General features: G+C 48.8%; 1 protein-coding gene, 1 long non-coding RNA gene, 1 other non-coding gene and 1 pseudogene across 4 annotated transcripts; 2 read left to right on the forward strand and 2 right to left on the reverse strand.

The window, feature by feature from the left end:
- Positions 1-344: 344 nt before the first annotated feature.
- Positions 345-2,492, reverse strand: CSF2 (colony stimulating factor 2). Its single transcript, XM_036314144.1, has 4 exons — positions 2,334-2,492; positions 2,196-2,237; positions 1,466-1,591; positions 345-751 (listed from the first exon to the last, which is right to left on the reverse strand). Exons 1-4 carry the CDS (start codon positions 2,490-2,492, stop codon positions 644-646), a joined length of 435 nt encoding a protein of 144 aa, XP_036170037.1. The 3' UTR covers positions 345-643.
- LOC118658640 lies at positions 492-49,119 on the forward strand. 2 transcript variants are annotated; one of them, XR_004968338.1, is made up of 3 exons: positions 492-608; positions 3,356-3,513; positions 48,936-49,119. It is a non-coding gene; the product is annotated as an uncharacterized LOC118658640 (long non-coding RNA). The 2 variants fall into 2 exon arrangements; XR_004968337.1 differs by lacking the exon at positions 48,936-49,119 and adding an exon at positions 10,960-11,163.
- On the forward strand, positions 23,489-23,964 carry LOC118658638 (annotated as a pseudogene).
- Positions 41,467-41,570, reverse strand: LOC118659523. The gene has a single exon (XR_004968624.1). It is a non-coding gene; the product is annotated as a small nucleolar RNA U13 (small nucleolar RNA).
- Positions 49,120-54,776: the final 5,657 nt, after the last annotated feature.

Here is a 54,776-nt window from a genome sequence, read left to right on the forward strand (position 1 = left end):
AAGCCGATCAACCCCCAGGCCTGCCCAGGAAGGAGGATGCCCCTTCTCTGGGGCAAGTTTCCCACTGACTGAGTACCTTGGATTTTTAAGTGAACCTGGAAACCTCTCCCTGGGATGGGAGCCCCCGTGCATCCTGGGAAGCACATCCAGGTGTGCTGAGTGCTGCACCCAAGCCGCTCTCCCCTCCCCTCTGCTCTGACAGTGCTGTCCACAGACAATGCTTGACCTGCTGCAGGCCCAAGCCCCTGCCCCCCCGGCAGTAACCTCCCCCCTACCCTGTTGGGAGGGCAGCACCACTAGCATTTGCTCCTGGTGAAAACAAACTGCAAAACTGCACAAATGAGAACAGAATTTTAATAATTTATTATGGTAAAATATCTTGAATAAATATGAAGTAGGAGCATAAATAAATAAATAAATATTAAAATACATAAATATATAAATAAATATTAATGGTCCCTGCCAGTGTAAAAATCCTCCACCCAGATATGGGTCAGCATGACTCAGCGCAAGTCTGTGGCCCCATGGCCTGGCTTATCCTGTGGTCCCTCCAAAGTGAAGATCCTGAGTTTCAGCTCTTTGTGGGTAGGAGGACAGCGATCTGCGAGGTAAGTCTCAGGGCTGGCTCTTGGACTGGCCTGCCTCACTTCTGGACTGGCTTCCAGCAGTCAAGGGGGGTGATAAGTAGAAAATCATTCAGGTTCTCTTTGAAAATTTCGAAAGTGGTATTGTGGATTGCACAGGAAGTTTCCTTAAAGAGAAAAAGAAAACTTGAGTCTAGGCGTGAGTGGGTAATGTGGGGGGCGGGGGGAGCACCAGCGTATTTATGTGTCTCTTAGGACTCAGAGGTCAGAAGGCCCGTCTGGGGCCTGCCTGCTTACTGGATCAGGTGACGTGTGTCACCCGAAGTTGGGACCAGGGACCTGACAAAGTGCTGGAGGCTGGTCTGCTGGACAGTTGGGCCACTGGCTTTTTGGTCCCAGGCCAGGACAGAGCAGCTTGGCTGAGGCTGGCTCCAAACACCCAGAAAGGGCAGGAATACACAGCTCTGTTCCCACAAGAAAGAAATGGTTGGACTTTGTACATCCTGATATGCTTCCATCCTTGCTCCCATGCAGTCCAGGAACCCCATCAGGGCCCAGGGGAAGGTCCTGTCGGGAGGTGGCACCTGGGCTCTGGAATTTACTCTGTATCTTTTCCACCCGTGCCTGACACTGAGTTTCCTTGGGATTGCCTCACCGGGACAAGAGCAGAGCAGCTGCCACTAGGGGGCGCTGTGGACTCTGGAGCTCCAGACTTGAACTCCTTGAGCCTGAAACAAGGGCTGGGCTGCTCTAATTACAAATCTGTTAACACAGATTCCCTTTGGTGTCCCGAACAGCCACACCCAAAGGTCTCCCCTCCGCAGTCCTCCATCCTCCTAGACCAAGACCTTCCCGTTTGGGGCCCTGACACAGGCACTTACCAGGGTAGGGGGACAGTGCTGCCTGTAGTGGCTGGCTATCAAGGTCAAGGAACCCTCGAGCCTGGTGAGGCTGCCCCGAAGGCCCTTCATAAACACCTCCAGGCGGGTCTGCAGGCATGTCGGCTCCTATGGAAAATGTCCAGGACTCGGTAAGCAGTGGCCAAGTGCCCTCCCCGTCACTCCGTGTTCTCATCCCTGTCCCCTAAGAGTAGAGCCTGGGAGGTCCGAGCTAGTCTCAGGCAGGTCCAGTCATATATGCTGCCCTGCCCTCTGTCCACTTCAGGCACCAATCTGCCTCCACCTCACAACTCAGCTCAGGCCACCCTCAGCCCACACAGCATATTCCCTTGGCCTGGCATCTCAAGAGGGCTCCAGCCCTTAGGAAAGGACGTCACTACCCCACTTTTCAGGGAAAAGGGGGCAGGGCATCGCCTGGACCCCTCTGTGCCCCTCTGTAGCCAGCATTAAGCCCACAGTCCCTGCTTACCCACCTGTCCCTGGTGACCCCTGGCCCCTTGAATGCTAGGTTTGTCCATGGCTGCTCAGATAATAAGGCAGCTCTTGTGACTGCCACAGAGGCAAGGCCAGTGCCTCTGAGCACACCTTCTTCTGGCAGCCAGCTGACTGGAGGGGAAGTGGACCACCTTGTGAGAATCCATTTAACATGGAGCCACCCTCTCCCCCAAAGGCAAAGGTCTCTGGGAAGGTGAGTCAGAGAAGAGAATCTTACCCGGGGGTTAAACACTTCAGAGATGACTTCTACTGTTTCATCCTATAGAAAAGTAAAATGCAGTGTTATGAAGCTGACAGGAAGGGCTCGTCCAGGGCAGGGGTTTGGCCCAGGCACAACCCTCGTTCCCTCACTCACCATCACAGCAGCAGGCTCATTGCTCCGTTTCAGAAGACTCAGGGCTTCTTTAATGGCTTCCACATGTAGCAAGGGCCGGGTGACGGGGCTGGGTGGGTGGGTGGGTGCGGAGATACTGCAAACCACAGTGCCCAGGAACAGCAGGTTCTGCAGCCACATCCTCCTGAGGACTTTAGCCTTTCTCTCTGAATACTGGGCTCACTGGCAAAAGAGCTTTTATATGCAGTTAGAGGAAATGATTAATGGTGACCACAAAACTCCAGGGAGGTGGGGGAACTACCTGAACTGTGGAATCTCCTGGCTCTTATCAGCTTCACGTGGGAAAGGTGAGCCTTCCCCCAGGTGGTCACCATCAGGGGTTTTCATTAATGAGCCATTCCAAGAATTTGCAGCCCACCCACCAGCCTCCTTGAGCACGCTCTAGACCAGGGGTCCTCAAACTACGGCCCACGGGCCACATGCAAATACAAATATTGTATTTGTTCCCGTTTTGTTTTTTTACTTCAAAATAAGATATGTGCAGTGTGCATAGGAATTTGTTCATAGTTTTTTTAAACTATAGTCCGGCCATCCAACGGTCTGAGGGACAGTGAACTGGCCCCCTGTTTAAAAAGTTTGAGGACCCCTGCTCTAGACCTCCCTAGGCGGTCTGGCAGCCCGCTGAGCCTACCCCCTCCATCTGAGGGGCCTTCCAGCACAGCTTGGACTTCCTGGCCTGGAGTGGCCGGAGGAGTCTGGGAGACACTGGATCTAGCTACTACGCCCAAGCTCCCCATCCTGCCTGTTATCCCAAGAGGCATTTGGGCTGGCTGTGCCCACCCTGGTGTCCATTCCAATCCCAGCCTCCCCTTCACCCCCCGGAGCCCTCTGCTCTGATCACAGTGAGAGATTTGAGTGTGAGGAGGACTCTCACTGCCCCACTCTCCACCAGGCAGATTCCAGTCAAATTGCTCACCTCAGTTCCAGCCGAGGACCCAGAGCAGTTGATAAGCTCTGCTCAGCCAGGGTCCTCTTCCCTACAGACCCTGTGAGCAGAGGAAACGACAACCATGCAGCTGCTCTGTTCTTGTCAGAGGTGAGGCAAACCCAGCGGGACTGCGGAGTGTTCCTTCACAGTGAGATCCCGTCTGACAGCCAGTCCTGGCTGATGCAGCCCACGGTGAACCCCGAAGCTGCAGAGGTGAGCTGGGGCTCTCAGCTGGAGTGGGACCCTGAGCACGAATCCTGGCTCCAGCACACCTGGTTGAGTGACTCTTCCCTCAGTGCCAATAGCCTCACCTCCCTCTGAGGTGGGCAGGGCCCTCCTACCTAGTCCCCGCAGGCACCAGGAGCTTCTGGGGCTGGCGGTGGGGTCGCGGTCGAGTCCACACCAGGTACAGGGAACAACGTTCTCTCTAACAAGGTCTCCCAGGCTTAATTTCCTAAATGGCCTCCAGCTCCAGGGGCCTCTCCGTGGAACAGGAACTGTTTCTGGAAAAGCCACAGGCTCTTGAGGGGCTGACAAGTGTTTGCTTTTCACAATGGAGTTTGGAGAGGATAGCACGAGGTTAGTTTTGTGGGTTTTTTTCCAATTAAAGTATAGTGGACATATAATATTGTATGAGTTTCAGATGTACAAAAATGACTTGACATTTACATGCCTTATGATGGGATCGTAACACTAAATCTAGTACCCATTTGGCAACACACAAAATGATTGCGATATTGACTGTATTTCCTATGCTGTACATTACACCCTGTGACTTACTTTATAACTGAAAGTTTGTACCTCTTATTTCCCTTCACCTTTTTCATTCACCTCCCCACCACCACCCAAGACAGCATGCATTTGTGTTTGCTGCCCACACTGAGTTTCATGGCCGTGGGGGTGTGGGTCCACATGTATACATTTCTGGGTGTCTGTGTGCCCATGTGGTTGGATGTGTCTGTAAATACAGGTGCATGGGGGGGTGTATATTTTATAGGCGGTCATCTGTGTGAGCCCCCATGCCATGCCACTCTGATATGGGAGAAGCTCCCCACACTGGGCGTGATGTTTCTGGGCCCCAGGGGCTGATTTGGCCTAGACTGATGGGGTCAGACACAAGCCAGAGCAACATGCAGGACTCAGTGGGCAGCCCTTGACAGCAGGTAGAACTCATGGTCTGAGTATTGTGGCTCTGGAAAGTAACTACGAGACAGGAGGGTTGCTACCCTTGCACGGGAAAGCCAGGCCTTCGTCCTCCGGACCCCATTGGGTTCCTGCCAGGATCTGGGGCCACCATAAGGCCAGCCCTGCCTTTCTGAACATCCTAGAGGGCCAGGCTGGCGGGAGGTGGGGGGCGGTGGAGGGAGAGTGTAGCATGTCTAGGCCCTGGCCCTTCTTCCTCTGAGGCCTCTGCTCAGCCCTTTCCAAGGAGCTCTCAGGGGGCACAAGGGGAATCAAGGACACTAGACGCCACAGAGTGGAGGTCTGTGTCAGACAGAGCCCCGGAGACTCGTTGGTGGGGAGTGGGGTCCACAATTCGCGACTAAGCTGATGACCAGGGAGGCAGAGAGCTGGTGTAATCCCCCTGAGATGGAAGGTCACTTTTCTCCAGGAAATGAGTTGATAGTTAGTCAACAGATTTGTCCAATCAGCACCAGGCCCTGTTCTGCTGGGAGGTGGATGGGACTTTCCCACTGGTCCTCACATCTGGCCCTGAGGACCTCTCAATCTGGTGAGGGAGACAGACAGCAGTGGACACTCCCATTGTGTAGTGCAGGCTTGGGGGCGGGGAGTTCAGAGCTGAGGAATCCCCAGGAAACCAGGTCTCCCAACTTGGGGGTCCAAGGGCCAGAGAGCTTCCCAGGAGATGCTGCCTCCCACCGCATCCTGAAAGGGCAAGCAGAGTAGGTGGGCAAGTCAGGTTGTGGGACGGGGGGAGGATAGGGGGAAAGTCCTTAGGGCACAGAGAAGCAGCAGGTTTTAGGCACAGGTGTGGTTAAGATGAAGCAGGCTCCAGAGAGATTTAGAAGGTAGAATTGTGATGGGACATGGTGGTGTAATGGACTCATTCATTCAGTATTTACTGAACACCTACTAGGTTCCCAGCAAGGGAGGGGATACAAAATGGTGGAAAGCCGACAGGGTCCTGCCTTTATGGACTTTGTAGCCCTGTCGATGAAGGAGCAAGATTAATCTACTTACCCCCCTCCCCAAAGGTGCTTCTGGATATAAGTAAGGAGAGTTAGGCCCGGCCAGCATGGCTCAGTGGTTGAGCATCCACCTATGAACCAGGAGCTCACGGTTCAATTCACAGTCAGGGCACGTGCCCATGTTGCAGGCTCTATCCCCAGTGTGTGGGGGTGTGCAGGAGGCAGGCGGTCAATGATTCACTCTCATCACTGATGTTTCTATCGCTCTCTCCCTCTCCCTTCCTCTCTGAAAAAAAAAAAAGAAAAAAAAAAGTTATATAAAAAGAGTTAGAACCACTGTCTAAGTGCCTAAGTTGGGGACCCAGGGGATAAAGGAGCGGGTCTGCAGGGTCTATGGGCCCATGAAAAGGTTTAGTAGGCTGCATGTGCAGGGCCAGACCTGGGTCCGTGTCCAAGCGGTCACTAAGGCCACAGAAGGCCATTCAGGAAGAAGGGCTGACTGAAGGCCGGAAAAGAAGCAGGGGCCTGATAGCTGGTCAGAGGGCTGCCAGTGGTCAAGGCCCTGGGCAGGCAGGACAGGAGGGAGCACAGGAGCCATTGCAGAGGTCCACGCCCACAGTGTGCCCTACGGGCGCCAAAGTCAGCGCGCAAAGGATAGAGGCCGGCTATGGGTTTGGCGCTGAGGTTCGTGGGCAGCCACATATCTTTCTTCTGGAAAGATGACATCAGGGCTGAGGCCATTACATGGGCAGGCATTCCTAGATTGCACCGCATGGAAAGTGGCAGTGATACCATCTAGCGGGTGCGCTGACTCAGGGGCCCCAGTGGGACTGTGGGAGGGCGGGGGCAGGACCATGATGGGTAGGCAGTGTGACTCCTCTTTGGCCCCCTTACACCAGGGCCAGGAGAAAACCCTCTGGAAGGATTTTTTTATGAATTTCCCTCCTACAGGTTCTAGAGGAAACAGGCTTGTAGCTACCACAGGATCCTTATCACAAAGGAAGCTATCGTAAGGGGAAGGAAACAGACCTCCGAGTGCCTTGTGTCCCGTGGGACCTCTGCGCAGGCATCTCAGCTGACCTCACTCTCCCTGGGCCTGCCACCCTTTGGTGGGGCCTTGGTACTGGTGGCCCTCCCAGTCCACACGGTCAATGGTGCAGACAGTATTTGAGCCTATATCCATCCCTGCTTCCCCAATGTCTTCTGCTCTCTCAGGGATCAGAAAACCAGGAAATGCTGGTCACCTGGCTAGACCAGCAGAGGGACCTCCCCCTCAGGACAGCTGTAAAGGGAGACTGCTGCAGGTGTTGGCAGAGAAACTAGAGTGGCCTGTGACTGTCCCAGGGAAGCCCAAAGGCAGAATTTCCACAGCAGAGCCTGCCACCCAGGCTTCTCTCTGTCTCAGGCTTGGGCTCTCCACCACTGATCCCTGAGTAGCTCAAGAAAGTCCCTCCTCCCTGAGCCTCTGCTTCCTCATCTGTACAATGGGCTTAATTATCGCCGCCTCAGAGGAAACTATTGCCTGTCTCGAAACTTTGTGGGGAATCCTCCCAGGGAGCAGGCAGTGCTTCAGCCTTTCCTCTCCTCTCCCACCCAAGTTGAGAGGTGTCTGAAGCCCAAACATTTTCAGGGTCAGCTGCCCCTTGCCCAGCCCCAGGCCCAGATAGCATCTTCCTGGAAAGATGTGGTGAAGTGGAGAGCTCAGCCTCCAGCCACATTTGGGTCTCATGGGTTCCTGCCTCACCCTATGAGATCCCAGTGCAGGGACAGTACCATGAGTGGCTCATCCTTCTCTGGGGGGGAGTTCAGGTCATTCCAGGCTACCCCAGACACTTGAAGCAACATCTCTGGCCTTCGTGCTAGCAGCTCCAGGCAGACCCCTCCCGCATCTCCTCTGTCTAGGTCCCCAGAGGGGCACCTCCAAGAGGCCAGGCTGTAAGATCAAACCCCAGTTCTGGTCCTGCTCACTGAGTATCCCCAGACCCTGCCTGGGGCTGGTGAGTCCTGGCTGGTCTGGAAGGATCTGAGGGTGATTAACTCCCAACCATGTGTGGACTCTGCGTCCCTACAACCAAGCCCCCAGGAAGCCCACCACGTGCCCCTCCTCACCACACCCTGCGTTCAGAGCTCACATCTGGTGGTCACTTTAAGGAGGGGACAGGGAGGACAGGGCCATAACTCATATACACAGTGTTAAGGGCACCAACCAGGATGTATACCTAGAATGCACAGTCAGGGGGAGTGGTCATGAAATGAGAGACCCGAGATAGGAGGCCACGAGGGAACTCACTGGTTGTGTGGGCTGGAGGCAGGAGATGAGGAAGGAATCTGACAGTGAGGCCGTTTGCTGCGATGGGGAGGCCCAAGGTGGCACGGGGTTAGGGAAGTCAGTCCAGACTGGGCTGGATGCGGTGAGTTTGGGAGGCCACAGGACCTCCAGGAAGACAGTCAGATGTGGGACATGGGCCAGAGGTCATGTTTCAATTCCTCGTCCGGGCACATGCCTGGGCTGCAGGCTCTATCCCTGATAAGAGGTGTGCAGGAGGCAGCTGACCAGTGATTTTCTCTCATCATTGATGTTTCTAACCCTCTCTCCCTCTCCCTTCTTCTCCCTGAAATCAATAAAAACATTTTAAAAGAAATTAAAAGAGGGAGAAATCATTAGACCAGAAGGCTTTACAACCCAGAGTCGTGAGGGTGCTCTCCTTGCCCTCTGTCGGACTGGAGTCCAGGCCAAGTTGCCTTCCTCTGGAGCTGATGGGCCAGAATTAAGGTTGCAGATGTGGGTTTTCCACTCTAGGCAGGATGGGTGGTTCTGGAACGAGCTTCCTTCAGGACTTTCTGAAGTGCCAGGCTCCCTCGAACTCTCCCTGGGGCTCTGTTTGGTGGGCACATCTCTTCCTTCTGGTTCGCCAGGCCCCAGAGGGCCCTGGCCTTGGGCCTGGAGGCCACCTCTGCTCCCTGTTATGAACCTCTGCCTCCAGGCAGAGCCACTGCCTTCTTCCAGCATCTCCTCCGGAGGCCCCCAGCCCCTCCTGGGGTGACTGTCACTCAGGCTGAGGGCCCAGCAGGAGGGATAAAGGTGACAACGAATTAGGGGTTTGTGAGGAAATGTGGTCCACAAAGTGTCTCTGCATGGCTGGAGAGGTCCTTGGGGATCTCTCCTTCCAGCCCAGGGCAACCACTCATAACTCTCTCCCCCTAACACAAACTCATCCCACTCTCCCAGCCATGTCCCAGTAGGGGTGTGCCCAGTCCCCTATGTAGCTTCCTGGGGACACAGCAGCTCTCTTTGTGATGAACGCAGGTTTGGGGGTGATAGGCCTGCCTTCAAGCCTGGCCACTCCTCACTGCATGTGACTCCCACCTCTGAGCCCCAGTTGACTCACCTCCACAAAGAGGTGGCTTTATGGGTTGCTGGGGAGCACTGGCCACATGTTTTGACTGATGGGGTGTTGTACCCACCCCTACCGCCCAGCCTCAGTCTCCCTGTCAATAGGAGAGGGGCGTGATTGCTGGGGCCTGGACCAGTCTCCAGAGCTTTCCTGTGCCCTGGAGATGATGGTGGATTTAGGCTTCCCTGATGGGGGCTCCCTGTGCACACCCCTCCCCAGTGCCCCAGCACCTCCCACACCCAGCCGCAGGAGGCAAACCCTGAGGGTAGCCTGGATGAGCTAAGGTCGGCTGACTAAGAAATGACTCAGTCACGTGGATTTTCCTGGAAAGAGCCAACTGAGGATACCAGGACAGGGGACTCCCGTCCTGGCTGGAAGGAGCAAGTAACCATTGAGTCCAGCCCTCAGCCTGAGGAGAGCAGGGAGACGCAGGGGCGTTCACAGCCCCTCTGAGGGGCAGCAGTGGCTGTCCATTGTTTATTACCCATGCTCAAGAGGGCCCGGCCTGGCCCACAGGGATCAGAACAGTCTGTTGAAGAAGGTGGGAAGAACACCCACCACCATCACCTGTGTGGGCCCTCACTCCCAGCGCTCTGAGTCCATGGCCCATTCCCCACTCCCAGATGCTCCTACAACTCTGTGCTGTGACTGTCCCTCAAACCTGCCCTGGCCATGCCTTCCCTCTCCTCCAGGGGGCCTCCCTCCCCACACCTCTCTGACACAACCCCCCTCAGAGTGCATATCTTCAGTGTCACAGTCTGCTGTTCCTGTCTGCACCTGGGCGGGCTCTGGACAGGACAGAGCAGAGCAAGACAGTCCCCAGTGTCTGCTGAAAGAAGCCCCAGGGGCAGCCAGGGTGGAGGATGCCTCTCTGCAGAGGTGAGAGGCCTCCGACTAGGATTCCAAACTTGGACCCTGGGAACAGGGAATGCTCCCAGGAGAGAAGGGAGGTGTCAGCATCAGCCAAGGCTGGAGGTAGAAGCTGAGCCTGGGGTCTTTGAGAAGGTGGGTGGGAGGGAGGAGGCCTTGACTGCAGGCAAGGCAGGTGATGGCTGTGAGACCGTGGTCCCTCTCATAAGCCCCAGGAGATGTGGGGATGGGGCACACATGGACAGGAGCACCGGGAACAGCTGTGGACCTAAGCCCCAGTGTGGGTGTAAGGGGGACTGTGCTGGGCTGGGCGGGGGGAGGGACAAATGGCATGTAGAGGAATTTGATGATGAATGTATGGTGGTTTGGTAAATGGAGGATGGAGCTGAGGCACCGAGGCTGGGCTGCTGTCCTTAGGGCTGGAACCAGGAGTCTGTGGAGCCAGCAGGTACCTCTGGATCCAATCAAGGGGAGATGCCAGGTGGGCCCTGGGCCAGACCTAAAAGGCTCCTCAGCCTCAGTGGTTATTGGCCAAAGCATTGTGGCTTAAGGATTCAGAGGCCCTGGAGTTAGACTTCCTTAATTTCTTTGTGCCTCAGTTTCTCTGTATGTAAAATGGGGGTAATAATAGATTTCATCGGGTCATTGAGTGGGTTCTCTATGAGTCTCTCCTCAGCCCAGCAGAGCAACAGCAGTTTTGCCTGATACATCTTCACCTCCATTAGCCTGACCTAAAATTTCCAAGAGGAAATTGAGGCCGCGGCTCCCTATGACAATTCACTCAACCCTCCACTCTGTGCCACATTATTTCTGCTTCTTCCACGCTCCCATTATGGGCCCAGGAATCCCTTTTTGCTCGGCTGGGCCCTCTTTCCTCCGGCATCTTTCTCCCTCTGCCCTGGCTCCTTCCTGTTGGTGTTAAACATAGCCATCCTATCCCTGATATGGCCCTATCCTACCTCCTGGTCTCCACAGTGGCCAGGTGGGATCAGGGAGGGAGAAATTGGGGAGGGAACCTAGCTAAATCCAAAGCTGCCTGTGGCCCAGGGTGGTGGGCCTCTAGGGGCAAAGGCAGTGACTTGGGGTGCTCTGGGGACCTGCCTCTCCTGGCACCCACACCCTGGCCCTATAAACTGCCTAGCCTCTCCTATGCCTCTGCTTGCCCTGAACTCTTAGACCTCCACATCCTTGCCCCCAGCGCCATCTGCCTAACACCCGTCTCTGTGCCTCTCTCTGCCTGACAGACTCCTACTCCTTTCTCCTTTGTGCACCACCTCCTGTGGGAGCACCTCCGACGAGATCCACAGCCCTCCAGCCACCACCTTTATAATAACCTCCACCACATTGCGCTCGGCCAACTGGACAAGTGGGTAGGCCATGGAGGGTCCTTGGGGTGTTTGCTGAACTGAGTCAAATGTGGATTCGAGGCCAGGGTGGGAGGGCAGAGCCCCTTCCAGGAGCAGGAGGCTTCACATGGTGGTACGAGGCTGGCCATGCCTCTCAGTCCTCTCCTTAGGCACTTGCCTTCCTGGCAGTTTTTCTTTGCTCTGTTTGTCTGTGTGTTTTTTCAATTAAAGAGGATATATGCTCTCTCATATTTCCCGCCCAGTGAAAAACTAATATTTTCACAGCTAAAATAAAAAATAAAATTCCTGGTTGAGGCAATCTACTTTTCTGCTAAAGTGGGGAGGAGGGAACTTTGGCCTTCAGCCTGCCCTCCTCTGGCCCATGAGGCTTTGCTGTCCCCTTGTGGCAACTGTGGGGACTGGGTTTATAAAGCTAGAGCTAAGGACAGTCTGGGTAGGCTTGGTGGAAAGATGTGAAACTGACAGACCTGCAGGGGGAGGGAGCCATCAGCCCTCCCAGACTGATGCCTGAACACCACTTGGGCGGCAGCCCAGAGCTGTGCTTGGGCCGGGTTGTGCTGGCCGCAGGCAGAGTCTGAGGTTTGGGGTGAGCCCTCATGGGCCAAGCCCATGTTCATCCCAGTCCAACGTGGAGTGGACTGGACTACTCCATAAGAAGGGCAATGAGAGCCCCAGAACGTCTGAAAAGGCCCATCCGCCTCTCAAGCATGTCCCCTCCTCCATCACCGACTCCTGCGGTGGGTCCTGCTGGGTGCTGATCTCTCTCCCACACCTCTGATCTTCCCACACCAGGTCTGGGTCTGACCTGACCCCTAACCACCTCCTGCAGTCATCCGTCACTGACACAGGGCTTGGGCCTGAGGGATGCAGGAGGCAGAGAGACAGAGGGAAAGTGGTAGGCTTCTCCCAGAATTCCCCACCACGGGTCTCCCTTTGTTCCGTGAGTGCTCTCAGCCTCTTTCAGTCTCCAGATCTCTGCGTTGGCTGTTGTTCCCTCTGTCCTCCCTAGTTGCCACGTGGCTGGCACTTTCTTGTCATTCAGTTTTCAACCTATATGTCACCTTGCCAGACACTCAGTCGAAAGCAGCCTCCCTGGACCCCTTCCATGTCCCCGGCGTCTGTACAGGGCCTGACACAGGCGCGCAGCCAATGTTTGATTTTTGTATGAACTGCAAGTCAGGAGAGAAATGCAGTGTCGTCCAGCCTGGGTAGTGGACAACCCAGAGGTAGGCAGCGTTTGAGTTGGTCTCTCAAGTAGAAACTTCACCGTGCGAGTCAGGACAGAGGGCATGCGAGGCAGAGGTGACAGCATGGGGAAAAGTTTAGAGGTAGGAAACTGGTGTGTGGTTCATTTAGGAAGCCGCAGTGCGTCTGTTGGCTGGAGCCTGGAGGGGATCGGTAGCTGTGGGAGTAGGGAAGAGAAGCACACGTGGCAGCAGGCCTCTGATGCTTTCCTAAGAAGGACAAGGTCCAGACCCTGAGGACTGGAAAATTAGGAATGAGGCCAACCTGGTTAGATTTGCATTTTCTAAATCTGGTTCCCCAAGAAAACACAGATTGGCAGGGTATGGGTTCTGGGCCCCATCTGGTGGCAATGAGGCCTGAGGGGCAGGGCGGGGCGAGGCAGGGGGAGGGTGGGGAAGGTGGCTAAATTATCAGGCAAGAGAGTACCGAAGACCTGAGTCAAACTGAGACACGGGCAACAAAGCAGTTGTTCACAGTGTGGTTTATTTTCACAGATGTATAGAAACTGGCTCAAAACCTGAGGTACAAATGAGCATGTCCCCAACTCCCCTACTGATCTTGTTCAGAAGGAGCAGGGCCTGGCTCCTCTGCTAAAATAAATACACGTCACATTGCACGGTAATAAATAAATGCGTAAATCTTACACCTATGGATGAGGACAGTGGCAGGGGGTGGGGGCATGGGGTGGGGTGGGAACCAGGTGGAGGGGAGATATGGGAGAAAAAAGGAACATATGTAATAATCTGAACAATAAAGATTTATTAATAAAAATATATAAATAAATAAATAAATAAATGCGTAATAAATAGCCTCAATAGGATAAAAATGAGAACATAATTGCAACAGGCCACATGGGGCTGCACACTTCAGACATTAGATAAATAACAATTCTTCGGACTTTGCTGAAGAAAATAAAATCCTCTGGTCCTGCACTGTGTGAGAGACGTCTCAGAGTCTTCAGAGGTTTTGCTGCTTCCTGTAGAGAGAAGGCTCAGAGGGATCTGGATGTCTGACTAACACACCCACTTTTTAAGGGTGCCCAGATATTCACTCAGTTTCCTCCTGAAATCTCCCCAGTTCTTGATACTGAACGGCTTTTCCTGTGAAGAAACCGGAAAGGTGGTATTAGATGAGACTGGGTTGCAAGGCAGATGACAGGCTGAGGGTCCGGTCGTGGCTGATGGCACCACTGGCAGGGGTGTCTTAGGGGGCAGCTTACCTTGGACGTGGAGGTGGGCAGGACTGTCTTGAATACCTATGGGAAGAGACCAAAGCAGACCGTCAGAGCCTCGCCTGGGAAAGGAGCAGGCCCTGAAGAGGTTCCCCAGAGGAAGGATAGGGCTGAGGAGGGGAGCCCAAAGCCCTCGACAGTTTCACACACCTCAAGATTTGTCCTGATTTTGTCTCCATCTGTAAAATTATTGGTAGCATTCAGGAATATATCCAGATTTCTCTTCAGAAAGCTATTATTCTAAGGAGACAAAGAATACATGTAAGAGGGGGACCTTGGGGAGTGTCCTTCCCATGACCAGGCTGAAGTCCTCCCCACAATTTTCCAAGACTTCTTCAGGGACACCCTTGGACAGTGCCCTCCTCATCCCACTCTCGCCCAGGTTATGCCCCAAAGGACACAAGCCTAGATGTGTGAGCACGGAACAGGCAAGGCCCACTTCCCTCCCACCAGAGCCCCTGTCTCCATGCGAGCTGCATAGAGGGCCTGAGTGGATGCTTCTGCACTTGGTGAGAAAACATTTTTCAGAAGGAATGCTAAAGAAGGCAAAGCGTTGGCCAAGGGACATCCTTGCAGCTAACAGGGTAAATGCCTGACTGCACTAAGGGTGCCCAGGAATCAGGAAGAAAATCCAGCCCCTGCCCCCCCCCCCCCCCCCCATGGAAATGGGCGCAGCATGTGAACTGTGAGTGCCTAGAGGGGAGCTGCAGGCAGCCGATAAACTCAGCAGAGGTTTGACAGCCCCCACCCCCATCCCCTGTGCACACAAGATGACATAGTTCCCATTTAGGAGAAATAATTGTGAATGATAATACCCAGGGCTGGTCAGCGTGGAAAACAGAATTCAGTTTTTTAAAGGAAAGGAAAGAAGCAGGCATGTTCGGGCGGGGGGCCGGGCCGGGGGGGGGGGGGGGGCGGGGATTTCAGTCTGCCAGTCCAGAGGCTGCCCACTGAAAGCTGAGCTTACGGCCTATGGTATTATTCACCTACAGCTGCCTTTTCGTTTTGTAATGAAAACAAAACATGTTCATATTATAGCCATGGCTGCGGGAATGTCCTGGACACCTGATCTGGGCACTTTACGCACAGTGGGCCATTTAACTCACAACCACCCCACCGAGCTAGGTGCTGCTAACCCTATTTACAGATGAAAAACTGAGGTCACCCAGGCAGGGGGTGCACCCAAGTGTGGGGCTGAGCTCTTACCGTCAGGATGAATGCCTCATTTATGCTCAAGGGTTCCTGTGGGGTAGAGAGAAAGCGAGCCCATGAGTCCTGTTGGCCTGAGCACTGCCAGCCCTTCCCTGCCCCACGCCAGCCTGTCCCGGCTACTCACTTGTGAAGGCACAGGCGTCTTGTTCAGGATGGCCTCGATTTCCTTGACCAGTTTGAGGCAAGTCGTTAAGGGCCGCCCCTGTGCCCGAGGGGCGTGGAGTGCGAGCAGGAGCAGGAAAAGGGGCAGGGCGGGGAGGCTGCTCATCTTTGGGCTGGCAGGCCGCATTCTGTCTTGTCCTGGTCCGTCCTGCTGTTCTGAAGTGTTGGAGGCAGCCTCCTGCCTTTTATGCGCAGCAGCGACGTGTCAACCACGGTGGTGAGGGGCGGCATTCGGAAGAATCTTTATCTTACATGGAACCGCCATAGCCAAACCACAGACTTCTTATTCATCACTTTCTACTACTTGAGATCAGTGAAACATGGAAAAACTTTACTGGAAAGTATCTCCTCATCTTGTCAAGGAGATGAAGAGATTGACTGAGTCGGGGCAGGTGATGGACCTCTCTGACAGGTCAGGGGCATCTGACTCTGACCTTCCTACACAGCCATCCCCTGGACAGCCCTGACCCTCTGCTGCCCACCCCCCTGGCATGACGGCCTGGTCCTGCATATGATCAGCCCAGCAACCTGTCACACAGCTAACCACCCACCTGTGAGCTTGTCCCCTGAGGAGCACCTCTTGGCACCCCTCCCCGCACTGAGTGACTGCAGTGAAAGCCCTCAGGGTTTGCCTCATGGGCCTTGGGCAGCTTCTCCTGGACACTTCCTGGGTGGCAGGTGGAACTCAGGCACCAGACACCCATTCTTTTATGGCCGTGGTACCACGTGCGGCACACACGTACAGTGCGATTGAAACTTTGTGGCCCATGCGCAGAAGTTGGTTTTTGGCCTGGGCGAGTCTATTTTGAAGAAGTGGTGTTAGAAGAAGTGGGGGTGTCAGTCGGACGCAGCGCAGGCAGCCCGCGGGATACGCAGCCCAGGGGAGGTGCGCGCGATTCATGCACGAATTGAGTGAGCCAGTCAGTCAGCAGTCTCACTGTGCAGTGGTTAGTGCTAGTCGTGTCCGCAAATCACGCGTGGGTGACAAAAGATAGACGAAACAAGTATATACAAAACGAGTGTGGATGGGAGAGTTGGAAGGGGTCGACCTCAGGGAACGTACCTCAGTCAGATTGAGGACGTTTTTAGCAAAGGCCAGCTTAGGAGTACCCTAATTAAGTTAATAACAATGTACCTACCTATATAGTTTAAGTTTAAAAAAATTTGGCTCTCAAAAGAAATTCAATTGTTGTACTGTTGGTATTTGGCTCTGTTGACTAATGAGTGTGCCGACCACTGTTTTATGGTCTGATAACAGCACAGCACAACTCTGCCCTGTGTTGTGGGACCTCAGTCCCTCCTGGAGGGCTGGCTGCAGGTGCCGGGCGTTCCCCCTGATAGTACAGAGGAGCTTGGCTCAGGGGCCTGAGGGTAGGGATTCTTGAAGAAACTGTCACAGGGGAGAGGGCTGGTCTGGGGAGGTTTAGATAGTGGGATTGGTAAGATCTGAGGGGTGAGGAAAGGGAAGAGAGGAGGGCAACTCCCTGGTTTCAGGAGGGTGTTGGGAGCAGTGACCACAGGAGAGAGTGGTGTTGGGGGTCGGGGTCAACAGTCTCTGCTGGAGCCTGGGTTTGGCAGATGCAAGCCCAATGGGAAGGGTTTACAGAACAGGGAAGAGGGCAGGGACTGACCCTGGGGGAGGCTACAAAGGACCAAAGAAACAGCAGCCAGAGAGGAAATAGGAAAACCAGGTGGGTGGGGGCCCCTGAACCTTGGGGCTGTCAGGCCCTGACAAAGATCCAGGGCAGGGGGTGGTAAAGGGGTGAGGCTGACAGGGATGTGGGGAAGAGTTCTGTGAGATGACTAGGCCTGGGTGAGGGTAAGAAGAGAGTAAGGATGGAAAAGTCAGGGGTCAGGAGGGGTTGTGACGCAATCAGCGTGGGGAGATGAGGGCAGGTTATGCTGAAGAAGGGGAATTTGGGTGTTCAGGGCTTCTGGGCAGGAGCTCATCTGGTAAGACAACGATCAGCTTGTGGCTGCGGAGGGGCAAGTGAAGAGGCTGGGATACAGGGCAGTGCCGTGAGAACAATGCCTCTAGCCCAGTGGTTCTCAACCTTCTGGCCCTTTAAATACAGTTCCTCATGTTGTGACCCAACCATAAAATTATTTTCATTGCTACTTCATAACTGTAATGTTGCCACTGCTATGAATCGTAATGTAAATATCTGATATGCAGGATGGTCTTAGGCGACCCCTGTGAAAGGGTCGTTCAACTGCCAAAGGGGTCGCGACCACAGGTTGAGAACCGCTGCTCTAGCTGAATACACAGCTACTAACTCAGCATGGGCCAGGCCCTGGGCTCCAAGATCTGGACCCAGAGCATCCTCAAAAGCAAGTGGAGCGTCTCAAAGGCATGGGTGAAATGAGGCCACACGTGGGGAGTCTTAGGACTAGGTACCCTCTAAGGCACAATTCATTCAACAAAATGTTTTTTAAAAATATTTTTATTGATTTCAGAAAGGAAGGGAGAGAGAGATGAGAGAGAATCATTGATCAGCTGCCTCTTACACGTCCCCCACTGAAGATCGAGCCCACAACCCAGGCATGTGCCCTGACTGGAAATCCAACCGTGACCTCCTGATTCATAGGTCGACGCTCAAGCACTGAGCCACACTGGCCAGGCTCAACAAACCTTTATAAACACTTGCTGTGAGCAGGCACCGCGAGTGAAACAGACACGCCCCTCCGCTTAGGAAACACAGTCTTGTGGGGAGAGAGACCAAAGGCCTCTCTACTCCCGGCTGGGATCTCAGACCTGAGGTCTTAGCCAGGCTTTCTGATGAAAAATTGCATTTTCACAAGGTGGTCACAGGACATGTAGGACATTCTGATTGAAAAACTCGGCTTGGGCAGTTCGAGGTCTGGGCCCCAGAGGCATAGGGCTTGTTGACTACTCAACTGTGGCTCGATGTTACCTTCTATGTAAAAGTTTTGGGGATCTGTGCACGTGCGTGTGCGCGCACACACGCACACACACACACACACACACGCACGCACGCACGCACACACATAAAGTGATTTCTTATAGAAAAAAAGCCTCTTTTTTTTTTTTAATAGGTTTTTTGAGGGAATTTTAAAACCCAGTGAGTTTTGAAGTGATGAAGGCTGAATGTGCCTGCAAATGTTTCTCCAGAAGTCCTGACCTGGTGCTATATTGTAGCAGAGAGAAATCCTGCCTAGTGCTACTATAGATCTTGATGTTTGTAGGAGAAGGAAGTTTAGGCTTCAGGCTAGGAGCACTGGAAACACTGGCATTTTCAGCCAGGGAGGAGTGTAGTCCCTTGAAGGTTTGTGTCCAGGAAGCCCAGTCTCACTACTGAGGGAGAAAGGTTGGGAAGAGGCAGAATAGCAGGGTGGCCAGTGAGGGACGGGGGAGTTCTCTGGGCCATAGATGGTAAGAAGGCTGAACTAGGTTGGTCCTGGGGGGGATGGAGAGCTAGATGAAGGTAAAGACTCTAGTAGCTAGAGTGGCACTTTGTAAATGTCAGGCACTCAGTTCTTTTCATGGGTTAATTCATTTAATCCTCCTAATGAGCCTGTGAGGCAGGTACTATTATTATCCCCATTTTACATATGAGAAAACTGAGGTCAGGGAGGCCTCCTCCACAGGTCACAGACTTGCCCAACCCTTGGGAGAGGCCTGGCCCTCTGCATGAAAGTGATTTAACAGCGGGTGGCAGGGGCGGTGGAGGTGGCGGTGGTGGCAGCAGCAGCAGCAGCAGCAGTTGTGTCAGCCCAGCCCAGAGAGAACATCCTTGCAGACTGGGCTGATTGCAATCAGGAAGGAAAATGAGCTGAGGGTGCCCAGCCCTGGGCAGGCATAAGAGAGGCCCTGCTAGGCTGGGTCAGGAAAGCCCACCCAGCACTGCTGCCTGGGTCTGTAGGAAAGAGACCCTGTGGGTCCCAGGGTGCATCTCTGGACCCTGGCCGATGGATCTCTGCAGGCCTGGCTCTGTCCCACCCGTGGCCTGGATTCACTCAGAGTGGGACATAGTATCCAAGGTCCTGGTCCTTGGGGCCCCTTCCAATCGGAGGTCCATGCCGGCTCTCTCCAACAGGCCTGGCAGAATTTTCTGGGGTGCCTACCACCGGCAGAGACCCAGGCCTCAGTCATTATGACCAGCTCCCCTGCCACTCTCTCCATGGCATCATGTGTCAGATTTAGTCTCCCCATGATCTGTCACACTTCCGCTGGTGGCCCTGACCACACTGCCTGGTTTTGTCAGTGCAGAAGGCAGCTCAGGGCTCCTAGCCAGCCAAACAGTGCCATTAGGTGTCACATGTGTGCCTAGAGAGCTCAGGAAAAAGCCACCTTGGTGGGCCCAGATGAAGAGGCCTGGCTTCCTGTTCCATCAGCTCTGTCCTCCTTCCTAGGGCCTGTACAGCCTCAGCCTGTGCACCCTCAGCTTTCTATCCCATGCTGCATGATGTGGCCTCCTTGGGGCTGGGAGAGTGGAGCTCCTCCCTAAGTCCAGTCTAATAGAGAAGGCAGATGGAGAGTCACAGTATAGAATGGTAAGCCTGGGGGAGGGGGTGCCCAGAAATGAAATCAATAGTCAGCCCGGACTATTGGGGAAGACTGGAAGAAGGGGCAGCTCAGACCTGGAGGATGGTCTGGAGCCAGGAATGTCACAGAGGAAGTGCTCCCAAGCAGAGTTGGGTTTTGGGATACAATGTTCTGTCTGTTGATCTCCAGCCTAATGATCACAGCTCTGATACTGGGGTAAACGGGGGCAGCCACGTTACTCTTAATGTTATTAATAAATGTATGGGCATATGGTGCCCATCACCCTCTTGATGCCCATCTGGAGCACGAAGATTTGGGACATGCATTCCTATTGTGTTCATTGTCATTTATCTCAGACAAAACCAAGAGCTACGGGAGAGACAGGCAAAGAGCCGCCTGAAAACTGAAATGACAATGTTTGGACTTAATGCTAGTAACACAGTGTTCTAGACTCTTAAGGAATACTCTTCAAAGTGGTTGAGACTTCACACAGATTATTACTAGCAACCATGGAGATGATGTTGCCAGGTATAATCCTGTCTGCTTCGCAGGCAGGGAGGGGAAGACCACCACAGGTGGGCAGCAGGGGGTCAGAGCTGTGGAGGGGACAACAGGACCAGATCCTGATGGAGCAGATGCACAGGCAGGTCCTGCTGAGCTGAGTCAGGCTGTCCTCTCCCCACACCCACTCTGTCTGGTGGGCAGAGGCTCTTATCTCCCTTGGTAAGTGAGGTAAGACCCTTTGAGAATGTCCTTCAAGTTTTACTGATTTTTTTTTTTAAATATGTTTTCTGTTGATTTTAGAGAGAGAAGAAGGGAGAGGGAGTGAGAGATAGAAACATTGATGAGAGAGAAACATTAACATCAATTGGCTTCCTTCTTCAGGCCCCCTACTTGGAATCAAGCCACACATGCAGGGCTAGTTTTAGCTATCTTGAGTTCCAGACAATGATGAATATGTTATGTGTTTGTTACGCAGGTTGGGTAAATGAAAAAGGGATTCTACAGAAAGTAGTCACAGGGGGATCTGATTGTAAATTCCTAACTGGGCAGATCATGTGGATAGTCACGCCCCAGTCATACAACTTCTAGTAAAAAAATTGATCTTTGCCTTAAGCAGTCTGGTTCCTTGTTCTTGTGCATTTAGGTTAACACACTTTTGAAGTAAGTGTAACCACTCTCAAGAGAGCACATAATCTTATTAGCTATCCTGTAATCCAGTCCCCACCTGGCTTTCTCCCACCTCCATGTAACCTTCCTTATGGTCCTTCCTTAACGTCAACTGAATAAAAGAAATTGCAGAGAAACAAAGATGGCAGCATAGGTAAACACCAGAAATTGCTGCCTCCCACAACTTCAAAAATACAATGAAAAGACAAAACGGACATCATCCAGAACCACAGGAAGGCTGGCTGAGTGGAAATTCTACAACTAGAAGGAAAGAGAAAAGCACACTGAGACTCAGAGGAGCTGCGGAAGTAAAGTGCAGAGGTACGGAGGCGTGAGTGTGCGTGGAAAGGGGCTGGCACTTGAGAACACGGCTGTCTTTTTGAATCAGGAGGGAGTCACAAGCCCCCAACTGCTCTGAACTCCAGTTCCGGGAAGTCTCTGGGGACCCAGGACTCTTATGGGGAGAAACTGGACTGTCTGGCTGCGGGCAGAACTCAGAACTTGAGGGCGGCTTTCCCTCAGAGGTGCTTGCAGCAATTACCGGGACACTGAGATGTCGGGCCCCTTAGGACAGGGCTGAAGATCCACCATAGCTGTTTGCTCCGCCCTGTTGATTCCCTGAGACCCTGCCCCATCCAGGCTGCAGCAGAGGCTTTTGCATATGAATGCCCAGGCCCTTTGCAATCTGAAAATTACCTAACAAATTGCAGCTGGGCCAGACAGACCCAGAACTTCCAAGAGAGGGCCCAAGGCCCCACAGCAGCTTGCATTGCTTCACAGCAGGGCCTCATCTGGGCACCTCCAAACCCCAAAAAAGGAAGGGAATCTGCAGATCTCTCTGTAGCTCCTGCTGGGTAGCCTCAGGCAGAGGCTAAATTAGCACCTCCTTAGATCCAAGAGCTAGTGTACCCAGTGGTCAGAGTGGGATCATCCAGATTACAACTACTCAGATCCATAAGGGACATACTCAGGGGGCAGACTCAGTGAGCACCAAAGCCCTACTGAAGCAAGTCTTGCCCCAGAAGGGTGTCTTCAGCACAGAAGTTCTCCCACTGTGGACACAGCTGATTCTCACAGCCAATTGGCCTGGAGGTCAATTCCTCCCAGTGATAACTACAACAATCAAGGCTTAACTACAACAAGACTGTGCACAAAGCCCACAAAGGGGTTCACCAAGAGTGTCCACCTCAGGTAATTGGGGAGGCTGAGCCACTGGGTCCTATAGGACACCTAGCACACAAAGCCACTCTACCAACACAGGGAAGTATAAAAAATGAGGAGACAAAGAAACAGGTCACAAATGACAGAAATGGAGGAAAGCAAACAACTTGATATAGAGTTCAAAACCACGGTTATAAGGTTTTTCAAGAATTTTCTGGAAACCGCCGATAAATTTAGTGAGACCCTGGAGGATATGAAAAAAGACCAACTAGAAATTAAGCATACACTGACTGAAATAAAGAATAATATACAGAGATCCAACAGCAGACAAGAGGATCCCAAGAATCAAGTCAAAGATTTGAAATACAAAGAAACAAAAAATACCCAACTGAAAAAGAAAAAAGAAAAAAGAATCCAAAAATATGAAGATAGTGTAAGGAGCCTCTGGGACAACTTCAAGCGTACCAACATCCGAATTATAGGGGTGCCAGAAGAAGAGAGAGGACAAGATATTGAAAACCTATTTGAAGAAATAATGACAGAAAACTTCCCCTACTTGGTCAAAGAAATAGATTTACAAGTCCAGGAAGTGCAGAGAACCCCAAACAAAAGGAATCCAAGAGAACCGCACCAAGACACATCATAATTAAAATGCCAAGAGCAAAAGACAAAGAGAGAATCTTAAAAGCAGCAAGAGAAAAAAGTCAGTTACCTACAAGGGAGTACCCATACGACTGTTAGCTGATTTCTCAACAGAAACTATGCAGGCCAGAAGAGAGTGGCAAGAAATATTCAAAGTGATGAATAGCAAGAACCTACAACCAAGATTACTTTATCCAGCAAAACTATCATTCAGAATTGAAGGTCAGATAAAGAGCTTCACAGATAAGAAAAAGCTAAAGGAGTTCATCACCACCAAACCAGTATTATATGAAATGCTGAAAGGTATTCTTTAAGAAGAGGAAAAAGAAAAAGGTAAAGATAAAAATTATGAACAGCAAATACATATCTATCAACAATTGAATCTAAAAATCAAGTGAATAAAAAATCTGATGAACAGAGTAAACTGGTGAATATAATAGAACCAGGGGCATGGAAAGGAAGTGGACTGACAGTTCTTGGGAGGAAAGGGGTGTGGGGGTCCAGGAAGACACTGGACAAAAATCGTACACCTATGGATGAGGACAGTGGGAGGGGTAAGGGCAGAGGGTGGGGTGGGAACTGGGTGGAGGAGAGCTATGGGGGGGAAAAAGAGGAACAACAATTGTAATAATCTGAACAATAAAGATTTAATTTTAAAAAAAAAAAGAAATTGCAGTTCATCCAGTGTGGCTCAGTAGTTGAGCATCAACCCATGAATCAGGAGGTCGGTTCAATTCTTAGGACACATGCCTGGGTTGTGGGCTTAATCCCCAGTGGGGGGTGTGCAGGAGGCAGCAAACCAATGATTCTTCTCACTGATGTTTCCATTGCTCTCTCCCTCTCCCTTGCTCTCTGAAATCAATCGATATGAATATATATATATATATATTTAATAGGGTCAGGGAGGACCACCATGGCTCTCAACAGGTAAATATATATATATTTACATACATAGGATAGCCTTCGCCAGTCTGATCGCTCGCCTCACGCTCGCTGCCTGCTGCCTGCCCATCTCGCCCAGCTTGTTTACACCCCCGCCTTGACCTGCTGGGCTCACCCCCTCCCCACCCACAGACATGTCCAAGGTCAAGAGCACTGGCCCCGAGTACGCCTCCTTTTTCGTGATCACGGGTGCCTTGGCTGCCACGGGTCTTCAGCTCCTTGGGTGCTGCCTATGGTACCGCCAAGAGTGGCCCCGGCATCGCGGCCATGTCCATCATGTGACCAGAGCTGATGATGAAGTCCATTATCCCAGGGGTCATGGCTGGCTTCATTGCCATCTGCCTTCATTGCCTGGTGATGGCAGTCCTTATTGTCAACTCCCTCAATGAAGGCATCAGTCTACGGGAGTTTCCTCCAGCTGCACGCTGGCCTGAGTGTGGGTCTCAGTGGGCTGGCAACTGGCTTTATCATTGGCATTGTGGGGGACACTGGCATGCGGGGCACTGCCCAGCAGCCCCTACTCTTTGTGGGCATGATCTTGATGCTCATTTTTGCTGAGGTGCTGGGTCTCTATGGTCTCGTCATTGCCCTTATCCTCTCCACAAAGTAGCTGCTCTCTCACCAGCCACAGGATATGCTGCAAAGACCACCCTCTCCTCATTCCAGAATGAGCAGCCTGACACATGCACAGGGCAGCTGCTGCCCTCTCCCCACAAGTAGTTGGTCTTGTAAATGGGCTCAGGGTCCTAGTGCCCATCGTCCGTTACCCCACACTCTCTGTGCTGTGGACATCTGGGCCCACTCATCATCACCCATCCAGGTCCCCCAACCAGTGAGGATGGTAGCCTCTGGCCAACCCCACCCATTTACCTGCCCTAGAGTGCTCTGTGGATAGGGATGAATTTGAGTTGTTTTCACTGGATGTTTATTTATAAAGATTTGGTCTGTTCACAGCCCTCCCATCTCCCAACTATAATAATCTTTAGAGTATTACTTTGTGGGGTTACCGTGTGCCCTGAGATTTTTTTGTATGGAACCACTGTCCTCCAGCCCTAGCTGCGAGGCTATAAGCTGGGCCTGCCAGGCCCAGAGCCATAGCCAATAAAATTCTTGGATGTGAAAAAATATATATTAAAAAATAATAATAATAGTAGGAGAAAGAAAGAAAGAAAGAAAGAAAGAAAGAAAGAAAGAAAGAAAGAGGAAAGAAACTGCAAACCATCCTTCTCTGAAGCATTTGAGATCTTGCGATTGTAGTCAGTTTTGACTCAAATAAACTCATAAAACTTCTCCCCACCATCACCCCATATCCCACCCTGCCCTGCCACTGGCCTAAAAGAAAGTGTGTAGGCGAGGCCACTTCAGATTTAATAGGGTCAGGGAGGACCACCATGGCTCTCAGCAGGTCAGAGATGTAGAGATCCTCTGCTCTCCCCCCATCCCCACTTCTCATCTTCATTCCTCTCAGTTTCCCAAACGCCCTGCACTTAGGGACCCCTGGAACCCAGCCTCAGGCCTGCTGCTGCTGTTATATCATCTCTATCATTCAGAATAATCTTATCACCGCTGTGAGTACCTGAGGCCATGCTGGGGTCAGCAGCACTAGTGGGTCTCTCTCCCCTGCAGCACGTGCTGAAAGTGAGAGCTCAGCCCTGAGGGCCCACTGTATTCCTGCTGGTCACTACCCTGGGCTTGAGTACATTCGGGTCAGGGGTCAGGCATACCTGGAAGGCCACACTCCAGTCTTAACCCTTTATCTGGCATCTTAACTGCAAATACTTCATGTCAGTTTGTTTTTTTGCCTCCTGTGGGGGTTGTGTGATAAATGTTTTTCCCAAGTTCGCGAGTTCTAAATTTTATGTTAGCAAAGCTGGCCTCCTTCCCTTTGGGTTCTTCTCTGGTTTAAGAAGTTCGCCATTCACCCAGGCCCCTTCCCCAGCCCACCCAGAGCCAGAAGCTGGGATGGGCCCTCCCTTGACTGAGCTTTGCCAGAATGATCTATGACCACTTAAGGTGCTGCACCCTTGGGGCAGCTTAGTACTTCTTGGGGTCTGGGGCAGAACAAAAGTGATGAATCTGAGGGCTGGGGGAGGTGGTAGAGGGTATTGTGAAGGCCTCCCCTTACCTGGTGAAAGAAATAGACATTCAGGCACAGAGTCGTAAACAAGATGAGCCTAAAGAGGCCTACACCAAACCACATCATAATTAAAATGCCAAAGGTTAAAGACAAAGAGAGAATCTTAAAAGCAGCAAGAGAAAAGCACTTAATTACCTATAAGGGAGCTCCCATAAGACTATCAATTGATTTCTCAACAAAAACTTCATAGGCCAGAAGGTAATGTCAGGAAATATTCAAAGTAATGAAAAGCAAGGACCTACAATGAAGATTACCCTATCCAGCAAAGCTATAATTTAGAATTGAAGGTCAGATAAAGAACTTCCCAGACAAGGTAAAGCTAAAGAAGTTCACCACCACCAAACCAGTATTACATGGAATGTTGAAGGGTCTTCTTGAAGAAGAAGGAGAAGAAGAAGCAGAAGCAGAACAAGAAGAAGGAGAAGAGGAAAAAGATTAAAAATGTGAACAATAAAATGGCAGTAATGGCATATCTATCAATAATTGAATCTAAAAATAAAATAAATGAACAAGGAATCTAATGAACAAAACTAGCTGGTGAATAAAATAGAACCAGAGGCATGGAAACATGGAACAGACTGATGAATCAGAGAGGGAAGCGTAGTGGCCAGAAAGATCATATCAATAGATGCAGAAAAAGCATTCGATTAAATCTAGCACCCATTTGTCATACCTCTCAGGAGAGTGGGAACAGAGGGATCATACTTCAACATAACAAGGGCCATATATAAAAAACCTACAGCCAATATACTCAATGGGCAAAGACTAAAAGTGTTTCCCTTAAGATCAACAACAACACAGGGATGTCAGCTTTCACCACTCTTATTCAGCATAGCCACAATGATCAGACAAGAAAAAAAAAATAGTCTGATCATTAAAGTAGGATTTGAAATATCCAGGAATCAGGAGAACCAAGATGGCGGCATAGGTTAATGCCGGAGTTTGCTGCCTTGAACAACTACTTCAAAAGTGAAACTAAAAAACGGAACGGACATCACCCAGAACCACAGGAACGCTGGCTGAGTGGAAGTCCTACAACTAGGAGGAAAGAGAAACGCATACGGACACTCAGAGGCAGCGCAGTGCTGAAGTCAAATTCTGAGGTGCGGAGTGTGCGGAGCGGGCTGGCGGCGGAGGGCGCGGTTGGCGTTTTCAATCGGGAGGGAGTCGCAGACTCTGAGCTCCAGATACAGGCGAGTCTTTAGGGACCCAGACTCAAACGGGAGAAGCGGGACTGTCTGGCTTCGGTCAGAGCGAGTGCAGCTTTCTCTCCGAGGTTTGCAGCGGTTGCTGGGACTCAGAGAGGCAGAGCCCCTGGGGACAGGACTGGGAGCTGCCATAACTGCTCTCTCCTGCCCACCCTGTTGATCCTGTGCGACCTGCCCCGCCCAAGCCCTGCACAGAGGCATTTGCCAGATAGCCTCAGGCAAAGGCTAGATTAGCACCTCCCTAGAGGACAGAAGTTCTCTCACTGCTGACACAGCTGATTCTCATAGCCACTCGGCCTGGAGGTCAAACCCTCCCTGGTATTAGCTACAACAATCAAGGTTTAACTATAATACTGCGCACAAAGACCACTAGGGGGTGCACCAAGGAAGCATAACAAAATGTGGAGACAAAGAAACAGGACAAAATTGTCAATGGAAGATATAGAGTTCAGAACCACACTTTTAAGGTCTCTCAAGAACTGTTTAGAAGCCGCCGATAAACTTAATGAGATCTACAAGAAAACTAATGAGACCCTCGATGTTATATTGGGGAACCAACTAGAAATTAAGCATACACGGACTGAAATAACGAATATTATACAGACTCCCGACAGCAGACCAGAGGAGCGCAAGAATCAAGTCAATGATTTGAAATGTGAGGAAGCAAAAAACACCCAACCGGAAAAGCAAAATGAAAAAAGAATCCAAAAATGCGAGGATAGTGTAAGGAGCCTCTGGGACAGCTTCAAGCGTACCAACATCAGAATTATAGGGGTGCCAGAAGATGAGAGAGACCAAGATATTGAAAACCTATTTGAAGAAATAATGACTGAAAACTTCCCCCACCTGGTGAAAGAAATGGACTTACAGGTCCAAGAAGCGCGGAGAACCCCAAACAAAAGGAATCCAAAGAGGACCACACCAAGACACATCATAATTAAAATGCCAAGAGCAAAAGATAAAGAGAGAATCTTAAAAACAGCAAGAGAAAGAAACTCAGTTACCTACAAGGAATACCCATACGACTGTCAGCTGATTTCTCAACAGAAACTTTGCAGGCCAGAAGGGAGTGGCAAGAAATATTCAAAGTGATGAATACCAAGAACCTACAACCAAGATTACTTTATCCAGCAAAGCTATCATTCAGAATTGAAGGTCAGATAAAGAGCTTCACAGATAAGGAAAAGCTAAAGGAGTTCATCACCACCAAACCAGTATTATATGAAATCCTGAAAGGTATCCTTTAAGAAGAGGAAGAAGAAGAAAAAGGTAAAGATACAAATTATGAACAACAAATATGCATCTATCAACAAGTGAATCTAAGAATCAAGTGAATAAATAATCTGATGAACAGAATGAACTGGTGATTATAATAGAATCAGGGACATAGAAAGGGAATGGACTGACCATTCTTGGGGGGGAAAGGGGTGTGGGAGATGCGGGAAGAGACTGGACAAAAATCGTGCACCTATGGATGAGGACAGTGGGTGCGGAGTGAGGGCTGAGGGTGGGGCGGGAACTGGGAGGAGGGGAGTTATGGGGGGGAAAAAAGAGGAACAAATGTAATAATCTGAACAATAAAGATTTAATTTAAAAAAATAAATAAATAAAAAATAAAAGGCATCCAAATTGGAGAGGAGGAAGTAAAACTATCATTATTCACAGATGACTTGATATTGTACATAGAAGACCCTAAAGACTCAACTCCAAAATATTAGATTTAAAAAATGAATTTGACAAAGTAGCAGAATTCAAAATTAATATCCAGAAATCAGTGGCATTTTTATATACCAATAATAAACTCAGAAACAGCAACAAAGAAAACAATCCATTCAGTATTGCAAAAATAAGTAATAAATAAGTAAATAAGGTATCTAGGAATAAACTTAACCAAGGAGGTAAAGACCTGTACTTGAAAAAACAATAGGACAGCCCAGCCAGTATGGCTCAGTGGTTGAGCATTGACCCAAGAACCATGAGGTCACAGGTTTAATTTCCAGTTGGGGCATATGGCTGGGTTGCAGGCTCGATTTCCAGTAGAGGGTGTGCACAAGGCAACCAATCAATGATTCTCTCTCATCGTTGATGTTTCTATCTCTCCCTCTCCCTTCCTCTCTGAAATCAATAAAAATATATTTAAAAAACAAAACAAAACAAAAAAACTAAAGGACATTGAAGAAAGAAATAAAGGAAGCTGCAAACAAGTGGAAGTATATACCATGTTGGAAGAATTAACATCATTAAAATGTCCATACTATCCAAAGCAATCTATAGATTCAACGAAATTCCTATTAAAAAACCAATGGCACATTTCAGCAATTTATATGGAATTGATAAAGACCCTGAGTAGCTCCAGCAATGTTGAGAAAGAAGAACAAATTTGGAAGGATCACAGTACCAAATATCAAACGATATTACAAATCCACTATAATAACAATAGCTTGGTACTACTTGGCTGGTGTGGCTAAGTGGTTGAGCATCAACCCATGTACCAAGAGATCCCCAGTTCAATTCCCAGTCAGGGAACATGCCCAGGTTGTGGGCTCTATCCCCATTAGGGTGCATGCAGGAGACAGCCAATTGGTCTCTCTCTCTCATTGATGTTTCTATTTCTCTATTCCTCTCCCTACCTCTCTCTCTAAAATCATAAAAAACATATTTTAAAATAATACTCTGATACTGGCACAAGGACAGGCATATAGACCTATTGAACAGAATAGAGAGCCCCAAAATAAACCCACACCTATATGCTCAATTTATATTTGACAAAGAAGGCAAGAATATATAATGGGGTAAAGATAGTCTATTCAATAAATGGTATTGGGAAAATTGCACAGATACATCCAAAAAAAAAAAAAAATGAAACTGAACCACCTTCTAATACCATATGCAAGAATAAATTCGATGTGGATTAAAGACTTAAATGTAAGATTAGAGACCATAAAACTCGTAGAAGAAAATATAGGCAGTTGCCCTAACCGGTTTGGCTCAGTGGATAGAGCGTCAGCCTGCAGACTCAAGGGTCCCGGGTTCGATTCCAGTCAAGGTCATGTACCTTGGTTGCGAGCACATCCCCAGTGGGGCGTGTGCAGGAGGCAGCTGATCAATGTTTCTCTCTCATCGATGTTTCTAACTCTCTATCCCTCTCCCTTCCTCTCTGTAAAAAATCAATAAAATATATTTTAAAAAATATATAGGCAGTCAAAGCTCCGACATCTCTTTTAGTAATATTTTCTGATATATCTGCTTGGGCAGGGAAACAAAAAAATAAAATGATGGGACTATGTCAAACAAAACATTTTGCACAGTAAAGAACACCATCAACAAAATGAAAGACAACACACTGAGTGGGAGAACATATTCATAATGGACAAAGGACCTGAATAAATATTTCCTCAAAGTGGCATACAGATAGCCAGTAGACATATGAAAAGATGCTCAACATCACTAATCATCAAAGAAAAGCAAATTAAAACCACGAGATATCACCTGTCAGAATGGCTGTCATCCATAAATCATAAAAAAACAACAAAAAACAACAAGTGTTGGTGAGGATGTGGAGAAAAGGGAACCTTTGTATAATGTTAGGAGACTCGATTCCCTGGGGCCATGTAGGAGGCAGCCAATTGATGTTTCTCTCTCATATTTATTTCTCTCCCTCTCTCTTTAAAAATCAAAGTATCTTTTGTTGTTGTTGTTAATTCTCACCCAAGGATATTTTTCCATTGATTTTTAGAGACAGTGGAAGGGATAGGGAGAGACAGAGAGAAACATCAACCTGAGAGAGACATATCACATCGATTGGTTGCCTTTTGCACATAGGGCCAGGGATCAAGCCTACAAATGAAGTACATGCCCTTGATTAGAATTGAACCAGGACCCTTCAGTCTGATGCTCTATCCAGTGGCCAAACTGGCTAGGGCTAAAAAAAAGATCTTAAAAATAATATTGTGGAAAAAAAAAGTTGTAATAATTATGTATGATGCTAGGTAGGTATGGGGAAATATCACGGAATCACTTTGTAAAGTATACGATTGTGTAACTACTAGGTTGTACACCTGAAACTAATACAAAATAATATTGAATGTAAACTAGGAAAAATAAAAAGTTTAAAAAAATTTTAGATATGAAAAAGAGGTTAAAATGGTAAATTTGATTATATCAATTTTTGGTACCCCAAACAAAAACCGAGATATATATAGTGGGACCTGGACTTACGAGTTTAATTCGTTCCGTGACGGGGCTCGTAACTCAAATTACTTGTATGTCAAATCAATTTTCACCATTACAATGAATTGAAATGCCATTAATATGTTGTGGTGTTCACTGTGACATTCGCTGCACCAACTAGCGGTGGGGTATCTGAAGCTGGCTCATAACCCGAATTTTAGCTCGCAACTCAAAGCAAAAAATCGGCCGAGAGACGGCTCATATCTCGAAAAACTCGTTAGTCGGGACACTCATAAGTCAAGGCCCCACTGTGTGTGTGTGTGTATCCTATCTAATAAAAGAGAAACATGGTAATTAGCCGTAACTTCGCTACCCTTCCCATTGGCTAATCAGGGAGATATGCAAATTAACTGCCAACCAAGATGGCAGCTGGCAGCTGGCAGCCAGGCAGCTGATGCGAACAGGGAGGCTCGCTTGCTCCAGTGAAGGAGGTAGCCAGGTTCCCCACCTGCCACTGCTGGGCTCTGAGCTGCTCTCTAAGAAACATTGTTACAAATATAGAAGCTAAACAAAACCCCAGAAACCTGCTTTCAGTCAGCCGGGATCTCAGAGCTGGAGTTGCAACAAAGTTTCAAATACAGAAGGTAAACAAAGTCCAGAAACCTGCTTTCAGCAGCCGAGGTCTGAGCTAAAGCCGGCTCTCAGCTATAGTGACAGCCATAGAACGTAAATAAATTCCAGAATTAAAAAAGAAAAGGAAAAAAGGAGAGGCTGGGAGCTTCAGTCACCCGCCAGCCCGAAAACGGCCCTCAGCCCCTCACCTAGGCTGGCCAGACACCCCAGTGGGGACCCCCACCCTGCAGGTGTGTGACCAGCTGCAAACAGCCATCATCCCCTCACCCAGGCTGGCCAGGCACCCAAGCGGGACCCCCACCCTGATCCAGGACACCCTTTAGGGCAAACCAGCCAGCCCCCACCCGTGTACCAGGCCTCCATCCTATATAGTAAAAGGGTAATATGCCTCCCAGCACCGGGATCAGCGGAGCCTCAAGGCCTCCCAGCACCGGGATCAGCGGAGCCTCGAGGCCTCCCAGCACCGGGATCAGCGGAGCCGTGAGGCCTCCCAGCCTGGGATCAGTGGAGCCACAAGGTTTCCCGAACCCAGGATCAGCGGAGCAGCGAGGCCTCCCGAATCCGGGATCAGCAGAGCAGTGAGGCCTCACTGCCCCTGTGTCAAGCGGAGCCGTGAGGCCTCCCAGCACCGGGATCAGCGGAGCAGTGAGGCTTCCCAGCACCAGGATCAGCGGAGCAGCAAGGCCACCCAGCCTGGGATCAGTGGAGCCACAAGGCCTCCCGAATCCGGGATCAGCGGAGCCACAAGGCCTCCCGAATCCGGGATCAGTGGAGCCACAAGGCCTCCCGAATCCGGGATCAGCGGAGCCACAAGGCCTCCCGAATCCGGGATCAGCGGAGCCACAAGGCCTCCCGAATCCGGGATCAGCGGAGCCACAAGGCCTCCCGAATCCGGGATCAGCGGAGCCGCAAGGCCTCCTAGCACCGGGATCAGCGGAGCAGCGAGGCCTCACTGCCCCTGTGTCAAGCGGAGCTGTGAGGCCTCCCAGCACCGGGATCAGCGGAGCCACGAGGCCTCCTGGCCCCTGGAGCAGCTTGACAGAGGGCAGCGCCCAAACTCCCTGATTGCCCTGCAGCTCTGTGTGTGACGGGGCGGGGCCACAACCTCCCTATCCGCCCTGCTCTGTTCCTGACAGGGGAAGGCGCCCCAACCCCCTGATCGGCCCTGCTCTGTGCCTGATAGGGGGGAGCTCCCCAACCCCCTGATTGGCCCTGCTCTGTGTGTGACAGGGTGCGGCGCCCCAACCCCTCCCACCCCATGGACCCTGCTCTGTGTGTGATGGGGTGGAGCCGCAACCTCCCCATGGTCCCTGCCCTGAGTGTGACAGGGGGGAGCTCCCCAACCCCCCCATGGGCCCTGCACTGTGGGTGACAGGGGGTGGCGCCCCAACCTCCTCATCGACCCTGCCTTGAGTGTGACAGGGGGCGGTGCCCCAACCCCCCAATCGGCCGTTCCCTGAGCGTGACTGAGGGTGGCATCGCAACCTCCTGATCCGCCCTGCTCTGTGCATGACAGGGGGCGGTGCCCCAACTCCCCAATCGGCCCTGCTCTGAGCCTGACCAGGAGCTGCAGGGCAGGCACCTAGGGATTGGGCCTGCCCTCTGCCACCTGGGGGCAGGCCTAAGCCAGCAGGTCGTTATCTCCCGAGGGGTCCCAGACTTTGAGAGGGCACAAGTGGGGCTGAGGGACACCCCCTACCCCCGCCAGTGCACAAATTTTTGTGCACCGGGCCTCTAGTATATATATATAGTAAACAGAAATATCTGGCCTGCATGTTTTCTCAATAGAGCCTGAGACTCTTCTGACGTTTCCCATCGTCTGGATCTCAGTGTGGCCACAGGGTCCTCAGAGCACCAATGCAAGGGTTCTCTCTACCTGATCCCTCATCCTTCTTCAGCCTGGTGGTCCTTAGCCCCTTACTGACCTAGTGAATTTCTCTTCATCTTGAGAGTCATTTCATGGTCACTCTTCTGTGTGGCCATCCCAGCCTCCTCAATTACCCAGAGGTCAGTGCCTGCCCTCCTGAATGTCCCTGCTATATCTGTAATCTCTGTTTAAAACTAGGCAGACACTGTGAGAAGGGAGTATCACAGCCATTCCCACTAGAGTGATCATGTGCTTACCACCCAAACCACAGCACTTTTGAGGTTTAGAGAAGGTGTTATAAATGATGATGCCAGGATGACAAGTATAAACTGGGGTTGCCCCAAGAAAATCAGAAGCTATGTTCCCCTAACTCTCACTCATGAACAAAATGTAAAAATCTTTTTTAAAATTAGGATACACAAAGTAGCAATACAAAAAGTGGAAATAACATATGATGACCATGTTGGGTTTACCTGGAATACAGATTATTTTAACTTTAGGAAATAAATGAATGGAATGGGATTCACCATATTAACCAATTAAAAAAGCAGACACACATACTCATCTCAATGTAAGTGGAAAGGAACATTTGCTAAAATCAGCATCCATTCATGATAAAATCACTGGGCAAACCTAGGAATAGAACGGAACTTCCTTAATCTGATAAAGGAATATACTTAGAAGAAACATCACTCTTAATGGTAAAATGATGAAATCTTTCCCTTGACATCTATAACAAGACAAGGGTGTCTAATACCGCTACTTCTATTCAACAGTGTACAGGATGTTTAAATCTGTGTAGTAAAGAAACCAAAGAACTTATATGCTTATATGCATAGCCCTTGGACACAGGCAGTAAGGTGATGAAGACCTGGTGGCGTAGTAGGGGCTGGAGGGAAGGAGATAAAGGCGGGGGCATGGGACACATAGGAAAAGAAGGCAAGTAAAAGCAAATCATCACTATTCGCAAATGATGTACTTGTCTCTATCTAATCTAATAATAGACAAACATGGTAATTGACTGTACCTTCGCTATGCCTCCCATTGGCTAATCAGCACGATATACAAATTAACCACCAACAAAGATGGCAGCTAATTTGCATACTGCAGGCACAGCGGGACAGCGCCATCCCGCCTGCCCCGCCGCCATCTGGGCCTGCTATCTGTGACCCGGGGCGGTGGGCATCCAGTGTGCAACCCGACCTGTGGCTGGCGGGCGGGACCACGGTGATCCCTGCCACCCGCCCCACCCTCATCTGGCCCTCCCGCGGGGGACCCAGGGCTGGCAGGCTGGAAGGTGGCTCTGGCCGGAGCAAAGGCCTGGGTCCCGGGTGCTGGAGGAAAACCGGTGCTGGCAGCCAGGGGGAGGGAAAGTATATTGCACGAATCTTTTCATGCAACAGGCCTCTAGTATATATATAAAAGTCTAAGAGACCCATCAGTCAACTGTTCAATCGTTTGACCAGTAGCTATGATGTGCACTGACCACCAGGGGGCAGACGCTCAACGCAGGAGCAGCCCCTTGGTGGTCAGTGCGCTCCCACAGCAGGAGCATCACTCAGCTGACCAATAGGCACCTGACGCCTGGCTCATGGCTGGCAAGTGCAGCTGCGGCAGCACAAGCCTCTCCCACAGGCACTCCCCCTGTATGCCCCTCCCCCATCTGGACCGGATGTGGTGACGGCAGGCGCAGTGGGGCTGGGATGAGCGGGAGTGGTGGGGCACCCAGCTGGGGCTCAAGCTCCTCCCTGGCCACCTGCTTCTTTGTGCATTACTATATCTCTCAGGACAGCTGGTTTTGGCCGATCCCCAAAGGCCAGGCCGAGGGACCCTACCGGTGCACTAATGCATGCACCAGGCCTCTAGTTTATGAATAAAATCCAAAAAGATCTGCAGGTAAAGTTTTAATATTGATTAAAGAGTTTACAAGTTTGCTGGATGGGCAAAGGACCTAAATAGACACTTCTCCAAAATGGACATACAGATGGCCAAGAGACATATGAAAAAATGTTCAAAGTCACTGATCATCAGAGAGATGCAAATTAAAACAACAATGATGTATCACCTCACACCTGTCAGAATGGCTACCATCAACAAATCAACAAATGACAAGTACTGGCAAGGATGTTGGGGAAAAAGGAACCATCATGCACTGCTGGTGGGAATGCAGACTGGTGCAGCCATTATGGAAAACAGTATGGAGTTTCCTCAAAAAATTAAATATGGAACTGCCATTTGACCTAGTGATCCCACTTCTCAGAATATATCCTAAGAAACCCAAAACACCAATCAGAAAGAATGTATGCACCCCTATGTTCATAGCAGCACAATTTACAATAGCTAAGATCTGGAAACAGCCTCTTTAATTGCCATTTGTCCATCTTTCTCACTACACTTTTAAACAGGTGGGATTTTGTTGTGTATCATGAGGTAAGGATCTTAACTGGGGTTTTTTCCTCTCCCAAATAGCCATTTTCCTCATCACAATTTAATGAAGAATTGGTCCCTTCTTCGTGGATTTGTAATTTGCAATCTGCCTTCCCACTGGTACTCGAGTAATTGAGACAATTGCAGGAATTGCCCTTCACCTACACACACCAGGTCCCTGCAATATCCCTTGATTATTTCTGAGTGTCCCCACAGCCACATCCTGTGGTCACACACACTCACTCTGATGCACAGACACTTGCTCGGATGTTAGAATAGCTGTCCACCCATAGTTGGCAGGCGACTTGGGCAGCATCTGTCCCATTTATGCAGTGATCCAGGCATTGAGAGAGTGGGTAGCCAGGAATGACCTACAGTGAGGCGAGCAAAGCCAACCCAGGTGGCTGGCCTTTCAGCCCAAATCTCTTCCCACGACACTTTGCTGATGAGGCCGGCAAGAAAGCATGGTTGTAGGTGACGGGAGCCTCGAATGCCAGACCAAGGACTTTAACTTATTGATGCCTGTTCTGCGCACAGGCTGAGTATATAGAGAGGACTTCAGCCTTTGCCCTCAAGGAGCTCACCAACAAGTAAACAGACAACTATGGTTCCTTCATTCATTCATTCCACTAATATTTATTGATTACCCACTAATTGCCAGGCATTGTTTTAAGGGCTTAGGATACATAAGTGAACAAAATAGCCAGGAAAGAAACATTCAAGCCTGTAAAGAATTTTTGTGAGTTTATTTGAGCTAAACTGTCTACAACTGGTGGGAAGCAAAATCTCAATGCATTGAGACAATGCTCCAGAGAATGGTGGTTTTTCACCTATTTTTATAAATTACCATCAAAGGAGGAGATGTACATGGGTTACAGGAAATCCATTGGTAATACATTAGGGAGATGGGAGAAAGCCAAGTGGGGAAACCTCTAGGATTGACTAAAAAGTAAAATGATAGACCAGTGATGGCAAACCTATGACACGCGTGTCAGAGGTGACACGGAAACTCATTTTTTGGTTGCTTTTTCTTTGTTAAATGGCATTTAAATATATAAAATAAATATTAAAAATATACATCTTTGTTTTACTATGGTTGAAAATATCAAAAAATTTCTATATGTGACATGGCACCAGAGTTAAGTTAGGGTTTTTCAAAATGCTGACACACCGAGCTCAAAAGGTTCGCCATCACTGTGATAGACACATGCTTCTTTTAAGTAGGTGGGTTTAGGATAGTTAACAGTCAACAATTAAAAGATAACAATCAGGGAATTTGTGGTCACCCTGGAGCATTGGTTGTGTCCTGAGGGATCCAGAAAAAGGGAAGTTTACAAGTTACCCCACATTCTAAAACTATGTTATCATAGATGCAAAAAGACAACAGGCTCAGTAAATATCAAAGTTGATCTTTGTCAGGGAAGATACCGGCCTAGGACATGACTACCCACCCTAGACTGCTTTTTAATTAAAAACCTTTGCCCTAACCTGTTTGGTTCAGTGGATAGAGCGTCGGCCTGCGGACTCAAAGGTCCCAGGTTCGATTCCGGTCAAGGGCATGTACCTTGCCAGTAGGGGATGTGCAGGAGGCAGCTGATTGATGTTTCTCTCACCTTGATGTTTTTAACTCTATCCCTCTCCCTTCCTCTCTGTAAAAAACCAATAAAATATATTTAAAAAAAAAAAAAAAAAAGCCGAAACCGGTTTGGCTCAGTGGATAGAGCGTCGGCCTGCGGACTGAGGGGTCCCGGGTTCGATTCCGGTCAAGGGCATGTACCTGGGTTGCGGGCACATCCCCAGTGAGAGATGTGCGTGAGGCAGCTGATCGATGTTTCTAACTCTCTATCTCTCTTCCTTCCTCTCTGTAAGAAATCAATAAAATATATTAAAAAAAAAAAAAAAAGCTTCAATTCCAGACCATCTTTGTGGTTACTTTAGGTCTCCGCGCAGGCCTCCCCTGAGCTAGTCAGGTTAGCATGTGACCCCTTTTTGTCCACAGATCGCTGTTCTTGAGAAGCTCATCAGGGAGAGACATGTTAGGGGGTAGTAGATGCTTTGGGGACCGTAGAGCAGGATCAGGGAACCAGGGATGTTGATAAGAGACGGGCGGGAGAGTGATTTTTAAATACGGCAGTCAAGGTGGTTCTGAGGGAGCTAGCTACCTGGAGAACTGCAATGTAGTGAGGGGCTGTGGGAGCGGAGAGCAGTGCCTCCCACCAGCAAGGGAGAATATATGGAGGGCTTCCCGGAGGAGGGCCCGGTGAAGTGATTCTTGAAGGATAAGATGAGGAGTCAGCCGACTAAAGAAAGGGAGAAGGCTCTTCCAGGCAGAGAAAGCAGCATGGTCTTAGGAAAAATTTCCCAGGGCCCAGAGATCAAAGAAAGAAGCTGACATCTCCATCATGACATCAAGAGTTTATTAGGGGGATTTATGAGGCACGTCTTGGGCAGCAGCAAGAAGCCATGTGGCAGGTGTTAAAGGGCTAGGTAGAATAGGGCAGGATAGATGGGGTACTGGGGCGTGATGCACCCCCCCCATCCCCCAATAAGGGGGAAACACCTTCATGCTTGCCCAGGGCAGGGCAAGGGTCTGTTCCAGGAATCGGCATGCCTGGGGCAGAGATGAGGGATTCATCAGAGAGTCTCTAGGCCAGGGGTCCTCAAACTACGGCCCGCGGGCCATATGCAAATATAAATATTGTATTTGTTCACGTTTTGTTTTTTTACTTCAAAATAAGATATGTGCAGTGTGCATAGGAATTTGTTCATAGTTTTTTTTTTAAACTATAGTCCGGCCCTCCAACGGTCTGAGGGACAGTGAACTGGCCCCCTGTTTAAAAAGTTTGAGGACCCCTGCTCTAGGCGATTTACATGAGGCAATCTCTGTCCTGGCCCAGATCTAGCTGCATCTAGCTTGGCGCTCCTGCAGCAGTCACATCGTTGAAGGGTCTCTCCATACATGGGCAACAGCCCAGAGGTGATGGAGAGAGTGGCTCCGTGGAGCACCACAGACAGGTCATCTGGTGGGAGAGCGGGGGAAGCATGAGTGAGAGGTGTCCCTCCCGAGGCCAGTGAGAGCGGCAGTGACGATCACAGGATGTTAGACCACAGGTGGCCCCTCAGTACCTGCATCTGCAGCCCTGCTCTGCCCAGAGTGATCTTGTCCATCCAGGGCCCGGGCTGCCCCTCGCCAAGCATCAGGCTGGCTGCCACTAAGCCTACCTCCTAAGACAGAGCCATCCCATGGGAAAGGCTGGGAGTGGAGCAGTGGGCCTCGTGTGTCTCTGAAGCCAAGACTAGTCTGGCAGGGCTGTCGCTGAAACTGTGACTGTGGCTTCTGATCTCAGAAGAAGGCAGGAAGCTGTGGCCAAGGCCCCAGCAACAATATTTGCTCAGATAAAAGAAAGAAAGTGTGCGCCAGGAAACGTGTGCAGCAGCCCCTCCCTGGCACCAGTGCCTCAGTCCAGCAGAGCCCCGGGTCTGACCGGAGGCTCATGGTCAGTGAACAATGCCTCCCAGATGGCATCAGGGCTGCAGGAGTCAAGGTGGTCACTGGCACCAGGGACTCTGGGCCCCAGAAGATGTGGAATCTGTGACCAAAAGCCTCAGGGTGATTCAAGACCTGCCCACACACATCCCAACCCAGGGCTTCTCTGAGTTGGGGCTTCCCATTGACTGTGGCCACAGGGGTTTCTCAGGCCCTTTTTCTCTGACGCTTTTTCTCTGACGCTGGGGACTGATGTGAGCCAAGATCTGGAGCCACAGCCCCCAAAACCCTCATGGATTCTCCCCTACACCTCTCATCTGCCTCTACACTCACTCTCTGCCCAGAAGCCTGACCGAGAACTCTAGCTTTCATTGCAGTGGGGCAGAGCGTCCCACCGTGGCGAGGCCTCGACGAACCTCTGCTGCTGTGGTGGCCACAAACATTGCTGGAATTCACACTGGGTCCAAACGCAATGAATGTTAAGTCTCAGGATATAGCAATAACAAAACTGTATCCGCACAACCAAGATAATTTCAGGCAGTGATAAGTGTCATTAAAAGAATTAACTAGGTAGGCACCTGGAGCCCGAGTCCTTAGGCAAGGCCACCATGAGGAGGGGCCAGGCAACCATTGGAAGCATGGGGACACAGAAGAGCAGTGCTGAAGCTTTCCATGGGGGCAGGGGGGGTCTTTAGGGAAGAGGAGGCCAGTGTAGTTGGGGAGGGGGCAGTGGAACGGGTAAGCCAGGAGGGTAGGCTGGGCTGGATTGCATAGAGCCTGTAGGCTTGGTAAGGATTCTCAACCCTATTTCAAATGGGAAGGTTTTAAAGCAGGCTAAGGACATGATCTAGTTTAGGTTTCTCAAAGATTCAGCTAGCCGCTGTGACAGAGCGGACAGCAGTGGGACAAGGGGAGGCATGGATGGAGTTCTCATCTATTTTGAAAGCAAGGCTGAAAGAAGTTGCTGTCAGACAGGCCATGGGGTGTGAGAGTCTGAAAGGAGTCCGGGATGAGTTGAAGGATTTTGGCTGAGGCGCTGAATGGATCGGAGTGAACGGAAGTGGGAAGAGCACAGAAAAGCAGGTCTTCTTCCCGGCTGCTCCGGGCAGACGTGGTCTTCAGCCAGGCCTGGGGAAGAGAGGATTGACTCACGGGAAATACACTGTAATCAGGGTCAGTATTTTTGTGGCGAAGGATATTCCTTTTGCTTTCCTCCTGTTATCTGGATCCCACTTCTGCTGATAGGGGAAGCCCTGTGCCCCCTCACCTCCATTCCGAATCGCAGCCCACCCTCATTCTGCTTGTCTTCTCTGTTACAGTGGACAATGCACTTACAAAAAAAAAAGTCCCTTTTTTGAAAAGCCATATTACATATGTCTACTTGCATTCTTTGGTGGAAAAAAAGGTGACATTTTGGTATTCATTCTGGCCACAAATGTAATATATGTTTATTATAAAAAAAAATTTGGAAAAGAGAAAAACAAAAAAATAAAGAACGACAACAAGTAAAAGTTTGGAAAACTCAGAAAAGCACCAAAAAAAAAAAAAAAAAAAAGTAACAATAATCATCCTGAATCCCAAACTCAGAGGCAATCACTTTTTTTTGTAATCCTCACCTGAGGATATATTTTTTCCCATTGATTTTTAGAGAGTAGAAGGGAAGGAAGGGTGAGGAGGGAAGAGAGAGAGAGAGAGAGAGAGAGAGAGAGAGAGAGAGAGAGAGAGGGAAACATTCATGTGAGAAAGTTGCCTCCTTCACATGTCGGGGCTGGGATGAGTGAGGCCTGCAACCCAGGTATATGCCCTTGACTGAGAATCGAACCCGGACCCTTCAGTTCACAGTCCACGGGCTGACGCTCTAACCGCTGAGCAAAATCGGCCAAGGTCAATCACTCACTTTTAACACATCAGTTTGTGTCTTTCCTGACGCTCTTCCAACCACATCTACTTTTTAAAAAATTGGAACCATACCTTACATTTCAGTTCACAAATTTATAATGGAATGTTTGATTCCATGAGAGCAGGAGTTTTATTTAGTTTGTTCACTGCTATTTACTAGCGTATGGTAGTCACTCAATAAATATTTGTTAGAAGAATGGATTTTGTGACTGTTTTCGCTTGATGCAGTGTAACCATTTTCTGATATCATATGTATTATCTTTGCCGCCATTATTATTTTTTCACTGCAGACCAGCAATGTGGTGAAGTCTCAGCAAGGTTTGAGGGAGGCACATCTTACACAAGAGCATGAGTACCCAATCATCACACTTATGAACTACAAAAAAATCTCTTTGCCATTATTTTTAATAGCGGCATAGTATTTTGTCCTATGTGTATTTAACCCACTGCTGTTGATAATGAAGTTTTCTTGAATTTTTTATACTTTAGGTAACATCATACTGAACATCACTGAATATATTGTACTAGAGGCCCGGTGCACGGATTCGTGCCCCAGTGGGGTCCCTCAGCCTGGCTTGTGGGGATCAGTGGACCTCCGTGCAGTCGCAGCCCAGCCTTACCCGCCAGCTCCTCAGGTGGGAGGGGCATGCAGGAGAGTATTTACAGGAGAGGCTCGCCCCCTGAAGCTGTGCTCCCCAGCCATGAGCCTGGCATCTGGCGCCTGTAGGTCAGCTGAGTGGCTCTTTCATTGTGGGAGCGCACTGACCACCAGGGGGCAGCTTCTGCAGTAAGCATCTGCCCACTGTGTGGGCAGATGGTCAGTGTGCAGCATAGCTACTGGCTGGTTGTTGGGTCATCTGGTCATCCACTCGCTTAGGGTTTTATATATATAGATACTATTTCTGCACATTATTTCCTGAAGATAAATTCCTAGAAATAGAATTGCTGGATTGAATGTGCCCACTTAAAATTCTATACATTTTGCCAAATTGCCCTTCTACCCACCCCCCTGAAAGGCTGATCAATACCCATGTCCTCAGTCCTTTCCAATGGAATCTATTATCATGTTTTTAACTTTGCTAATTTATAGAAAAAATTGTACCTTATTTTTATTGAATTGTTTTGATTACTTGTAATATTGACTAATTTTTGTCTATTAGCCATTTGTATTTTTTTCTGTATTGCTTAGTCATCATTTTGCCCCTTATTCTCTTAGGATGTGTTTCTTCTAATTGACTTGTAAGAGCTCCTCATACAATAAATATTTGAGGATTGCAAAATTTTAAAATTTCATGTAGTGTCTTCATTTAGTATTTGAGCTTCTAATCAATTGGTCTACTTCTGTGCTGGTACCACTTAAGTTTGTGTTATTATTTATTGTGGCATTTTAATTTTTAGTATTATTCTCCTTTCAAAAATATCTCTTGGCCAGTACTATACATGTATGTTCTTTAAATCCATTTTTGTTAAGTTTAAACTTGAGATTGCATTAAATAGAAACAACTTTGGGGAGAATTGACTTTTTTTTCTTAATCCTCACCCAAGAATATATTTTCCACTGATTTTTACAGAAAGTGGAAAGGAGGAAGCGGGGGGAGGGGAGAGAGAGAGAGAGAGAGAGAGAGAGAGAGAGAGAGAGAGAGAGAGAGAGAGAGAGAGAGAGAAACATTGATGTCAGAGAGACACATTGATTGGTTGCCTCCCATACTCACCCCAACTATGGCTGGGGATTAAACTTGCAACCCAGGTACATGACCTTGACTGGAAATCAAACCCATGACCCTTTGGTGGGTGGGCCGATGCTCCAACCACTGAGCACACCAAAAAAGAAAAATAATTGGGAATTAACAAGATATGTGCAGGATCTAGATGAAGAACACTCTAAACCTTTATAGAAGATGTAAAAGGACACTTCTGTGAATGGAGAAATGAACTCTATCCCTGGATTAAAATACTAAATATTGGCCCTGGCCAGTGTGGCTCAGTTGCACTGAAAAGTCACTGGTTTGATTCCAAGTCAGGTCACCTGCCTTGGTTGTAGACTCCCCAGCGGGTGTGCATGCAGGAGGCAACCAGTCGATGTTTCTCTCTCTCCCTCTCTTTCTCAAAATCAATTTAAAAACATATTTTAAAAATGCTAAATATTACAAAAATGTCAATTCTTGCCGGGGTCCAGCCCTAGGAGGTCCAGGGGTTCCCAAAGGTGTGGATGGAGTTGGCGAAGAAGGAAGGACACGGAGACAGCGTTCAGATGATCAGCATAGCCAGGTTCTCCAGCCAGGTTCTCTAGCCAGGTTCTCCCTTTATTGTCCTGTTACATCTGTATATATACCATTTGATCCTATAAGCATGCCTCTATAATCACATCATGGTATGTTTTGGGTAACCTTCTACAGTTCCTTGTTTCATTTCCATAGTTTCTTATCTGACCTTTGCCAAAAATCCTGTCTCTATCTAGTTTGTTGATTTTAATCTTGTCGAGGTTAATCTCTGTGTTCCATTACAAGGGCTATTCCAAGGTCACTGCTCTACTGATAGGCTACAAGGAAGTGACTGAGGAGATTATCCTACCCAGTAAAGGTTATGTCCTATCAGCCCCGCTGCTTGCCTTCCCTGGGATTGCCCTGTGTTGGTGGGTCTCCAGGGGTATAGGCTTTGGTGCTTTCCCTGGTGGGCAGACCTCTGGGGATGTGGGCCCAAAAGTCCCAAATTTATTGCCAACAGTCTTAGTCCAAGTTCTTCATAAGTAGTACACGGTATTTCTGTTACACTAGGGGGGTTTACTGATTTATTCTCTTCCTTAGTCCTGTTAATCCCTAACTCCAGGAAAAAATCCTCACCTGGGGAAACAACCTTTCTCGGGGAGGTGGTCCTGGTTAAAATACATAGCGCTAAGAGGGGGAGCAAACATATGCCATATACGCCAGGTCCCTTGAAACATAAGCTGTGCAGATGTTTCTTCCCTATAGCGACTGTGTCAAGCAGCAAGGATGGACTGGCTTCCGGCAAATTCTCACCCTGGCATCAGGCTTCTCCTTCATGCAAAGGAGTGGAGGAGAAGGTGGGCACTAGGCCACCCCACCATGGAAAGGAGTGGAGGAGGTGATGGGCATCAGGCCTCTCCTCCATGGAACGGGTGACCCTGTGGGTTTCGGGCTCACTCTCCTCGGGTGTTGGTGGTTGAGTCACCGCCTTCACTCTTTACTCCTTGGTTTCTGGGAATTCACCCTCTGAAACTGTCCTGTTTTCCCCAAACACTTGGCCCAGCCTGTCCGTCCTGGGTGTTTTACATTCTATTACCTTTTCCTTGTTTGGAAGATTTCATTCTACAGATTAAATATATAGTTTTTATATTCTTTTGAATGGGATTGGAGTTGTACAGCACATTTATGGGGGATGCACTGGTATTTTGGGTGGATTCCCTGCTATCATCACCAAGAGCTTGTGGTTGGTATTATTCTATTTCCTTCCCTTCAGGGTTTGCCACCTGCACAAACCACAGGAGGCTGTAATGGCTTCAGGGAGGAGAGGAAGGACTCTGATTGCTGGGCTCACTCACACTTGCCACGTTTACCACTAAAAAATAGACTGGCTCCTGAATTCAATCTTCTCTTCCCAAGAAATTAACTCTTGCTTTCCTTTTTTTACATAAGAAATCCTCAACTCCTAATCTTGAGATTCTATTGAGAAACAATGTTGACTTGTGGATTCCTTTTTATATGATTACTATTGGCCCAGTGCACAAAATTCATGTACATTAAAGGGAATTAATTAGAGGAAATATTTTGGTATTGCTATTTGCCCTTTCTCTATAATAGAAGTGTCAGAGATGAAAGAAAATTAGTAAAATGTATATGAAAATCTCCCTCCTGTCAGAGTCAGGGGCACGCCGTGGGACCCAGAGTCAAGTCCCCGCCCACCCATGTGCACCTCAAAATCGCATGAGACCCAGACCCGGCTGGACCCACCCCTGTCAAGCCCCTCCATGTGTGGGACGCAGCCTCAGGTCCCTTGTCAAGGCCCTCCAAGACCCTGGTGCAGCCTCAGGTTCCTCAGCCCGATGCCGGGGGCTGGGGGGAGCACGGCCTCAGGTCCCCCAACCCAGCACTGGGGCAGGGGGTGCAGCCTAGGTCCCTCATCAAGCCCTGCTGGGTGGAGGGTGTGGCCTCAGATCCCCCAGCCCTGGTGTGAGGGCACGAGGGTGCGAGGGTGCGAGGGCATGATGACCATTGGCATGTTAGCTCTTTATTATATAGGACTGCCAGTTTTTCTATTAATAAGTAGAATGGAAAGAACACAGGCTTAGGAGTTGGATGGCTTTGGGTTCAAATCTCTGACCTGAGGGATTTCAGGCAAGTTACTTCAGCTCTCTAAGCCTCAATATCTTCATCTGAAAAATTGTGTATATTACAAGTGACCACAAGCAATTGTAACCTACTCAAGCCAGCTAAGGATTGACCAGAGGGTCAGTGGGGAGTAACTCCTGTGCTCCAGACGCAGGAATGCAGCTGGGCCTCTGCACACTGGGCTCAAGGGTGTGGGTGTAGTCAGAAATGAGGGCCATCACAAGTTCAGGCTCCCCCATGGGCTGGCTAAGCATCTTTACCTGGGACTTGTCTTGAGATGCAATGTAAGAGACCCAGGAGGTCAGGCGTCCAGTAGCATTGATCCCTCTTCTAGTTTGGTTTGTTTGTTTGTTTGTTTATTTACTTACTTATTTTTGGATTGACTTCCTCCACCCCTCCCTGGTTCTATAGAGAACTCAACTATGAATTCCTCTGTTTCTCATCTCTGCATCTCTGGGCATATTTGCTTCATTTTTTATGTTCTCTGCACATGTGCCCTGACTGCATAAAAGGACTAAAATTCTAATTTCGTATTCCCAGGGAAGAGCTCAGGTGGGTTAGCTCTTGGGCCAGTTATGAAAGGGAATAGAAGTGGATGAATCATCAATGACCAGGGGACAGAGTCACACTGTGTGAATACGGCAGCTCCTATTGTAAAGTTGTGGATGGTGAAGGGGTTCAGAACAGGCCTCCTCCAAATGTGCCACTTTGGCATGTGGATTATTTTGAGCTGAAGGCATTCGTGACCTTGTGGGCTCACGAGAAACTTTTCCCTTTCCCTTAAAGAATTTAAGTTAGGGGCCTTGCCCATAATAGGCATTATCACCATAAATAACTTAAGGCAGGACAAACTTCTATCATCCCACAGTGACCTTCCTCCCACCTGAAGCCCCAAGGCACCTTACCTCCTCCTTAGCTCAGAACGCCACATATATCTCATTTAACTCTGTCTCTGAACCTCTCGTGTATGTGGAGTTTCATACACACATATGTAATTAAATTTGGTCATTTTTTATTAATCTGCCTTGTGTTGATTTAATTATTTCCTAGGGAAAAAGAACCTAGTAGAGTAGAGGAAAGTTTCTTCTTACCCCTCAGTGAAGTGAAGGGCATAGTGAGGGCAACATTTTTCAAAGAAGCTGCTGCAGAGGTAATCCTTGTTACCTTAGATAATAATAAATAATGCTTATATCTTAGAGTTGCTGGGGTTAAAATATGAGCTCACGATGCAATTCCACCTGGATGATGCTCAACAAATCTTTAAGTATTGCCCGGCACCCTGGAGATAGCTTCTCTTTTATTTTAATGTAATTCATCTTACACATTTAATCCATTTGTTAAAATTTCATTGAAAATTGTGTGCCTATTTTTATATCTGATATTGGCCTATGTTTTCAGTTGTTTAAAATATTGATGTCACACCAAGTTTTGGAATTCTCTATATTTACCTCATAAATGAATTGGATGACAAATAATGTTTCATATAGTTTTAAACAATTTATATAATACCGGGATTATTTATGTTTTCAAATTTTAAAAAATTCTCCCTAGGGGTAATGGAGTCAGAATGTCTGAGTTTCAGTTTGGTCTTCCTCTTAATTTGCTGTGAGAGCTTGAACAAGTCCCTGCCCCTCCATGGGCCCCCGCAGGGTTAGGGAGGACGGGACAGCTGGCCTAGATGTCTCGGCCCCACCCAGCTGGCCTTTCTAGGTGATCAGCCTTGGTCCTTGGGGTCATTTCTTTTAGGCAGAGGCCCCTCTGCACCTTTCTGGTGCCACCAGCAGATTTCTTTTCTTTTTTATTCATTGATGAGAGAGAGAGAGAGAGAGAGAGAGAGAGAGAGAGATTGATTTGTAGTTCCACTTATTTATGCATTCATTGGTTGATTCTTATGTGTGCCCTCACCGGGGACTGAGCCCGAAAGCTTGGTGTATCAGGACAACACTGTAACCACTGAGCACGGGGCCAGGGAGATGCCACCACCTGCAGATTTCTAGCCAGTGGTTTCCCCCACCTTTGAAGTGCTTTGGATTGTGCTCTGTTTCTCCCTTAGCCCTGAGGGTGCTCTTCCAAGCACTGCTTTATTTTCCTCGCAGGTGATGCCCTAGGCCAGTGATGGAGAACCTATGACATGCGTGTCAGAGGTGACACGGGAACTCATTTTTTTGGTTGATTTTTCTTTGTTAAATGGCATTTAAATATATAAAATAAATATCAAAAATATAAATCTTTAGGCCCATGATGAATTTTATTAGTAGATTTGTGATTTTTCTCAGTTCTAAAATTGTTTTGCAGTCTTTTATGTTTTTTCTCATAGGCTTAAGTGGGACGCAGATTCCTTCCTTTAGTATTCAGTCAGTAGATCACAGATTTTCTTATTTCACATAATCTGTTATCTCTGGAATTCATGAAGGTGTAGTATCATTTTTATTAGACTGAATAAAATGGTATACCAGTGACCTTTTAATTACAGTTTTGATTTGACTGCAAAACTTTTTCCTCCTCTATGAGGAGATAGTGTCTGCTTTAAGCTGTAATGTTTTGCCATGTTGCAAAAAAGCCATAATAATAAATTAAATATTAGAAAAGCTTTTTCCTTTTTTAAAAAAAATATATAAATCTTTGTTTTACTATGGTTGCAAATATCAAAAAATTTCTATATGTGACATGGCACCAGAGTTAAGTTAGGGTTTTTCAAAATGCTGACACGCCGAGCTCAAAAGGTTCGCCATCACTGCCCTAGGCATTGTTTTTTTGGTTCCCTGTAATGAGCACTAAGAATGGGAGGTGTCCCGCCTGTCTCCAGGGGATGCACCTTGCTCTTCTGGACATTTTTGTCTTTGACTTCCCTGGCACCTGGCCCTCCTCCAGGGTTCCTCCTTCCATCACCTCTAAAAGGGTCTGCCTCTGCCCTGCTCCCCTCCTTCTTGAACATCTTCCTGAGATACATGGGTCACTCTGAAGGTCCTCACAGCCACCTCCAGCCCTGACCTCTCTGCTCAGGCCCAGCTCTGTCATCTAATGGCCACTAGAAAAGGGGAAGCCGGGGCAGATGCCAAGAGACCTAGGAGGTGAGGAGTCCAGTAGCACTGACCCTCTACTCAGACCCTGCAGTTCATGCCGTGGGCAGGAACATCATTTTGACTTACCTAGTGATCTTCCCATGACCTGCTTCTCCCTGTCTGCACCCCAGGGCTCTGGAAATGGCTTCTTCTAAACTTTTGCTTGTTAAATGTCTATTCATTGTAGAAAATTTGGAAAATACAATTAAAGCAAAGGGGGGGGGGAATCATATTATCCCACCACTCAGTGATAACCACTATTAACTTTTTCCATGAATATGTAAATGCTTTTAAACATAATTGGAATCACCTTGAATGTACTGTTTTATAACCTGTGTTTTTCAGTTGGCCGCATGCCACAAACATCTCTCTGTGTCACTGTGCAATCTTCTGCATCATCATTTTTATGGGGAGCAGAGCATACACTATCCCATGAGTGTACAGAAGTGAATGCAGCTTTGTGATTGGACATTTGGCTACTTTCCAAGTTGGCACTATTGTAAATAATGTGACAATGACAATCCTCGTGAACAAGTAAGTCCTGCTTTTTTTCTCCTTTGTGTGAATTCCTATGCGAACTGGCCAGTGGTAGTGAAAGGTTAAGAATTTGTTGAGGTTGTAACACACCTTGCCAAGCTGCCCTTCAAAAAGGGATTGCAGGTGGTCAGATCCTCAGATGCTCACACATTCTCCGACCTCTACCCTACTTTTATTGTTGAGATCATCTGCCCAAGCCCTGGGCTGAGCTCCCTAAGTGGCCACCCCGAGAACTAGTCTGGATTCTGGGTAAATGAGGATAGTGATGGCAGGGCTTGGGGCTTCCAGGTGAGGGGGGTGGGTTTATGGAATGTTGGTCTTCCCCCCTCTAACCAGGATCAGCACCCCTGTGACATGTCTGGGATGGGGGACTCCACCTCAGTCTTTGGAGGAAAGAGACACAAAATAGGTGGTGATATTCAGGCAGTAAGCTTCATAGTTCACCTAGGTGGGCAGCCAGGCAGAGAAGGGCAGCATCTCTCTCTCTCTCTCTCTCTCTCTCTCTCTTTTTTTTTTTTTTTTTTTTTTTTTTTGGTTTTAATTGCCTGTCCATGTCCTTTGCTTATTTATCTTCATCTTCTTGATTTGTTACATGTCAAAGCCTTTTTCTGTGGCTGGTAGTATAAATATTTTTTGCGAGTTATCTATTTATCTTTAAAATTTTTTAATGGTGGTTTTTAACATGCAGACATTTAAATAGTCAGATCTTTTAATCTACTTGTCTTTTCCTTTGTGGTTTCTGCCTTCTTTGTTGTGCTTAACAAGATTTGCCCTACCTGCAGATGGTATAAAATTCATCTATTTTTTCTTCAAATTTTTGTGCTTCATTTGCAAAGCCTTACAAATGATGCATGTTTCCCATTAAATCCTGACCTTGTGATGGTGGGAGACATATGCATAGGTGTCTGTCTCCTCAGGGACCAGTGCTGGTGGCTTGGTCAGCCCTAATTCCCAACCCTGTGGACTCAGGGCAAATTCCAAGGCCTTCATCTTTGTCCTTCTATGGCTCTGGGGAAATCCCAGGAGCCCACTAGTTGTTTTATTAACCTTTAAAAAAACAAAAATAAACTAGTTGCTTGTGTCTGTCTGGTTGGCTCATCAGAGAATTTTTAATTAAAAGAAATCTCACATAAGTAGGTTAATTCATGTCTGACAGCTGGGCAATGGAATTTCAGTAGAGCAAGTGCACTCCACATGGGCAGGGCCTTCTTCGCTTGGTTGTTCACAGCTACATCCCCAGTACATACACAATCAAAAATTTATTTTCTCACAGTTTTAGAGCCTGGAAGTCTGAAGATAAAGGATTGGCAGTGTTGGTTTCTGCTGAGGCCTCTCTCTTTGGCTTGCAGATAGCCATCTTCTTGCTATGTCCTCACGTGGCCTCTGCTCTGTGTGCATGCACTCCCTAGCGTCTCTGTCTCTTTTTATGATGACACCAGTCCTCTTGGATTAGGACTCCACTCACAGGAGCTCATTTAACCTTAATTGCCTCCTTAAGACCCTGTCTCCAAATATAATCACATTGAGAGTTAGGTCTTCAACATATGAATGAGGAGAAGACAATTCAGTCCATAGCACATATGTAAAATGCCAGAAATAATGCCTGGCACACACTAAACACTATATAAATGTTTTGTATTATTATTAGGAAACACACAAAATTGCACTGGCCTTTATCCTTGGGGAATGAAATTACAAGTGATTTTAGTTGTTGTTGTTGAAGTGATTTTAGTTTATATTTTTCTGTATTTTTTAAAAAAATATATTTTATTGATTTTTTCACAGAGAGGAAGGGAGAGGAATAGAGAGTTAGAAACATCCATGGTAGAGAAACATCGATCAGCTGCCTCCTGCACACCCCCCACTGGGGATGTGCCCGCAACCAAGGTACATGCCCTTGACCGGAATCAAACCTGGGACCCTTCAGTCCGCAGGCTGACACTCTATCCACTGAGCCAAACCAGTTAGGGCTTTTTTCTGTATTTTTAAACATTTCTACATTGAATAGTTTTATTAATCGTGGGTGGGAGACACTACTATTCAATAAAAGACATGGGTTGAACATTTGCTTATAACTCTTCAACCATTTCATCATATATTCAAAGACTGCTCTGATAGTGTTTCAAGTTCTTGGCTCAGCTCTCCAGATTGGTGGTTGTCAGAGTAAAGAGAAACAAAGGCCTGGCTCAGCTCACCTAGGCACACCGGCCAGAGCTTCCATCTCCCCGTGTGGCAGTGATAGGATGGGAGAGCAGCATGCTGTGTGCTCTGCCCATATTCACATCCTCTTGAGGGCTGGAAAGACTGTTAGCAGTGGGATCATGAGTAGGTCAGTCTGAGTTCTTGGTTGCAAACAAAATCCATATTGACTATTTTAAGCAGAAAATGATCATATAAAAGAATGTTAGGTAGTTCCACAGTATTGTTGGGAGGGTTCCAAAACAGGGTCAAATCTTGGTTTCTAGGAACAACTCCCCAAACCATCCGCTATTCATAGCTTCTGCTACCAGTCTTGTATCAGCAAGATGGAGACCACTTGCAGGACTTTCTTCTGCTCATCGCTGACTTTGGAATCAAAGGCTTATGGGGCTGTATCTCATTGGTACTGTATAAGTTACTTATCCACTCCTCCCTGCAAGGGAGGCTGGAAAAGAGAGTTTTCTGGGTTTTACCTTGGGAAGAAGATACTTTCAATGTGGGAAACGATCAAAATATAGGAGAGGGTTAAAAAATGTAGGCAAGCTCAAATAACAGAGGCTTCACCACTGTTAGAGAAGCATGGCCCAGGTGCCCTAACTGCAGGAGACCTGAGCCCAGAGCGGCTGAGGCCGTCCTTGGCTGGCTCTTAGGGCCACTAGCAGACTGGATACTGGGCCTCATCAACCAGAGGGTGGTCACTTGTGGTGAAAAAGAGGCAGCAGAGTCACAGCAAGTTAGTCCTTACACCCAGAAGCCCCTAGATCAGCCCTAACTTGTACCAGTGAACATAGAAAGAGGCAAGGGTTGCACAGCATTACAGAATCAGAGCCAGGGCTGGGAGTGGTTTCCTTGGCCCACTTGAATATTTCTCCCTCCAGGAGGTCTTTGGGTTAGGCTTGGATCAAATGTGTGTCCATCCTGGGTTGCTGTTACTTCTGCTTTCTTTTTGTCTCCCCACATCCTAGCTTTAGCTTAATGAGTGTTTGGGGACGGAAGAAACTTATTCCTATCCCTCTAGGTTATTCCAGCTGGTCTAATCATTAAAACAATATAAGACAGATTAATAAGAGAAAATGACCAAATTTCATTGGAACCCCACATACATCAGAGGTTGAGGAACAGGAAGTTAAAATGAGATATATGTGACATTCTGAGCTAAGGAGGAGGTCAAGTGCCTTGGGGCTTCAGAGGGGAAGAAGGTCTTTGCAGAGTGATAAGAAGAGCAGATGTTTAGTCATTAGAAGTTTTCCCTGCCATAAAATAGGTCATAAGAAGTACTTCTGGTAATAACTCTTATCATGGGCAAGGCCCTTAATTTAAATTCTTTAAGGGAGAGGTAAGTTTCTTGTGAGCCTGCAGGGTCTCCAATGGCTTCAGCTCAAAAAAAATTTACATGCCATAGTGGCACACACATCTTGTATTTATTTACTTATTTTTTGGAGAGAGGAAGGGACAGGGAAAGGAAAAAACATTGATGTGAGAGAGAAACATTGATCATTGCCTCCCGTACACACCCTGACCAGGGAACGAACCCACAACGTAGGTACTAGTATATGCCCTGACCAGGATTGAATCCACAACTTTTTGGTGTACAGGACGACATTTCAACTGATGGAGCCACCTGGCCCGGGCCTAAGCGGCACATCTTGAGGAAGTCTGTTCTGAATCCCTTCAGGTGAATGAGTGAATGAAAGGGAGTCTGGAGGCTAGAACTGCTGGTGACCTGAGGCAGATGCTCTCCTCTCTGGACTTCAGTCTACAACTCTGTTGAATGGAATAGTGTTCTCTGAATTCTCTGGGCCAGACCCTGTGCTAGGACTGAAAACATGGTCAGGATCAGCCTGCCCACCCTCTCAGAAGTGCTGATCTGGGAGGATATAGGTGTGAAAACAGACGCCACTACTGTGGCTGACCTTATTAAGAAGTTCAAGGACCCTCCAGCCTAGCCTCCATTTCTCTGGGCCCTGGGTTCCCTCCTGCTGAGTTCCATGGCTGCCATACTCATGCAGTCTGGAAGCTTCACATCACCACTGCCCAGGCCTGCTCTATAGATGGAGACCCACAGAGAGGAAGGAGACCTCCGGAGCCCAGGAAAGGAAAAAACAAGTCCCCTTACACTGGTGGTAACAGGCCTAGAGAGGAGAGATACCTGGCCATGATCCACAGCCAGACCCAGGGCTGTCCTGTCCCCATCCTTCAAATCAGACAAGCCAATGTCAGAGGAAAACAGAAATACTCAGTTAAACTGTAGTCTGTCATAGCTCCAGCACAGGTTTTTGAATTAAAATATTTACAAGTAGCAGAGACATCTGAGGAAGAGTAACTGGATGCACCGTTCTGCAGGAGGCCAGACTAAATGTGTCCCATGACATCACTCTAGAGAGGCGGCTGCCAGGAGCCATGCAAGGGCCTGGAGCAGTTCTACGGCTGAGTGCTACAGAGGAGGCCTGGGCCTGCGGCTTGCTGCTTGTCTCCTGGGCCCCCTGTTCTGTGAAGAAATGCTTTGCTGGATCCTGGCCTATGGAGAAATTGTCTGCCCACCTCTCTATTCCAATCTAGTCTGCGGAGATACTTTCTTTCTGCCCACTCTTCTGGTTCCCCACGAGCACCAGCAGGTCTTCAGTTAATGTGCTACTAGTGGGTGTGGAGGGGGCATTCTGACAGTCATGTGACACCCTCTTGGAGGAGCCCTGCCAAACCTGGAACATGAAGGATTCCATCCACATCCTGACCAGACGGTTAGAGATCCAGCAGGAGCAGCTTTCCCAGGTGTCCAGACCCTGCGACGAGGAAGAAGGTGGAGGGTCCTGTTGTAATTACGGGAAGGGTCTCATAAGTATACATCTGCATACTCGCACCTACAAGGTGTACACAGACAGCCCTGCACACACACATGCCATGTACTGGCACTGCAGGCACAGGCCCCTACACAAATTCGTGCCTCAGCTGTTGAGCTGTGAGCACACATGCACACGGGGTAGGTGGTCTCTGGTGGGTCTGAAGGGACCGCTGGCTCCTCCACCCTCTGCTGCCTGACCTCTACTCTCTGGCCTCCTGGCCTCTTCTTCCTGAGGAAGTTGGTGCCTGAGCTGGGAGGACTGCAAGTATAGAGCCAGGTTTGGACTGCCTGAGCACTGTCCTTGGTGCTGGAGGCCTGGTCGAACCTGCATGTTTTGAAAACAAACATGAGTGTAGGGAGGAGTGACCTTGAAATTCGGGTGTAGGTCAGGGCCCAGCAGAATATCCGCACTTCATTCCGAATAATGTACAATAGGGCTTCCTCCTTTGAATCCAGACACTGAAACAGAAGGTATCCAACCCTTGAGCCAGCAGTGTATCCATCTGTGGTAGGGCATGACTGTGTGGCCATTCACTAGCTGTACATATGATTGTGCATAAGGATCATGATTGCTTGTGTCCTCTGAGACACCTGTGATTCCCTGTGGCTTC

The sequence above is a fragment of the Myotis myotis genome, unplaced genomic scaffold (genome assembly GCF_014108235.1).
Source record: "Myotis myotis isolate mMyoMyo1 unplaced genomic scaffold, mMyoMyo1.p scaffold_m19_p_6, whole genome shotgun sequence".
Taxonomy (NCBI): domain Eukaryota; kingdom Metazoa; phylum Chordata; class Mammalia; order Chiroptera; family Vespertilionidae; genus Myotis; species Myotis myotis.

Excerpts from the sequence above, each read along its gene's own strand:
- CSF2 (XM_036314144.1), bottom strand. The coding sequence starts at position 2,492 with ATGTGGCTGCAGAACCTGCTGTTCCTGGGCACTGTGGTTTGCAGTATC. Across the intron at positions 2,238-2,333 it reads ATGAGCCTGCTGCTGTGATG|GATGAAACAGTAGAAGTCAT; the intron begins GTGAGTGAGGGA and ends ACTTTTCTATAG. Across the intron at positions 1,592-2,195 it reads CTGAAGTGTTTAACCCCCGG|GAGCCGACATGCCTGCAGAC; the intron begins GTAAGATTCTCT and ends CATTTTCCATAG.